The sequence below is a fragment of the Arachis hypogaea genome, chromosome 3 (genome assembly GCF_003086295.3).
Source record: "Arachis hypogaea cultivar Tifrunner chromosome 3, arahy.Tifrunner.gnm2.J5K5, whole genome shotgun sequence".
Classification (NCBI taxonomy): Eukaryota; Viridiplantae; Streptophyta; class Magnoliopsida; order Fabales; family Fabaceae; genus Arachis; species Arachis hypogaea.
In genome coordinates, this window is record NC_092038.1 from 29,060,233 (window position 1) to 29,132,321 (window position 72,089).

General features: G+C 35.7%; 3 protein-coding genes and 1 long non-coding RNA gene across 8 annotated transcripts; all 4 read right to left on the reverse strand.

The window, feature by feature from the left end:
• Nucleotides 1–18,601: 18,601 nt before the first annotated feature.
• On the reverse strand, nucleotides 18,602–19,921 carry LOC140182572 (uncharacterized). Its single transcript, XR_011878453.1, has 2 exons — nucleotides 19,484–19,921; nucleotides 18,602–19,174 (listed from the first exon to the last, which is right to left on the reverse strand). It is a non-coding gene; the product is annotated as an uncharacterized lncRNA (long non-coding RNA).
• A 778-nt stretch (nucleotides 19,922–20,699) lies between these two features.
• LOC112790064 (phosphoenolpyruvate carboxylase, housekeeping isozyme) lies at nucleotides 20,700–28,077 on the reverse strand. Its single transcript, XM_025832289.3, has 11 exons — nucleotides 27,857–28,077; nucleotides 27,343–27,536; nucleotides 26,397–26,788; nucleotides 26,177–26,261; nucleotides 25,341–25,563; nucleotides 24,925–25,028; nucleotides 24,738–24,831; nucleotides 24,403–24,557; nucleotides 21,834–22,832; nucleotides 21,358–21,744; nucleotides 20,700–21,253 (listed from the first exon to the last, which is right to left on the reverse strand). The coding sequence occupies exons 2-11, from the start codon at nucleotides 27,505–27,507 to the stop codon at nucleotides 20,957–20,959; spliced, it is 2,901 nt and encodes a 966-aa protein (XP_025688074.1). The 5' UTR covers nucleotides 27,508–27,536; nucleotides 27,857–28,077; the 3' UTR covers nucleotides 20,700–20,956.
• Nucleotides 28,078–29,034: 957 nt separating this feature from the next.
• Nucleotides 29,035–30,258, reverse strand: LOC114926166 (uncharacterized). Of its 2 annotated transcripts, none has more exons than XM_029296726.2 (3): nucleotides 30,064–30,258; nucleotides 29,857–29,964; nucleotides 29,035–29,757 (listed from the first exon to the last, which is right to left on the reverse strand). In XM_029296726.2, exons 1-3 carry the CDS (start codon nucleotides 30,082–30,084, stop codon nucleotides 29,482–29,484), a joined length of 405 nt encoding a protein of 134 aa, XP_029152559.1. In that variant the 5' UTR covers nucleotides 30,085–30,258; the 3' UTR covers nucleotides 29,035–29,481. The 2 variants fall into 2 exon arrangements, with proteins under 2 accessions (XP_029152559.1, XP_029152560.1); XM_029296727.2 differs by having other exon boundaries at nucleotides 30,073–30,216.
• Nucleotides 30,259–57,993: 27,735 nt separating this feature from the next.
• LOC112790065 (uncharacterized) lies at nucleotides 57,994–63,326 on the reverse strand. Of its 4 annotated transcripts, XR_011879697.1 has the most exons (6): nucleotides 62,224–63,326; nucleotides 61,876–62,007; nucleotides 61,640–61,741; nucleotides 59,952–60,169; nucleotides 59,082–59,687; nucleotides 57,994–58,658 (listed from the first exon to the last, which is right to left on the reverse strand). XR_011879697.1 is itself a non-coding variant. In XM_025832291.3 (5 exons), the coding sequence occupies exons 1-4, from the start codon at nucleotides 63,112–63,114 to the stop codon at nucleotides 59,082–59,084; spliced, it is 1,731 nt and encodes a 576-aa protein (XP_025688076.1). In that variant the 5' UTR covers nucleotides 63,115–63,326; the 3' UTR covers nucleotides 57,994–58,658. The 4 variants fall into 4 exon arrangements, 2 of the variants coding, with proteins under 2 accessions (XP_025688076.1, XP_025688075.1); XM_025832291.3 differs by lacking the exon at nucleotides 59,952–60,169; XR_003196490.3 differs by lacking the exon at nucleotides 57,994–58,658 and having other exon boundaries at nucleotides 58,822–59,687.
• Nucleotides 63,327–72,089: the final 8,763 nt, after the last annotated feature.

Genomic DNA, 72,089 nt, shown 5'->3' on the forward strand with positions numbered 1-72,089 from the left:
AATCATGAAGTGACACGTGTCACTTACAGTCCACGTCATCATGCCATGTCATTACGTCGTTAATGAAAAATGGGTCAGGGACTAATATGGTGCACTTTTTTCAATCTCAGGGACATAATTGGTGCAATTGGAATCTCAAGGACGATTTTAGTGCATGACGCCAATCTCAGGGACCATTTTGGGTTTAACTCGTTAAAAACACCTTTTAAAATTGTTGCAAAAATTACTCTCATTTCAAATTTGCATTTGTTTAGTTGCATAAATGTGTTTGAACCTAGTTGCAAGAATTTGCTAGTTGTTACAAGAGTTACATTAGAAAGTTATAAAAATGATCAATACATGTACACAAATTTAATCATACAAGAAATTAAACTATCTACAAACCTGAATTAATATTTTTCAAAAATTTGCACAACCTTAATTAAATTACATAGTTGTAAAATCTAGATCTGATAAACTAATTCGACTGAAAAATCGATAAACTGGATCCCAACTAGTTCAGTTCAAAGCCAAGATCATTTAGGCATAAGAACCGGATGAGAACCGATAAATCTGCAAAAATGGATCAAAAGTCGCATGTTAAATTTGGAAAATTCTTTGGTACTAATGAAAAGAATCTTCCTTACATGCTAATGTCGCGTGTCATGTTCAGGAAGGTAATGCGTGTCTTTACATCCTATATTGATTAAGTACTCTACCTCCAGTGCTAAAGGCAGATTCAGAAGCAACCGTTCACACCGGCATAGCTAGAATATCCTTCGCAACAAAAATCATCATATTCATGTTCCTCAAGTTACCCCAATATTTATCATGCTTAGCCTTCATTTTTGTAGCCATACCCTTAAGTAATATGTCATTACTATTAGCCCAAGTCTTCAAAGAACTAAGAAATGAACAAAAGTGATGAAAATATGAAGAAGAAGTCACAAATGTAGAACCCGAGACTTTTTTGGTTACATCGGAAAAAATCTTCAAAAACCTCATAAAACATCTTGCATTATCCTAATCTTCATTCTTTGAAATGCCCCCTTGCATCATTACAAACTCAGCATCCCTCTCACTTAATCTCTTGAAGGCTTTGAAATTTTAAAGCACTATCAAGCATTATTAAGTGGAATTCCACCTAGTGGGGACATCTAATTGCACACAAGAGCAGTCTTGGATCCTAGCCTCTTTAATAGAACTTTTAAACCTATCCATACGACTAGGAGAAGCACAGACATATCTAACATCATTTCTAATTTTACTAATTGAAGAATGCATATCCTTCAAACCATCATTCACCATCAAGTTCAAGATATGAGCACAACACCTAACATGCAAATGTTCGCCTTTTAAAGGATGTGAATTCCAATCTTCCATTCTACCTTTCAAGTAACAAATGGCAATATCATTTTGATGAGCAGATAATTTATACGCTTTTTGGCATTGTTTTTAGGTTGTTTTTAGTAAGTTTAAGCTACTTTTAGGGATGTTTTCATTAGTTTTTATGTTAAATTCACATTTCTGGACTTTACTATGAGTTTGTGTGTTTTTCTGTGATTTCAGGTAATTTCTGGCTGAAATTGAGGGACTTGAGCAAAACTCTGAAAAAGGCTGACAAAAGGACTGCTGATGCCGTTGGAATCTGACCTCCCTGCACTCGAAATGGATTTTCTGGAGCTACAGAACTCCAATTGGCGCGCTCTCAACGGCGTTGGAAAGTAGACATCCAGATCTTTCCAGCAATATATAATAGTCCATACTTTATTTGGAAATTGACGACGTAACTTGGCGTTGAACGCCAAGTACATGCTGCTATCTGGAGTTAAACGCCAGAAACACGTCATGATCCGGAGTTGAACGCCCAAAACACGTTATAACTTGGCGTTCAACTTCAAGAAAAGTCTCAGCTCGTGGATAGATCAAGCTCAGCCCAAACATACACCAAGTGGGCCCCGAAAGTTGATTTATACATCAATTACTTACTCATGTAAACCCTAGTAGCTAGTTTAGTATAAATAAGACTTTTTACTAGTGTATTAGTCATCTTTTGACCATTCGGTCTTTTGATCATTCAGGGGGCTGGCCTCTCGGTCATGCCTGAACCTTTCACTTATGTATTTTCAACGGTGGAGTTTCTACACACCATAGATTAAGGGTGTGGAGCTCTGCTGTACCTCAAGTTTCAATACAATTACTATTATCTTCTATTCAATTCTCTTTTATTCTTATTCCAAGATATACGTTGCACAACACTTTGATGAATGTGATGATCTGTGACACTCATCATCATTCTCACCTATGAACGTGCGTGACTGACAACTACCTCCGTTCTACCTTAGGCCGGGCGCATATCTCTTAGATTCCCCAAACAGAATCTTCGTGGTATAAGCTAGAATTGATGGCGGCATTCATGAGAATCCGGAAAGTCTAAACCTTGTCTATGGTATTCCGAGTAGGATTCTGGGATTGAATGACTGTGACGAGCTTCAAACTCCTGAAGGCTGGGCGTTAGTGACAGACGCAAAAGAATCAAAGGATTCTATTCCAACCTGATTGAGAACCGACAGATAATTAGCCGTGCTGTGACAGAGCATAGGACCATTTTCACTGAGAGGATGGGATGTAGCCATTGACAATGGTGATGCCCTACATACAGCTTGCCATGGAAAGGAGTAAGAAGGATTGGATGAATGTAATAAGAAAGTAGAAATTCGAGAGGAGCACATCATCTCCATACGTCTATCTGAAATTCCCACCATTAATTTACATAAGTATTTCTATCTTAGTTTATTTATCTTTATTTTCTATTTATCCCATTAATCAAATTTAAACCAATAATCCAATTATACTTGAATCCGCCTGACTGAGATTTACAAGGTGACCATAGCTTGCTTCATACCAACAATCTCTGTGGGATCGACCCTTACTCACGTAAGGTATTACTTGGACGACCCAGTACACTTGCTGGCTAGTTGAACGGAGTTGTGTCCACACATAGCAAAGAGCCATAATAATGATTCCATACAACAACAAAGAATACTATATTGATGTGATCACAATTTCGTCCACCAAGTTTTTGGCGCCGTTGCCGGGGATTGTTCGAGTATGGACAACTGACGGTTCATCTTGTTGCTCAGATTAGGTAATTTTCTTTTCAAAAATCTTTTTCAAAATTTTCTTTTCTTTTTCGTTTTTTTCAAAAATATTTTCGAAAAAAAATTAATAAAAATCCAAAAAAATCATAAAATCATAAAAATAAAAAATATTTTGTGTTTCTTGTTTGAGTCTTGAGTCAATTTTTAAGTTTGGTGTCAATTGCATGCTTTAAAAAATTTTTCTTGCACTTTTCGAAAATCTCATGCATTCATATTGTTCATCATGATCTTCAAGTTGTTCTTGACAAGTCTTCTTGTTTGATCTTGATGTTTTCTTATTTTGTGTTGTTTGTTGTTTTTCATATGCATTTTTTGTTTGTTAGAGTCCATGCATTAAAGATTTCTAAGTTTGGTGTCTTGCATGTTTTCTTTGCATCAAAAATTTTTCAAAAATATGTTCTTGATGTTCATCATGATCTTCAAAGTGATCTTGGTGTTCATCTTGACATTCATAGTGTTCTTGCATGCATCTTGTGTTTTGATCCAAAATTTTCATGTTTTGGGTCATTTTTGTGTTTTTCTTTAAAAATTCAAAAATAAAAAATATCTTTTCCTTATTTCCCTCCAAATTTTCGAAATTTTGGGTTGACTTGGTCAAAGATTTTTAAAAATTAGTTGTTTCTTACAAGTCAAGTCAAAATTTCAATTTTAAAAATCTTATCTTTTCAAAATCTTTTTTTTCAAAAATTATACCTTTTTCATTTTTTTCTATTTTTCGAAAATTTCAAAAATTCTTTTTCAAATTATTTTCAAAATCTTTTTCTTATCTTTATATCACATTTTCGAAAACTCACTAACAATTAATGTGATTGGTTCAAAAAAATTTGAAATTTGTTACTTTCTTGTTAAGAAAGGTTCAATCTTTAAGTTCTAGAATCTTATCTTGTAGTTTCTTGTTAGTGAAGTAAGTAATTTCAAATTTTTGAATTAAATCTTTTTATCTTTTATCTTATCTTTTTCAAAAATTTTATCTTTTTCAAAATTTGATTTCAAAATTCTTATCTAACTTCTTATCTTCTTATCTTTTTAAAATTTGATTTTAATTTCTTTTTCAACTAACTCTTTGACTTTTTGTTTGTTTCTTATCTTTTTCAAAACCACCTAACTACTTTTCCCTCTCTAATTTTCGAAAATATCTCATCTCTTTTTCAAAAATTCTTCATGTTTTAATTTTAATTACATCTTATCTTTAATTTTCAAAAATTACTAACCCCTTTTTCAAAATTATTTTCGAAATTCCCCTCTCTTTTCTTATTCTATTTAATTATTTATTTACTAACACTTCTCTTCACCTCCCCTATCCTTACTCTTTATACAGACTATTCATTCTTCTTCATTCTTCTCCCTCTCTTTTTCTACTAACACAAAGGAATCTCTATACTGTGACATAGAGGATTCCTCTTCTTTTCTTGTTTTTTTCTTTTTCATATGAGCAGGAACAGGGAAAAAGACACTCTTGTTGAAATTGATCCTGAACCTGAAAGGACTCTGAAAAGGAAACTAAGAGAAACTAAATTACAATAATCCAGAAACAACCTTTCAGAAATTTTCGAACAAGAGAAGGAGATGGCAGCCGAAAACAATAATAATGCAAGGAGAATGCTTGGTGACTTCACAAAGCCAACATCCAAATTTGATGGAAGAAGCATCTCCATTCCTGCCATTGGAGCCAACAACTTTGAGCTGAAACCTTAGTTAGTTGCCTTAATGCAACAAAACTGCAAGTTTTATGGACTTCCATCTGAAGATCCTTATCAGTTTTTAATTGAGTTCTTGCAGATCTGTGAGACTGTAAAGACGAATGGAGTTGATCCTGAACTCTACAGACTCATGCTTTTCCCTTTTGCTGTAAAAGACAGAGCTAGAATATGGTTGGATTCACAACCTAAGGATAGCCTGGACTCCTGGGATAAGCTGGTCACAGCCTTCTTGGATAAATTCTTTCCTCCTCAAAAGCTGAGCAAGCTGAGAGTGGATGTTCAAACCTTCAAACAAAAAGATGGTGAATCCCTCTATGAAGCTTGGGAAAGATACAAGCAGCTGACCAAAAGATGTCCATCTGACATGTTTTCAGAATGGACCATATTAGATATATTCTATTATGGTCTATCTGAATTTTCGAAAATGTCATTGGACCATTCTGCAGGTGGATCTATTCACCTAAAGAAAACACCTGAAGAGGCTCAAGAACTCATTGATATGGTTGCAAACAACGAATTCATGTACACTTCTGAGAGGAATTCCGTGAATAATGGGATACCTCAGAAGAAAGGAGTTCTTGAAATTGATGCTCTGAATGCCATATTGGCTCAGAACAAAGTGTTGACTCAACAGGTCAACATGATCTCTCAAAGTCTGAATGGATGGCAACATGCATCCAACAGTACTAAGAGGCAGCTTCTGAAGAAGCTTATGATCCTGAGAACCCTGCCATGGCAGAGGTTAATTACATGGGTGAACCTTATGGAAACACCTATAACTCATCATGGAGAAATCATCCAAATTTCTCATGGAAGGATCAACAAAAGCCTCAACAAGGCTTTAACAATGGTGGACGCAATAGGCTGAGCAATAGCAAGCCTTTTCCATCATCTTCTCAGCAACAGCCAGAGAATTCTGAACAAAACACTTCTAATTTAGCCAATCTAGTCTCTGATCTGTCAAAGGCCACTTTCAGTTTCATGAGTGAAACAAGATCCTCCATCAGAAATCTGGAGGCACAAGTGGGCCAGCTGAGTAAGAAAGTCATTGAAACTCCTCCCAGTATTCTCCCAAGCAATACAGAAGAGAATCCAAAAGGAGAGTGCAAGGCCATTGATATAATCAATATGGCCGAATGCACAAGGGAGGAGGAGGACGAAAATCCTAGTGAGGAAGACCTCCTGGGATGTCCTTCAAGCAAGAGGGAGTTTTCTATTAAGGATCCAAAGGAATCTGAGGCTCATATAGAGACCATAGAGATTCCATTAAATCTCCTTCTGCCATTCATGAGCTCTGAAGACTATTCTTCCTCTGAAGAGGATGAAGATGTGACTGGAGAGCAAGTTGCTCAATACTTAGGAGCTATCATGAAGCTGAATGCCAAGTTGTTTGGTAATGAGACTTGGGAAAGTGAACCTCCCTTGCTCATTAATGAACTAGATACCTGGATTCAGCAAATTTTACCTCAAAAGAGACAAGATCCTGGCAAGTTCTTAATACCTTGTACCATAGGCACCATGACCTTTGAAAAGGCTCTATGTGATCTAGGGTTAGGGATAAATCTTATACCACTCTCTGTAATGGAGAAGCTGGGGATCATTGAGGTACAACCTGCCTTGTTCTCATTACAATTGGCAGACAAGTCATTGAGACAAGCTTATGGAATAGTGGATGATGTGTTAGTAAAGGTTGAAGGCCTTTACATCCCTACTGATTTCATAATCTTAGACACTAGGAAGGAAGAGGATGAATGCATCATCCTTGGAAGACCTTTCCTAGCTACAGCAGGAGCTGTGATAGATGTCAACAGAGGTGAATTAGTCCTTCAATTGAATGGGGACTACCTTGTGTTTAAGGCACATGGCCATCCCTCTGTGACAAAAGAGAGTAAGCATGAAGAGCTTCTCTCAGTTCAGAGTCAAGAAGAGCTCCCACAGTCAAACTCTAAGTTTGGTGTTGGGAGGCCACAATCAAACTCTAAGTTTGATGTTAAGACCCCATATCCAAACTCTAAGTTTGGTGTTGGGACTATACAACATTGACCTGATCACCTTTGTGGCTCCATGAGAGCCACTGTCAAGCTATTGACATTAAAGAAGCGCTTGTTGGGAGGCAACCCAATTTTATTTATCTAATTTTTATTTTATTTTATTTTATTGTTATTCTGTGTTTTATTATGTACATGATCATGTGGAGTCACGAAAAAAATATAAAAATTAAAAACAGAATCAAAAACAGCAGAAGAAAAAAATCACACCCTAGAGGAAGCACAGGCTGGCGTTCAACGCCAGTAAGATGCATCTGGCTGGCGTTCAACGCCAGAACAGAGTATGAATCTGGCGCTGAACGCCAGAAACAAGCAACATTCTGGCGCTGAATGCCAGGAATGTGCCTAGAGAAAAAGCTGGCGCTGAACGCCAGCAACAAGCATGAAACTGGCGTTCAACGCCAGAAACATGTTACATGTGGGCGTTGAACGCCCAGAATGTGCACCACTCGGCGTTTAAACGCCAGAATGGTGTGCAAAGGCATTTTACATGCCTATTTGATGCAGGGATGGAATTCCTTGACACCTCAGGATCTGTGGACCCCACAGGATCCCCACCTAACATATTCCCACCTTACCTCCTAATCATATTTTACTCTTCCCCATGTCACACTTCCCAATCACCTATTCACCACTCACATCCATACACTCTTCCCCATAAACCCCACCTACCTTCAAAATTCAAAAACACTTTCCCACCCATTCCCAACCTAAATGGCCGAACCTACACCCTCCCCCCTCCCTATATATACCTTTCCTTTCTACTTCATTTTCACACAACACAACCCCTTCTTCTTCACCTTGGCCGAACCTACACTTCCCCTTCTCCTCCATATTCTTTTCTTCTTCTTCTTCTCCTCTTTCTACTCTTGCTCGAGGACGAGCAATATTTTAAGTTTGGTGTGGTCAAAGCACAATCTTTTTTGTTTTCCACTACCATCAATGGCACCTAAGGCCGGAGAATCCTCTAGAAAAGGAAAAGGGAAGACAAAAGCTTCCACCTCCGAGTCATGGGAGATAGAAAGATTCATCTCCAAAAGCCATCAAGACCACTTCTATGATGTTGTGGCAAAGAAGAAGGTGATCCCTGAGGTCCCTTTCAAGCTCAAGAAAAATGAGTATCCGGAAATCCAACATGAGATCCGAAGAAGAGGTTGGGAAATCCTAACCAACCCCATGCAACAAGTCGGAATCTTAATGGTTCAAGAGTTCTATGCCAATGCATGGATCACTAGGAACCATGATCAAAGTATGAACCCGAGTCCAAAGAATTATCTCACAATGGTTCGGGGGAAATACTTAGATTTTAGTCCGGAAAATGTGAGGTTGGCATTCCACTTGCCCATGATGCAAGAAGATGAACGCCCCTACACTAGAAGGGTCAACTTTAATCAAAGGTTGGACCAAGTCCTAATGGACATATGTGTGGAAGGAGCTCAATGGAAAAGAGACTCCAAAGGTAAGCCAGTTCAACTAAGAAGACTGGACCTCAAGCCTGTGGCTAGAGGATGGTTGGAGTTCATTCAACGCTCCATCATTCCCACTAGCAACCGATCTGAAGTTACTGTGGATCGGGCCATCATGATTCATAGCATCATGAGTGGAGAGGAAGTAGAAGTTCATGAAGTCATCTCCAATGAATTCTACAAAATAGCAGACAAGCCCTCCACCATGGCAAGGCTAGCTTTTCCTCACCTTATTTGCCATCTATGTTACTCAGCTGGAGTTATCATAGAAGGAGACATCTCCATTGAGGAGGATAAGCCCATCACCAAGAAGAGGATGGAGCAAGCAAGAGAGACCCTTCACGGTTATCAAGAGATGCATGAGGAAGCTCATCATCAAGAAATCCCTGAGATGCCTCAAGGGATGCACTTTCCTCCCAACAACTATTGGGAACAACTCAACACTTCCTTAGAAGATTTGAGCCACAATGTTGAACAATTAAGGGTGGAACATCATGAGCACTCCATCATTCTCCATGAAATAAGAGAAGATCAAAGAGCAATGAGGGAGGAGCAACAAAGGCAAGGAATGGACATAGAAGAACTTAAGGACATTGTTGGACCTTCAAGAAGAAGACGCCACTAAGGTGGATTCATTCCTTGTTCTTATTCTTTCTGTTTTTCGGTTTCTATGTTATGTTTATCTATATTTTGTGTCTCTACTTCATGATCATTAGTATGTAGTAACCATGTCTTAAAGTTATGAATAATTCCATTAATCCTTCACCTCTCTTAAATGAAAAATGTTTTAATTCAAAAGAACAAGAAGTACATGAATTTCGAATTTATCCTTGAATTTAGTTTAATTATATTGATGTGGTGGCAATACTTTTTATTTTCTGAAAGAATGCTTAAACAGTGCATATTTTTTATCTTGTTGTTTATGAATGTTAAAACTGTTGGCTCTTGAAAGAATGATGAACAAAGAGAAATGTTATTGATAATCTGAAAAATCATAAAATTGATTCTTGAAGTAAGAAAAAGCAGTGAAAAAGCAAAAGCTTGTGAAAAAAAGAAAGAAAGAAAATGGCGAAAAAAAATAGAAAGAAAAAGAAAAAGCAAGCAGAAAAAGCCAATAGCCCTTAAAACCAAAAGGCAAGGGTAAAAAGGATCCAAGGCTTTGAGCATCAATGGACAGGAGGGCCCAAGGAAATAAAATCCAGGCCTAAGCGGCTAAATCAAGCTGTCGCTAACCATGTGCTTGTGTCATGAAGGTCCAAGTGAAAAGCTTGAGACTGAGTGGTTAAAGTCATGATCCAAAGCAAAAAGAGTGTGCTTAAGAGCTCTGGACACCTCTAACTGGGGACTCTAACAAAGCTGAGTCACAATCTGAAAAGGTTCACCCAGTCATGTGTCTGTGGCATTTATGTATCCGGTGGTAATACTGGAAAACAAAGTGCTTAGGGCCACAGCCAAGACTCATAAGTAGCTGTGTTCAAGAATCAACATACTTAACTAGGAGAATCAATGACACCATCCGAAATTCTAAGTTCCTAGAGAAGCCAATCATTCTAAACTTCAAGGGAAAAAGTGAGATGCCAAAACTGTTCAGAAGCAAAAAGCTACAAGTCCCGCTCATCTAATTATAATTAATATTCATTGATATTCTGGAATTTATAGTATATTCTCTTCTTTTTATCCTAATTAATTTTCAGTTGCTTGGGGACAAGCAACAATTTAAGTTTGGTGTTGTGATGAGCGGATAATTTATACGCTTTTTGGCATTGTTTTTAGGTAGTTTTTAGTAAGTTTAAGCTACTTTTATGGGATGTTTTCATTAGTTTTTATGTTAAATTCATATTTCTGGACTTTACTATGAGTTTGTGTGTTTTTCTGTGATTTCAGGTAATTTCTGGCTGAAATTGAGGGACTTGAGCAAAACTCTGAAAAAGGCTGACAAAAGGACTGCTGATGCTGTTGGAATCTGACCTCCCTGCACTCGAAATGGATTTTCTGGAGCTATAGAACTCCAATTGGCGCGCTCTCAACGGCGTTGGAAAGTAGACATCCAGATCTTTCCAGCAATATATAATAGTCCATACTTTATTCGGAAATTGACGATGTAACTTGGCGTTGAACGCCAAGTACATGCTGCTGTCTGGAGTTAAACGCCAGAAACACGTCATGATCCGGAGTTGAACGCCCAAAACACGTTATAACTTGGCGTTCAACTCCAAGAAAAGCCTCAGCTCGTGGAAAGATCAAGCTCAGCCCAAACATACACCAAGTGGGTCCCGGAAGTGGATTTATGCATCAATTACTTACTCATGTAAACCCTAGTAGCTAGTTTAGTATAAATAAGACTTTTTACTAGTGTATTAGTCATCTTTTGACCATTCGGTCTTTTGATCATTCAGGGGGCTGACCTCTCGGCCATGCCTGAACCTTTCACTTATGTATTTTCAACGGTGGAGTTTCTACACACCATAGATTAAGGGTGTGGAGCTCTGCTGTACCTCAAGTTTCAATACAATTACTATTATCTTCTATTCAATTCTCTTTTATTCTTATTCCAAGATATACGTTGCACAACACTTTGATGAATGTGATGATCCGTGACACTCATCATCATTCTCACCTATGAACGTGCGTGACTGACAACCACCTCCGTTCTACCTTAGGCCGGGCGCATATCTCTTAGATTCCCCAAACAGAATCTTCGTGGTATAAGCTAGAATTGATGGCGGCATTCATGAGAATCCGGAAAGTCTAAACCTTGTCTATGGTATTCCGAGTAGGATTCTGGGATTGAATGACTGTGACGAGCTTCAAACTCCTGAAGGCTGGGCGTTAGTGACAGACGCAAAAGAATCAAGGGATTCTATTCCAACCTGATTGAGAACCGACAGATGATTAGCCGTGCTGTGACAGAGCATAGGACCATTTTCACTGAGAGGATGGGATGTAGCCATTGACAACGGTGATGCCCTATATACAACTTGCCATGGAAAGGAGTAAGAAGAATTGGATGAATGTAATAAGAAAGTAGAAATTCGAGAGGAGCACAGCATCTCCATACGCCTATCTGAAATTCCCACCATTAATTTACATAAGTATTTCTATCTTAGTTTATTTATCTTTATTTTCTATTTATCCCATTAATCAAATTTAAACCAATAATCCAATTATACTTGAATCCGCCTAACTGAGATTTACAAGGTGACCATAGCTTGCTTCATACCAACAATCTCTGTGGGATCGACCCTTACTCACGTAAGGTATTACTTGGACGACCCAGTACACTTGCTGGCTAGTTGAACGGAGTTGTGTGCACACATAGCAAAGAGCCATAATAATGATTCCATACAACAACAAAGAATACTATATTGATGTGATCACAATTTCGTCCACCACATTTGAACTAGCATTATCAACTGTAATGCTAAAGACTCTACTTATTCCCTAATTTAAAAGATATTTTTCTATCTTCCTACCAATTGTTTCACCTTTATGATTCTTGATGAGACAAAAGTTAAGAATTATCTTTTGTAACTTCCAATCTTGATCAATAAAATGTGCAACGAGGCAAAGATAGTTTGGATTTTGTACAGAAGTCCAACAATCAGTGGTCAAACACACTTTTTGATTTGAGTTTATAAAGACACTCTTCAACTTATGTTTTTCATTCATGAACAAGTTCCAACAATCCCTAGCAACTGAAATTCTACCCGGAATATGGAATTTTGGTTGTAAAACATTCATAAATAACGAAATCCCTCCCCTTCGACAAATCTAAAAGGCAACTCATCTATGATTTATCATTTTAGCAAGAGCTTGTCTACATAAATCAGGATCAAATGATACAGCAGTCAAACAATTACCCAGCCCATTTCCTTCTTCTTTTTTAAGTTGCTGCATAACAAGTATTTTTTGTGTGGGATCAAGTGAATCTTTTGGAAATTTTCTACATTGACTCAACAAGTGACTATTAAGATTGCTAGTACCATTTTATGTGAATCGGCTGTATAAGATGCTCTACACCACTTACATATAGCCCTAGGTTTGGGACCACTTTCATCTTTTTTAAAATTCTCCCAAGTCCAAGATCTAGGTCTAACAGGTTTTTTAGTGTTACATGTACCATGTTCCTCAGACTGGCCAGGATTAGGTGACTCATCAGCAACATTTGCTTTGCCTCTCCTCCTCTTAAATCTAGTTCCTTTATTGTTCTGATCACTGTGCGGCGGCAATGGCGGCAACGATGGTGGCTGCGTCTGCGTCTGAGTTTGTGGCTGCGACTGCGGTTGTGGAGGCGTCATTGATTCTGACTGTCTTAAAGATCTGAATGATTCAAAAGTGGATGGAGTAGCACTGGTAAATCCTGACTTACTACTTTGAACATCCTGTGATAACAAAGAATAATTAATCAGTTTATGTTATTTTAATATTTTTCTCAATTAATCAACATATTGAGTTGTTACCAACATACGCATTACAAAATAAAAATATTACCTGAGGATATGAAGTTGACATTGTTGACTTTCAAATTGAAAGCTAAAATCAACCGAACAAATATAAAATCTGCAGAAGATAAAAAAAATAGAATTCAATTTCAATCAACAAGAACAAAATACTTAATTTAATACAAAGTTTAACAAATTTTAATAACAAGATTATATTGTCAAAAATAATAAGAATATCAGGACAACAAGAACAAAATAAAATTAAAATACAGTTTAACAAGTAAAAATTAAAGCAAGTAAAAATATACCTTGAACAGTTTAACACAGTTTAACACATATTAACAAGTAAAAATTAAAATTAAACAAAATTTTAAAACAATAGAACAAAATAAAATAAACAAAAGCAAATAAAAATATACCTTGAAGAAGAGGCGGCAGCGGCGCCACTTAAGGGAGAAGGCGACAACGGCGTCACCGAGGAGAGGAGACAGCAGCAGCGTCATCGAGAAGAAGAGACGACGAAGGGCATCATTCAGAAGAGGAGCGGCAGACGGCGTCGGTGTGTGACAGTGAGAGTGAGTGATGTTGTGATAGTAAGAGTGAGTGATAATGTGATGGTGAGAGTGAAAAATGAAGACTAAGAGAGAGCAGAGGGATTTCTTTCTTTATATTAGGATTTCAAACCTTTGGGGAAGCGGTGCTAGTGCGCTACGTAAGGGTCTTCTTATTATTATTATTATTATTTGTAATATATGCAGTTCGGTTCGGTTCGGTTGTGCAAAGTAAAACCACAAACTGAATCGAACCGTAATAAAATTGATTCAAAATTAAAAAAATATCTAAAATTAAACGGTTTGTTTCGATTTTTGATTTAGATTGATACGATTTTGCAGTTTTTTAGACCGATTTGAATCTGAATATCGCTATTTAGAAGTTAATTTTTTTTGTAGTCTTTGTAGATAAGGTTAGAAATTTGTAGAATTGACTTCCATACTTTAGATAATTTGTCTTGTGAATGAACCTAACAAGATATTATTAGAGGATTATTAAAAGTTGGTGAAAAACTGAATATAAATATTAATTAAGATAGGAATATATTATTTTAATTTAAAGCTACTGGACCATCAATAATTCTAAGATGGGCCTAGGAGCACGGTAGTAAGGTGGGTTATGTGATATTATGGTAATAGACTCAGGCTGTTGGTAGTTTTGTAGGATGAAATAACAAAATTTTTATAATATATAAAAAGGGGTGGGGTTTGGGTCATAGTTTTTTGTTTTCGGCTTGTTAGGCCCCGTTGTATTAGTCTAAAAACTTGGATTCAGAAAATATCAAGATTTGTATCTATATTAGCCAATATCCAATAATACATATTTCACAGTACTTACGTTGACAATATGTAAAAACAAAAAAAAATTATGAAATAATTAGCTCATGACAAATATAACAATTCAAGCAATTCACCACATCATCTACTTTTTAATTCTTGCCTTCTGCAACCACTTAAAGCTACTCTAATCACCACAACTACATAACCTAATCCTCTCTAGAATATACAATCATTTCTCAAAAATTAAACTTCCATAAAATCTTCATTAAAATTTACTCTTGGTTAACCACAAAAGCAACATAACTAAGAGAACCCACAATAAAATGATTATAACCACATCAAAAATATTTTATTTTTTTTCATTATTTGGCCCATCGAATTGGCTTCAATTCTTATTTGCATAAATTTCATAAACCAACCACCATTCCCACAAGTGTATTACACATTCACATAATGGTCCACATAAAATCTACCTTCCAAAGCCCATTGTACAAGTAACATAGATCTAGCAACAATATAATAAAATAATACTTTTTAAAATAATTTAATATTTCAGATTTTTTTTTTGGTTTACCTAAACGGTATCTCCAACCCAACAGGTTAAAGACTAATCCGTCGCGGATCTGAGCTCTATTTAAGAGTCTTCCGCTGGCCAATGAGTTGCTGCATACACAAGACAGAATTCGAACGCCCGACACTTACTTAAACGGACAAGTGAACTGACCACTCGACTAAGTCAAGTTAGTTATTCTATATTCATTTAATAACATTCCATTAGTATTTTATCATGATCCACTTAACACGTATTACAATGTTTGTTCAAAGACAAATTCTAAAAAAGAATTGGTCCCACAACAGCAAATACTGTCACCAACAGCAGCAACTATATATAGAAAATAAAATTGAAGGGATACAAGTTTTAGATTTAACCATGACACGCACCAACTAACAGATAAATCTTGCTTCAGCATCATAGAATTGTCTTTTAAATTTATGTATAGCAAAATAAAAAATAACAATCACAGACATATAGCAATGACTTAATCCACTTTTTCATTATGTTAACCTTGTTATATATTATATGTATGCATTGCTAAAATTATAATTTATATATAATTTGATTATCATTCAATAATAACATTGTACTATATAAAATTATAAAATTATTTGTCTATTTTTATTATAATTTTATATATTTATTTAATTATTATCGAATCAAATGATTCAACTAATAACTCTCTAGTTGATCTATTAATCTAATAATTTAGTAGCTAAACTAGGTCTAATATCGGTCCGATTTTGATAATAATAGAAAAAACGTATAATCTCTTTTCCAAATCAATCATAAATACGACCATGAAATTTGCCAAAGTGGATTATGTTTTCAATTCTACATGTGATAGATGGGTCATGTATCTAATAAGACCATTAAAATGGATTAAATCTGTTAAGTTAGTCTGATTATTCACCTTAAATAGAAAAATTTTTATCTCTAAAATTAGGTCCGCAAAAACAAGACGCTAAACAATCACGATTGTATTAACTAAAAAAAAAATAGCAAGTTAAATGCGTGGTACGTTTTTTTTTTTAACTTTTTCCAAAAAAAAATCACTTTTTTTTCCCTTCAATTTTTCCTCCTAATCCGACTTGAATACCTAATCCACCTAGTAAAAAAAAAATTCTATGTTGTTTACGTTTTTGACCCACAAGTGCTTTTCTTTAATTCAATATTTATTTTTGGATTCTAAACAAGATTTTTCTATCTATTTTTTTTAAGTAAAAAACAGATGGGTCAATCTATATAATTTGTCAGGATGGCCATAAATGGCCTAAGTTTAAAAATTAAAAGCGAATTTGAATAAATAATTTAATTTAGTTCTTTTAAAAATGAAATTTAAATCCTAAGAACTTATATTAAAAATAATTTTTAAGTAAGTTATTTTATATTTAGTATTTTAATCACAAAAATATTTATTTTGAAAAGAAAATAATTAAAAAATTATTTTTTAAATTTTTTCATAAATACTTTAAATAATTTTTTAAATAATTATAAATTAATTTTAAAAATTATACTAAACATTAATGTTGTAGGTTTTTATAAATTAAAAAAATTATTTATGGACCAATCCAGATTAAGTCCCATGAATAAACAAAAAATAAATGAATTGACTCATATTAGCCAAGCCCTTAAGTAAAGTAGGCCTAAACGGGTTGGTTTAGCTCATTTAATAGTCATAGAACCAATACTGCAATACATGGGGGCTATATACTTTCCAAAACTAAAAGCCAAAATTTCTAAAATCCAAATCCAACTTTTGTTAGCACAACGAAACTCTAATAGTCGTTGTTGCCTTCAATCTTCAATGCAAGGTTCTGAAAATCGGACAGGACCGACCGGTTTAATTGAGTTAATCGAGAATTGATTATTAGACCAGTCCAATTGATCTCAAAAACTAATCTACAAAAACTGATGAAAAAATTGGTCGAATTGGTAATTAATCGATGAACCGGTCAAATCGGTTGGATTTTTAAAAGTATCAGTTTTTTTTTATAATAGATAAAAAATGGCGCTGTTTTGGCACAAAAAAAAAAAAACTAAACGAGTCCAACCCACTTACACACATAGCTGACCCGGTAACCCAATTGCCCAACCCCTTATGCAAACAGCGAGACCCAGTTCCCTCATTCACCAACCACCACACCTCAACCCTAATTTCTCTTCCAAGTTTCACCACACCAGCCTCATCTTTTTCTGCGATCTCCTCCCAAATAGGTTTCATAATCCCATTGTTGTGATTCCAAGGGAGTACCGCCGCCAAGAGTGGAGATGGTTTAGCCACTATCAGAGAAACGCGCCAGAGAAGTCCGCTTGCTTCCTCTTTGCAACGATGTAGCTGCCGTTTGCTCATCTCGGTTTTCGGAGCACTGCACCACTGGTGTCGTAGATTGGATCTAGTGGATTAGATCTGCGATTAGATTAAATTCTTCTTCCTTTGTTTCTTCATCATCTAACACAATTAAGCTCTGATCTCTTATTTCTTCTTGTTGCTGAGGTTTTATTGATATGTGGAAGTACTGAATTCGAGTTTCTGATACTGTATTTATTTATTTTTTAATTCTTGCTGCCTCTCTTGATTAAAAGAAATGATAATTGTGATAATATTTGACACGGTTCTACTGGAGACATGGCCATCCTCTGTTTAATGGTTTCCCCTCCTTATGATTGCTGCATATGAAAGCTGTAACAATCAATTGCTATGGCAATGTATTGTTCAATGAATCTAAGATTAAGATGAACTTATGAATAATACGAAATAACAAATGTTTGGTAAGCAAATCTTCTGCTATTAAGAAAATTCAGTTTATTGTTATTATATATTGAATTTTTTTTATAATTTTATTGTATATTTAACTAAATCGGTTCAATTTCGGTTCAATTTTGATTGGATCATTAAACCATTGAATCAGTCACTTAACTAGTTTAATAACTGATCCGGTTCTCACAACATTGCTTTAATGTGGCCTATGAATGCCTACTATACAGGCCCATGGATGCTTCACACACCTTCCTCACATGACCCATATAATAACACTCTCCCTCATTGGGATGTTCTCCACTCATTATATTCATTGAAGAGTAAAGTGATAATTAGGTTTTTGAAGATTTTGTGTTCGGACAAGTTAGACCTTTAAAAAAAGTAACAATTAGGTCCCTCAAAAAATGAAACGTGGACACGTTACATCCTTCTATTAGTAATACTAACAGTGCTTCTGACGTAGACGGTTAATGTAAGTGAGGTGTCACTACATTGGAATTACTCTAAATGATAAGAACAAATTGGTCCTTGAATGTTGTTTAATTTTAACATATCCCAAAATTCTAATTGTCCAGAATTTCCAATTATTCACCCTGAAATAAAACAAAACCCTAGCACAACGCAGAATGAATAGCACCGGAAGCTTCCAAGTGTAATTGCCAATTGTATGTAACAATATACAAGTCTAGAACAATAGAGAATCCTGATCGGTTGTTTCTAGGATGGCCAAATTTTAGGGTAATTGCTATCTCCTTCTTACAGTTGCTTTGATTTGTTCTGCACAAAAAGAAAATATTTTCATTTCTTGAATATTTTTTTACAGGAGAATTTTAGCAGAGATTGATTGACTTGGAGAAAAGAATTTTAGTGTTGGAGAAGCATGAGTCTCCTAGAATTGTTGTTAGTCTATTTAGGAATGTTTGTTTTTTCTTTTATTGGGTTTATGTTTGGAGTAGTTGTGTCTGTCTTGTGTAATGGTACTAGGTGAACTAGAATTATTACTGTAAATATAATGTCGTTTGTTTACCATGAATGAAGTTAGTTGTGAAGTGTGAACCATTATTGTAAGTATGTAGTTTGTTTACAATGAATGATATTATCTGGTTGTTTTAAATATTTGCAAAATCTGATAAACAACCACATCAATGATAAAAGCATTATCCGAAGTGAAATATAATTAACATAGATAATAAATATTACTCAAAGTGAGTTAAGTACATCAGTAGACTTATGGAATTGCATCACCTGAATCTAAAATATAACCAAATTCACCCTAAAAACACAATGCACAACACTACTGTGCTAAATCCAAAAGAAATCATCACCCCCAAAATAACATCATATCTACCAAAAAAAATATCATCCCAAAATAATATTATATCCACCAAAATAGCATGTCCAAATCAAAGTTTTTAAACCTAAAAAAATTAAGTCATAATCTATTTAAGCTAAGAAGATCAATATTCTAATGCCAAGGCCTAAGCCTAAAAATTTTAACATTTTTTAGGCTAGTCCAGTATTTATTATTGCCCTTATTTCTGCATAGAGAAGATCAGTTGGCCCTTGAGCTATTTGTAATTGTGAGGCAAATTGTGGGTGAGAAGTTTGTGCAAGCCTAACAATAGTTTCTTTTTTTTTAAAGAGAGCTGAATTTAATGGCTTGTTTGATGAAGGCTTTGATTGGACTTTTTCTTTTCTTGACTGCCTTGGATGACTGCTCCTATACAATGCTAGACCAACATCAAAAGCAAACAGTGGATATAATAATTGAAATTGTTAGCAATAGCAGTAGCACTAACTATAGTTGTGTTTGTGGATTGTGGAATATTCATTGTTGGGACTTGATTAGACTAAAACATAGAATAACAGTTGCATAAAATATGCACAATTTCACCTTTTAGTGTACAATTAAACTCTTATAAAAATTATAAAAGGGACAATTAAATTCTTATAAAAGTTATGAAAAATACAATTAAACTCTCATAAAATATATTACATGGACAACTAAATTTTCATGTTTAAAAGAGTTAAAGACTAACCTCAGGATCGACAGTAATCTCTTGTTAATGTTGGGTGCACTTTGAGATAGTGCACACTTCTCTTGAGAGACAAACTCACGTTGAGTTTTGGTCTTTTTTTTTGGTACCTTTCTTTATTGTTGGAACTCTCTTGCAAGTTTTGTAGTTCTGCCTAGGATTGCCACACTTGCTGCAAATGACCATAAGACTCCTCCTAACCTTATTTTCATTCATCAATGACTCTATAGAATTTTTCTTCTTTACAGACAATATTAATTCACTACCAAGCTAAGCAACTAAAAATTCAGTTTTTTAATGGTTTATGCACGATTTTCAGCAAAGAACAAAAAGCTCTAAACCCAAAAGAGTAGACATTCATATTATTTTAATGGTTCATGCAAGATTTTTGCTAATAAAAAATCATAACCACTTGCTTTACACACTTTTAAACATAAACCACAAATTCTTTACATCATTGGAACCACAAAAAAAAAACCACAACTTTCGAAACACAAAAATGACTAAAAAATCTTTTACCTGGAGGTTGAATGTCATGACTAAAAAGGTGGGGACGTATCTGTCCCATCAAAACGACGTCATTTTAGCCACGTGTTCAGGGACTAATGTATCTTGAACGCAATGCATGTTGCTTTACTTGACACATCACGCATACAACCTCCCGTAGGAGAGAGTGCGTATTAACCGATTCAACCTGATTTGGGGACTTATATGGCATATATCTAATAATCTTGGAGACTCAGGACCTAGTTAATTTTTTTTAGGGACAAATCTGTTGGACCGCCAAATCTTTGGAGACCTATTTGAGGTATTACTCTTAATTAATTAAAAAAAAGAGAGTACTTTGAAATAGATTTTTATATTTGTTTCAAATTAAATAGAATCAAAAAAATAAATAAATTTAATAATATTTATAAATGACTATTTTGTGAATAATATTTGTAAATTTTCATATTAATTTTATATTTTTGTTATACATAATAATATAATAACTTTTTTATCATGCCTTATTTAATTTAATTTAATTTAATTTATATATTCTAAATGTTAAATAATTTCTAAAATTTTTATTTTATTTTAAATTATTAATATCAAATTTAAAATCTTAAAATAAATATATAAAATTTAATTTCTTAAAAATAATAGGTTGAACGTTGAACCACTAGAATAGATAAAGATTGTAATTTCACCGTCAAAATACACACATCAGACACAAGTGTTGAGTAAGTCAATTCGTTGCGTTCATGGAGTCAGTCAATTTTATTGACGGCTATCGTTGGAATTCTACCGCAGCCAAATTATATTGTACGTCAAAGGAAGGAACATACATATTTCATAACTTATCGAGGGAATGATGGATACAAGGCAGGGAAAAAGGAAATAACACACACCAAACTTTGGTTCGGGCAACTAAATTATGATTTCTGGAAAAACAATATAAGAAATATGCAAATACAAAGGCAGACAGAAACTCCATTAACCAGTGTTCTGCATGCCAGCAGCAATACCCTTCATGGTGAGGATGAGGGTGTCTTCCAAACCAGGAGCATATTCACTTGTTGGGTTCAGTGTTATAAGTTCATCAGCAGGTTTACTTATCTCTATATACTCTTTTGAGATGTGCGGTCGCAAACTCACGTTATAGTTCGGATCACGGATACGTTTCAATGTATAAGCTTGGCAAACGTTAAGGGTGGTAATGTAAGAATCACGCAAGCGGAGCCTTTGTTTTAAGTATGGATCCCCTTCAAGAAGATCTCTGTGTCCACACACCTGATAGTAAAGCAAAAGTGAAAATGAGCTTTGAGTATCAGTCCATTGATAGATTCAACTGGAATGATGCTTGTAGCACATTTTAGAAAGGGATTAGCGTTTACCTGAAGCAGGAGTTTCTTGGTTTCGTCAAACTTGGTCCTCAACTGCTCCCCAAACGACCATAGATCTTGTGAAACAAGGAGCTTATCATACAGGGCAGCTATGCCAGGGTCTCCCTTGGCAAACACCATTTCCACTAAATCAAGAGTGACCCTGAAGAAAGGCCATTGATTGTACATTTCTTGCAGCATATGAAGATTCTTAATATCCTTCCCAATAACATGTCTAAATGCTTCCCCGAAGCCTAGCCACACCGGAAGATGAAACCTTGTTTGTGTCCAGGCAAATATCCAAGGTATTGCACGGAGAGTCTCAATGCCTCCACTTGGTTTTCGCTTTGCTGGTCGACTTCCTATGTTCATGCGGCCATACTCCAACTCTGGAGTAGCCTGCATTTTAGAGGGTTGAGTTAAATACAAAACTGGTTAATAGAGAGAAAATGAAAAATACAAATTGATGTTTGCAGTTTATATCTTACCAGACGGAAGTACTCAACAAATCGAGGTTCTTTGAATACAATAGAGCGGTATTCCTCTGTAGCAATGACAGCCATCTGATCCATCAAAGCCCGCCACTCTGGTTTGGGTGAGATTGGAGGATGCATTCCATGTTCTAGAGTTGCAGCAGTGTAACGTTGAAGTGTTCGGAAACATAAGTGCTGCTCTCCAAATGATTGTTCAATAACTTCACCTTGGACAGTTACACGAAGTGACCCATGGATTGTATCCGGAGGTTGGGATAAGATAGCAAGGTGGGTCGGACCACCTCCTCTCCCAACAGTTCCACCGCGACCATGGAACATTGTTAGCTTAACACCATACTCTTTAGCTACCTTGATAAGTTCCTCTTGGGCCTTATATAGCTGCCATGCTGCAGAGAACCTTCCAGCATCTTTACCTGAATCAGAATAACCAATCATAACTTCTTGCTTTCCGTTGATTCGGTTTCTGTACCATTCTACGGAGAACAACCGAGCCAAAGCAGCAGGAGCTGCCTCCAGATCTGCAAGTTTCTCAAACAATGGGACAACTCTTAGTGGATGCTTGACATGGCATTCACGTTGCAGAAGTTCAACTGCAAGCACATCAGATGGTGCAGTTGCCATTGATATGATATATGCTCCAAAGTTATCTGCTGGCAGTTCAGCAATAACATGAAATGTGTCCAAAACATCTTTAATTTCTTCAGTTTTGGGAAGGTCGCGCCCAAACAGTGGCCGTTTGCCACTTAATTCAGACAAAAGCCATTGCTGCCGTTTCTCTTCTGACCATTCCTGGTAGGAACCAATTTCCAGATGCTTGGTAATGGCATCCAACACATCAGTATGACGGTCTGACTCTTGCCTGATATCAAGCCTCACTAGTGACAATCCAAAAGTAGATACTTGCCGAAGGAAATCTAGAAGGCTTCCATCAGCAATTGCCCGATCACCACAAGCACAGAGTGATCTATAGCAAAGTTCCAGGGGTTCCAAGAACTGTACAAGATTTGAACTTTCGTTAATATCTTAAATATAAGTTATCTGCTGCAGAATGATATTTATGGGTATTAGGTTTCAGGTACTACGCAAATTTTCACCAAGTATTTTTCAGACATCAAAGGACAAGGCAGCTATTAATTGACATGCAATGCAATGGATCTAAATGTTTGATACATCAAAATGAACTTTTATGTTTTTTCTTTTGATGAGTAAGCAACAGCAACAAAAACAAAGCCTTATCCCAATAAGTAAGGTCTACTACATAGATCAAACGATACCATTGTATCCTATCATGTGTGATCTATAGTGAGAATGTTTAGATAGAGATCTCGTTTGACCACTTCATGTTTAGGTTTTCCACTACCTCTAAAGACAGAGGATACACATGCATGATAATTGTAGTACACAATCAAACACCTTTACCGACCCGAGCACCCCAAATCTATTAACAACCAACACCTAAAAAACCTCGATTCCCTACCCAAATCTATCCCTGCAAACATGGTTGCTTTTGACCTAAAATAATCCTAAAAACACAAAAGTACAAACAGTTTGAACAACAATATACCACCCGAGATTAAGGTTCCTATCCTAATGAATAGCTCCTTTGAAGCACCAAAAGATCCACTCAATAGCATCACCAAAATAGCTCAAGTGCACAATAACCTCCACCCTGATCTTCAAAAATAATAGCAGCAAGCCAAAAGCATAACAAACCAAATAAGAAAAGCATATCAGCACCACACCTCTTACAGAGAAAATCCAATTCCAATCTCACCACACGCGCCGTAATTTATCCTTCTAGGCAATGAGCTAGTTTGGTTGTACGGTTGGGGAAGTATTTCTTTAAAAGCAAAAGTTGAAGTAGAAGCAAAATATTATTTTGCATTTAGATGTAATTAAAGTATCTGAATTTGACAAATATAGTTCTTATTTTCAATAACATGACAACATTATGTTTGGATTAAAAAAAGAATACTACATAATTATGTTTAGTTAAGTAATTATTTAATATTATTATATTTTAATATTACACAATGCTCATACACCAGAGCTCTACATATTATAAAACCACACATGCCCAAATCCCACATGGAAAATCCAAGATACACGAACTTTTTTGTCTCAATTACATCCTTCTTCAGGGCCAAAATTTTAAGGACCAAAAATTAACTCATAACAAGGTAAGTATTGATGAAAATTCAAAAACAAAAGGTGGATAAATGCACAAGGCTCCCACATGGAGATCCATGAAAGTATATAAAAAGCTTCCCACAAGTGCAAAAGCTGTTTCCATGTTAAAAAAAAGTTTACATTTGTTTTTTACTTTTTATTTTTTAATGCACTGAATTTAATAAAGGAGGCCAGGGAGGTGCTTACAAACTTAATAAACAACCAGTGGAGATGTCAAATGGTTGAGTAAACATAGGAAATTGCAAGAGTTGGGAATATCACATTATCAAAAAAAGATAGAGAATGGATACACCTGATGGTAGAAGTTAAAGGGAAAGTTGGTAAGAGCCAATTTATTACTTGCTGTAAAGAAAGTTAAAATGGACATATATACCTCCTCAACATTGGTAAAAGTTTCTTCCTCTGGAATTTCAGAGTGCCCGTGTGCTAGCAAATGACGAGATCGCTCACGAGTCTGATAAAGCCTATCCCTTACTTCACCCAGTAACACACGGTATGGTTCATTTGGGGGAATGATTTTCCAAAACTCTGTCATTAAGAAGAGTATTAGTAAGTGAACTAAACAAACCTATTAAAAAATTACAGCATTTTCTGCAATATTTCAATAAATAACATTACATAATAACAGCTGACATTGTACTATGGAGGTTCTTATTAAATAAACTAATAAACTATATCTTGAACTATAGGAAGGAATTTAGTGAACACCTATATAGTGCTTTGCAACTGCATCTTTTCTGGAAGACCTGTTAAGTTCATCTGCACGTACACGCAGCTCATCATTGCAACGCCACATTGACAGCTACAGATACAAGGTTGCAATTAAGCAAAATGCCAAAATGGTGCAAGAGTAATAAACCGCCCACAATGATTATTTTAAAGAGCTGATAATTACTTCAAACATAAGATCCTCTATCTGGGAATAATATAAATTAGCAGCCATCATTCTAGCCAATAAACAAACATCCCTTGTCACTTCAGGAGTTACTCTTGGATTGCCTGCATCGTATTGAACATAGTCAGAGGCATTTTAAATTCATTCTTAGAGAAGATTAAGAGAAATGTGAAACATGTCACAAAGACATAAAATTAACTGAAAGTACCTAGCTACGATCCACATTTGGTATGATAAATTTGAAGAATTTATAATTTCTAAACATGGTGGCAGCTCCCCTCCCCTCATTTTTTCATTAAAGATTCTTTTTTTTTGAATCGAATAGGATTTTGTTGTATTTTAAAGATAATTATGCAGATCTTTCCATTTCTCCCTATAGTAAGAAATATACTTTTGGTCAAACATTAGAACCATACCATCACGATCACCACCCATCCAAGAAGAAAATTGAATAAGAGGAGCATTATAAGGGACACGTTCATTTATCCCTATATTCTTCAAAGCTGTATCGAGCCGACGTAGAAATTTGGGTACACCAGTCCAAATTGTCTCATGGAAGTAGCTCATCCCTGCTCTCATCTCATCTTGCGGGGTTGGAGGAGTCCTCCTAATCTCATCAGTACGGAAGGCAGCTTGGATCTACATGAACAGAATTAACAAATGAAATTGATTAATAAAATACAATTTACTTGAGCATCCTCTCTTCTATCATTTGAACTTCTGCATGTTAACTTCAAACAAAGGCATTGATGTGATTTTAAAGGAAATCACATGGAGAACAGGTCCCAGCATAAGATTGATTGCAAGTAAAACATGTCAATCCATGTCCCATCCAGGAGTTAGGAGTTATTCGTACCAATGAAGATTCCCATTGCAATGCAATAAATGTTTACTTGCATAGAGGAAGCCAACTGAAAAAACTACACAAAAGTCACTTTTGGGTTTCATTGCTGGCTGTAATGCCCAAAAACTAAGCTACTGATGGCTTGTTTTAAAAGCAAGGAAAGAGAAAAATCAGACACAGATAGCGCAGATATAAACAATTCCTGAACTTCAACTCCAACAATCATATTATGGACCAAATAATTTCCTCATTGTTCAGGGTTATCTAAATAAAATAACATAAATTTTCGTTGGAACGAAATTTCCATTTCTGTATTTTTTAGTTTAACAGAGAAGTGTAGACCATGGATACCAAGAAAAAGAATGATCTGCTTTGGAAAAATCAAATTGGAAGGATTATGATATTCACCTCCCTCTGTAGAGCCTCATCAAGTTCCTGCTTGTCATCAGGAGTTACATCTTTGGCATATAATTGAGTTAAACAGTTTCGTATCCTGTATAGATGAAGAATAGATTAATAGCTAAATTTCTTTATTTTGCAAAATAAATTAGAAAAGAAAACCAAAACAAGATGAGAGAGAGAGAGAGAGAGAGAGAGAGAAACCAAAGCATAAAATTTAAAAGCAAACCTTCCATGCTTCTGAAGCAAAGATCTACGAACAGATTGAGTAGGGTGAGCTGTAAGAACCAAATCAACGGTCTGGTTTTTCAGTGCTTCAAAAACTTCCTGAGGAGACTTTTTTAATTCCACTACAAGCTTCTTGAGTGTTTCTTCAATGTCTGATTCAGTAGTTGCATTGTTCTCATCAGCAAAATCTCCCTTTTTCAACTTGATCCTTCGCCGATGAGCAATCTGGACCTCTTCTGCTAAGTTGGCCAAGTTAAGCATATGAGAAAAGGATTTGGCGACGACAATTGAATCACCAGCATCCAAACTAGTTATCAGATTTCCAAGTTCGTCCAGTTTCTTAGAGTCGTGTTTCCCTTCATATTCAGCAGAAAGCTCGTATACTTCTTGAACCTGCAGAATAACAAATAACTCATCAATCTAAAATATCTGAATTCAATAAATAATTAGAGGGAAGCATATAATCTAGTATACATAAGAATATGAAAGGAGTAAACACCAAATTTGATCCTCAGCAGAACCTCCAAACACCAAAAGCAAAGTGCCACTCGTAAGGCCAAAATGTTAACCAAGGGCCTCACACCAAAAGTTTGCAGTCTCATCTTTATCCATTAAAAGTTTAAAACAGCTAAATTTTCAATATCAGAAAATGACTCAGGTTAGGGGTGTCAAGCACAAATACAAATTTTATCACTGACAAAAGCATCGTAAAGTTCTTTCTCATTAGCACTTTTCAAGATCAGTATCCAGATTCCAGAATTCTTTGGTATATGTAAGCTTTGATTCCACACTTTTCTAAAGCCAAGCCAAACGGATCAACTTGTACTTTTGTTCCAAAAGTTGAGACATTTGGGATCACAAGCTCCAGTAAACACATACAAGTTTATAAAATGAAAAATGATCCAAAACAAATTCCAAGGAGTTGAAATCAGAAAAAAGAAACTCACCGTTTCTTTCAGATCCTCTCCGTGTAAGTCCTGAAGAATATCAAGGAAGCGATCCAATAGCAGAGCATCATACTCAATCAGTTTGTCATCTTCGCTCACTTTTGCCGGAACCAGCTGCCTAAGCTGGGCATCAATGGATGCCATCTTTTCCAACTTCTTTGCCATTGCAGCAACCTTTCACTTCCTCCCCTTACCTGCCAGCATAGTCAAAACTCAAAAACCAAAATTCACGAGAAGAAAAGGAACTACGGAACATGGAATCATGAAACAAATCAAGAACCATCTTAGTTAAACTATGAAGAGAGCCAAAACAGTTGATGGAGAAGAAAACAAACGGAGATATTGAGACCAAAATTCAGATGGATCGTGTTAGTTGATAGTACTTCGGCATACAGAAAAAGTGCACATGGAACAGTAACAAGAGTGAAAATGAAAAACTGAAAACTGAAAGTTGTAACTTTCGGATTCATTAGACGTGTGATGAAGCAGCGATTGGAGTGTAATAGTGTAGTACCTGTGTAAAGGGCCAATAAAGTTGTCAGAAGAGGGAGAAATAAGAAGAAAACGATGATGAGAATTTAGAATGGGTGAGAAGGAGAGAGAAATGGAGCAAGTAGAAGTGAAAGAATGCCAGATCCAGACTCCAGAGTGGTGGTGACTGGTGAGTCGTTATATGGAAATCAGCTACTGAACAGTGAAAAGTCTGCTAACTTGCTCACTCTCAGCGAGTGTAGTAGTGGGCCAGTACAGAAATGCGACTAAAAAAATGGCTTTTTTTTTTCTTCGGAAATTATTTTAGATATGTAGAAAAAAACGGCGTCTAAATGTTGAATTTTTTTTAGAAAGTAAAGTGTAATTTTTTATTTTTAAATGAGTTTTTTTATATTTTTTTGTCCCACTTATAAAATAAATGATAAGAGATCAAATTTTATCTTCTAAAATGAAATTTAAACTTTAGAGAATCTAAATCTTTGTTTAAATATGGATATTTGGAGTGTTTTCTAGAATTGTGGACGTATTAAAAAAGCAATCCAATACGTTACCTGTGTGTTGCAACATGTTACATGTTGAATGGATGTGCATCACGTGACACACGTTACCTGCATGTCCAACAGGTTGATTGTATGTTTACTTAGTATGTTACCTGCCTGCAATGTTTATCTACATATATATACACCAAAAATCCAAAAATTTCCATTTTTAAGTAAAACATACTGCTAAAATTCATATTAAAATTTTTTGGCCTTTTTTCTTAATAAATAAAAAAATTATATTTATTCTTTTAATTATTTTTCAATTTTCTACCGATTTAATTATTTGAACATTCTATAACTATATCAAAAATAATATAAGAAATTATAATACAGTTGCAGCCAGAAAATATTGGGGATCAAAATAGTACTTTACCACTACAAGAAAAATACTGAATATCATCAGATTTACAGTAAAAAACAATTGGACGGTATAAATCTCACTGGTAAATGTTTACCATCGAATTTATTTCGTCTGACAGTAATTACCGTCGAATTCTCTGACGGATTACCTGCTCACAAAACCAATTGGTTAGTAGCAGATTTTTTCCGATGGTAGTGTTGGCGCCAAAAAATGTTGTTCCGTGCCATATTATTGTCGAATTATTCTAACGGTAATTTCGACAGTAATGTCAATTTTTTTTTAATTTGAAATAAATTATCAATTTTGATTTTAAATTTAATTTTTTTCACACAATTACGAAATTCCACTATTAGTGGTCAATTCATAATTAATGAAGCATTTCTATTTAAAATAAATAATACAATGTTCAAATAAATTAAAAGTCAAGTACAACAAATAAATACAATAAAACAAAAAATTAATATCTACAGATCCAGGTAGTCGTTGTTAGTCCCATGGCCCTGAGTCGGCAGCGTAGAAGGCAGCGACGATGTCCGTGTGCCACCAGCAGGACCGCTGCCACCACCAAGGTCGATGCTAGCGGTGCACATCTGGTCCTGGTACACCTCTATCTGAGCCTCCATACGCTGCATCCGCTCCAGCGACTCCCTAAGGTCTAAACCCCAGTCTGAGCTCATCCATAGACGTCATGCGAGTGAGGATCTCCTGATACCTCTCCCGACAATTGTTAAACTCCTGAGCCTGCTAATGAAGGCTGCGCTGAAGCTCTTGCACTTGCAGCCTTAAATCCACGCCTTCCTCGGGTTGGATGGCTCGACTGGTGGCGGAGCCTGATGACGACCTCAATGTCGAGGTGGGAGGCTGCTGGCGAAGAATGACTCCATCCCATATACACGGTTCTTGTACGGGACTGAGGCGGTCTTGCGCCAAATCGCATCGAGGTCGACGACTAAAGCTGCAGAGCCATCGGCCTTGCTGAGACTGTTGAATCGTGGCCTCTAGTCTCTGTGTGTAGGACTTCTGTGCAATTAATACAAGTTACTGTGACTAGTAAGACAGATATACAGTTAATCTCTAACAATTTCATAGCAGAAAATAATCAGATGTATGTTTACTCACATAATGGTCCTGAGACCGTTGATAAACAAATCTCGCTTTGTTCTCTTTTAGCGTGTGGGTGTACTTGAATGTCTCCGCCAATGTGGCTTCGCAGTCCAACGACTTCGACTATACAAGTTGCATTGAAATACAAAATTATTATAATGCCTAGTAATGATATGCAAAACAAATAACGAAGTTATTAACAAAATTAAAAGAACTACATACCAGCCTGACCTTTGTCTTCATGAAGGTCACCGAGCCGCCAGTGTACTTGGACGACTTGGCTGATACCCTATTAGCTCATGCTGATCCATGAACCCCGCATTGGTCTCCCAATGAGCTAACATTCCCTTCTTTATCTCTGGTCAGAGCCATCCTGTTCGCTGGTCCCGCCCATGACGAACATCATCCAGCATCTGCTGGAGCTGCGACCCATTCTATGGTCAAATATCTTTCGGATGGCCAAGTCGTGCTCAGTATCCCAAATGAAGTGCAGTTGCAACAAAGAAGCTTTAAATTTAGTTAAGCAGATAGAGGATATAAACCAACTAAAAAGGTTTGAAATAGAAACAATGAAAGTAATTACCGTCTATTTCTCAAACTAACCCTTCCCGGTCTCAGCAGAGATCTTCGTGTAGCTGGGCCAAGGCTAGTCGTGTATTAGCTTGATGACATTCGTCATTTCCTGATTACATGTGTTTGGGTTCGTCAAAAACCTAACAACAACCCACAAATAAGAAATAACCTTAATCATTAAATCTAGAAAACAGGAATCATAATCATTAAAACTAGAAACAAAAACTAGCAATCCAAATCAACCTAAATCTACTAAACAGAAATCAATTTTTAGAAACTTTCAGAAATAATTGGAATCATAATCAATAAAACTATAAAACAATGACCAACAATCCAAATCAACCTAAATCCACTAAATAGGAATCAATTTTCAGGAACTTTTAGCAATAACAGAAATTATAATAATTAAAACTAGAAAACAGTAACCAGCAATTAACACTTAAATCAGCTAAACTAGAAATAATTCAGACACTTTTAGCGATAACCATAAACTGGAAATACATGAGCATTGAATGTGTTACTTACCTCGTGCCGTTGATAAACCCCGTTTTGACGGTTTATCTTGTATTGATTTTAAGAGATTTTATCACCTTTTACCTACATTTATCCATTGAATTAGCATAGTTTTGTGATTGTCTCCTTATTTGTGCTTAGATGTGAAAACATGCTTTTTAGGACTTAAAATAGCTAAATCTAATTCTCCTTGATTCCATTAGATGCCTTGATATGTTTGTTAGTGATTTTAGATTGAAAAGGCTAGGAATGGATCAAAGGAGTGAAGAGGGAAAGCATGCAAAGTGGAGAAATCATGAAAAGTCAAAGAAGTTGAACTCGCCCATGGACGCGCGCGCGCACCTGGCGCTTGCGCGCACCTTGCGAATCACCCCATGGATGTGTACGCGTGCTGTGCGCGTACGCGTCGGTGCTGGTTTATGATTCTTTAATGAAAACGTGACCAACGAATTCTCAAAGGTTGTGGGGCCCAATCTTAACCAACTTTGGCGCCAGAAATGCTATTTAAAGCCAATGAATGAAGAGCAAAAGGGGGATTGATTCATTTTTACACATTAGGATTAGTTAGAGTTAGTTTCTAGAGAGAAAAGCTCTCTCTTCTCTCTAGGATTAGGATTAGGATTAGGTTTAGTTCTTAGATCTAGGTTTTAATCTTTGCATTCTTCTACTTCTACTTCTCAATTCTTTGTTGCTACATTCATTCTTCTTTCATTCTTTTGTTGTAATTTCCTTTATGTTGTTCTTATGTTTTGATGTAGATCTACTTTTGTTTCTTCTACTCTCTTTCAATTCAATAAGAGGTAATTCATAATAATTGTTCTTCTTTGCTTTTCTATTGTTGATCTCTTGCCTTTGTAGTTAGATCTCTCTTTAATTCTTGCAATTTATGTTGTTTACTTTTATTGCCTTTTATGTGTTTGTTGAAATGCCTCTTCTAGATATAGTATAGATTTTGTTCCTCTTGGTCTAGGTAGAGTAATTAGTGACACTTGAGTTATCTAATTCCTTTGTTGATTGGTAATTGGAGAGATTGCTAATTGATTTGGAGTGCACTAAAGCTAGTCTTTCCTTGGGAGTTGGCTAGGACTTGTGGCTCAAGTCAATTCATCCACTTGACTTTCCTTTATTTAGTAAGGGTTAACTAAATGGTAGCAATGAACAATTCTCATCACAATTGAGAAGGATAACTAGGATAGGACTTCTAATTTTCATACCTTGCCAAGAGCCTTTTATAGTTGTTAGTTTATTTTCATTGCTATTTACTTTCATGCTTCTTATCCAAAACCCCAAAACACATTTCTAACCAATAACAAGACACTTTATTGTAATTCCTAGGGAGAACGACCCGAGGTTTGAATACTTCGGTTTATAAATTTTAGGGGTTTGTTACTTGTGACAAACAATCTTTTGTATGAAAGGATTATTGTTGGTTTAGAAACTATACTTGCAACGAGAATTCATTTGTGAAATTCTAAACCATCAAAAATCCAATCATCAAAATGGCGCCGTTGCCGGGGAATTGCAATGAAGTTATGTTATTGGTTATTGTATATATGTGAATATTGTGAATAGCTTGATCTTTTGGATTGCTTGTTAGTTTTTGCTAGTCTTAGTATTTTGTTTCATTATTTCTTATTAGTTTTTGTTTCTTATTTGTTCTTGCTACCATGAATTCTCACTTTGGCTATGAGTGTGATTACAACTATGTTGTAGGTGATGAGAACTATAATGAGAATGTGTATCAAGGATGGGATAACCAAAGGTGGGAGGAGCTATATGCTTATGATCAATCCTCATGGCAACAACATCCACCAATGCACTATGAAGAAGAGCCATTCTATGATGCATATCAATCCAATGGCTATGGTGAATCTCCTTGTGACTTTCAAGAACCACCACCATATGCCTATGAACCATATCCTCAACATAACTCTCAACCATACTCACAAGCCCATTTTCACCAACCACCTTCATATGATCCTAATCCATATCCACCATTCCAACAACCATATGAGCCATATGAACCACATATAGAGCCACCACAATTCCAACATCAACATTTTCAAGAGCCACCTCCTCCATATTATTACCAAGATGAACCACCTCCAATAAATGAAATTTTTCAACCACAAGATGAATACTACTTTCCACCACAACCTCCCATGGAAGAATACTCATATCCATTGATCCAAGAGCCACATGATCCTAATCATATTATCCAAGAGGAACAAGAGTCAAGGGATCATCTCAAGGAAGCATTGGATCAATTTCAAGCAACCATGGAGTGTGTTGTGCAACAAGTGGAAAGAATGGAAAATATTGAACCAACACAACTCTACCAAGAAGAACCACCTTCCTATTATGAACCCTTTTCCCAAAATGATGAATCCTTCCACCCACCCCAATCTCTAATGGATGAAACCCTTGGTGTTCTTGTTCAAGGGCAAGAAGAGATGAAAAGGGATGTGCAAAATTTCATGGCCGCCTTGGATGCGGTAACAAATCAATTAGCCTCCCAATGCTTGAACACTCAAGGAACTACCATGGCTACATGTGGAGAATCAAATGAAGAACATAGCATGAAGGAGAGATTGGAAACTCCGGTGGGAAATGAAGAAAGTTGCCTTGTATTGGAACAATTGGGGGAAACTTTAATTGTTGAAGACAAGGAAGAAGTGGTAGAAGACTTGGGAGATGCGGAGTCTCCATGGGAACATAGAGTTGAAGAAAACCCCTCCAAGATGATTGAAATTGATGCTAGGGAGGAAAGTGAACACCTTCCAAGGCATATTCCATATGAAGGCTTGGATGGGATAGAGAAAGAATTGAGTTCCCTTGGTGATGAAGATCAAGCATCAAGTCTTAGTGGTGAAGAATCCTTTGAGCATGAAGAACCTTCTCAGGTTGGATTTGAAAGCGTTGAGGAGGTAAATTTTTCTCACCCTCCCTATTATGATTTGAGTAAAGGAAAAGGTTTAGATAAATTGTTAAACAAAGGATTGAGATTAAGAGATCTTGTGAAGAGGTGGAAGTCCCTAGAAATAGAAGAACGAGGGTTGGTTATGCTTTGTCAAGATCTTTGGAAGCATCTTTGCCTAGGTTGCCATCTACACCTTCATTTGAGTGGGTGAAATTCATTTCTATTAGCTTTATTACCCCACTTGAATATGACTTACTTGAAACGGATGGCCAACTTAGGGAAGTTTGTGGGATGAAGCGTAAGCGGAAAAGGTTTGGTGGTGGGCGTTGCAAATCAAGGCTCATTATGGTTGATGCATCAAACATGAGATATAAAGGTTGGAGTAGTTCTCAAATAGATGGGTCTAGGAGGATTGTTGGGCACTTCATAGAGAATTCATCTTGTTCACCATCCGGATGGACTAATAATGATGATCAACCCCAAGACGGGTGTGAAAACAAAGTGTGGGATCCCGGATTAGAAAAAGAGGATCAACATTGGGAGCCCCAAGCTTGTGAAGAACTCCATCAACACTTGGCTCAATCCATAAGAAATCTTGGGGCACAATGGAGAACCAAGCATTGGTGGGAGTTCCAAGATGGATACAAGCACAAGCCACCTTGAGGAGGAGCTCCCCATAAGTCCAACTTAAGGACAACAAATAAAAGTGCTAGGTGGGAGACAACCCATCATGGTAACTTCTTTTCATTTTCTCTTTTTGTAAATATTGGTAAAATTAGTTTAATTTCGTGTTTTGTTTAGTTAGTTGAGTATATTTGGTAGTTTAGTATGTTAAATAAGGTTTTATATTGTCTTGGTAGCTGTTTGGAGGTTTGGAATGCTTGGATTGGTGCAAAAACATAGCAAAAAAAAAAACAATTTTTGAAAAACAAAGCACCATCCATGCGTACGCGCGTACATGTGCATCAAGTGTTTTGGACCATCCACGCGAGCGCGCCATGCACGCGTACGCATGGATTGAGAAGTTCCACCCTCCATGCACTTTCCAGAGAGTTGTGCCTGCGCCGCGCCAACATTGTGCCTTTGGCACAAACCTATTTGCGCGCTCGCGCACATGACGCGTACGCGCCATGATAAACCCCATTTTGAGGGTTTATCTTCTGTTGATTTCAGGGGTTTTATCAATGATTCCACACACTTTCTATATGAAAGTACAAGATTTTGTGTTCCTTTCCTAGTTTTGACCCATGGATGAAAACATGCTTATTTTGCACTAAAATAGATACATTTCTAATCTTCTCTTGATGCCATTCGATGCCGTGACTTGTGTGTTAAGTGGTTTCAGAATATAAGGCAGGGATGGACCGGAAGAGAGAAGGAGGACGGGTGCAAAGGAAGGGAGCACGAGAATTAAGCCTTGGAAACCTCAGCATGGGCGCGTGCGCGCACTTGACGCGTCCGCGTGGATAGAGCAACTAGAGGTCGAAGCCGAGAGCCAAGCCACGAGCCGGCTTGCGTAGCGGCTAAGCGATGATTTTCATCGGCGCGCACGCGTACATCACGCCTCCGCGCACATTACAAGATGCCTCGGTGGCGCGCGCGCGTACTTTGCGCGCACGCGCCGATGTGCGAATATGATTTTTTAAGGAGCCACGTGACTTAGGCGCGGAGTTAGTTGGGAATCCCATTTTTAGGGAATGCCTTGGCGGGAAAAGCTTAAGAAGACCAAAGGAGCAAGGGTTAAGGACACTTAGTTCATTTTTCTAGATTTTAGATATTTTGAGGGATAGTTAGTTACACTCTTGGAGGAGGAGAGAGAGATCTCAAGCTCTCACTAGGGTTCTTCTTCATCCAATTTCTGAATTTTCAGTCACTCTTTGGTGAGATCCATTGCAATTCTCACTTTACTTTGTTCATGTCATAGATTTTCTTCTCCAATTTCAAGTAGTGGTTGTAATTGCTAAATTCTCTTAGATCTAGAATTCAACTTTGTAGTTTTGGATTTCATCAATACTTTGAGAATTTGATCCTCAATGTTGCTCTTTGATACTTGTTGGTAGTTCCTTGTGTTGCAATACTTTTAATTCTACTTTTCTTCTCATTTTACTATGACTTTCTTTCTTGCTCATCAAATGTTTGATAAAATGTCAACACTAGTTATGGAGTAGAAATTTCTCACTTGGCATAGGGTTGGGCCATTAGAAGAAGTTGAATAGTTGTGTCAATTGTTGAGTTGGACTTAGGGATTGCTAATTGACTTGGAGTGCACTAAAGCTAGATTCCCATGAGGTGAAGCTAGGACTTGTGACTCAAGTTGATTATTTTCATTTGACTTTTCTCTATACCTAGAGGATAACTAAATGAGGCAAGGCCTAGTTGTTATCATCATTGAAAGAACTATAAGGATATAAATTCTAATGCCAACCCTAAGCCAATCTTTTAATGATTGATTGTTTGTTTCCTATTACTTTGCTAAAACTTTCAAAGAATCCTAACAAGGCTTTCTAATCAATAAGATGCACACTTTGGCAATTCCAAGGGAGGACGACTCGGGAGACTAATACTCTCGGTTATAGATTGTAGGATTGTTTGATGCGAAGTTTAAGTGTCGATTAGACTATACTCACGATCATATCCATCATTGAATTCTAAATCGACATGCTAAATTTCGTTTATCACGCCACTCTCGGAATAAGCCATCGACGCGGACGCACCCTGTACGCGTACGCGTCGCGTCCATTACATCACCATCCGCGCTCGCGCGCCATGCATGCGTACGCGTGGATACCCTTTCTTCCAACCACATTTCTTTTCTTCTCCTCTTTCCATTTCTTTCCTTTTCCTTTCTTCCTTCCCTCTCCTACCCTTCATCCAACACTTCCAAACACCATGGATAACCATTTATTTTAGTTAGTTAATTAATTAGTTGGTTTTTTTAGTTTTCATTTTATTTTCTCTCTTTTCATCATAAGTGTTGGATTATTGACTTTGTTTGCTATACATTGCTGCCCCTTATTGCCTAAATGCTTTTTTTTAGCATGAATATTTTTAGACAATCTTTGTTGGACTATTTAATTGAGGTTATATTTTGCTACTTGGTTTTGAGTTTTTCATGCTTACCTTTTAAGAATACCAAGTGATGAGAATTGCATTTGAGCTTGTAACTCTTTTGAATTGCATGTTGTAGCTAGCCACCAGGTGATTTGAGCCTTATTCTGTGATTAGGCAATTTCTTGATGGATGATGATGTGCATTTACCTTAATGCATTGTATTTCATGATCATATGCATCCATATGTTTTAGCTTGAATGCTTCCATACTTCTCTAATGCTTGTTTTACCTTACAAGCTTACTTAAAGCATCTCAAGCACACTAGGATAAGTGAAGTGCATGCTTCTTTTGTGACATAACTTTTAGGCTAATGTGTGTTCTAAACCACGCAATTTAGAATTCACACACTTATTTGTCATTCATGTCACACTAATCCACTCACTCATTTCTAGTGATTGGTTTCTCATTCCAACAATGTATGCTTCCTTGCTTTTTATATCTTCTCATCTTATGGTGTTATATTTTTGTTTTTCATGAACAATGCACCACAAGCAAACATGGAAGCAAGACTAAGAACACACAGCAACTCGGAGAGTCGCCGTACCCCCTTACTCATCTTTGAGTGCACCGAGGACGGTGCAAACTTTTAAGTGTGGGGAGGTCGTCCGACCGGTCGGCGATTTTGGGTGACAAAATTCTAATCCCAACACTTTTGCATTTCATTTTAAGATTTTAGGATTTTTACTTGCATTTTCTTAATTTTTGCATATATATACACAATAAGCTTAGTCAAAATAATGAAATTTTTCAAGGATTTCTATCTATAGGGCACCAATTGATTTGAGTGAAAACTTTTCATTAAACTTGCTTGAATTATATATCTTGTGGATCATGTTTTTTTGAGCTAAGAACACAAGCAAGTGAGTTTTGAGCCTAATGGTGTGGTTACATCTTATAACCACTTATTTTTCCTTCTTGTGTGCATTATTCTCTTTCTATAATTGTAATCTTTGATTTGTTTGATTCTTTATGTCCATTATTTTGTGTATTCATGCATTTATATGATTGAGGCCATCATTTCATTAGCTCACTTACCCAAATGGCCTTACCTTTTATCTTCCTTTGTTAGCCAATTTTGAGCCTACGATTAACCCACTTCGTTCTTATTTTAGCACATTACAAGCCATTAAGCAAAAAACAATAAATGTCCTTAATTTGAATCTTTGATTAGCTTAGGCTAGTGTGTGTGAGTATCATTCAAGTATGGAAACCTTGGGACATTGGGTGAATAAAAGGGTAATTTTGTATTATTATTGGAAATATTGGGAATTGGGTACATACTCATGTATTGATCAAATGTAAAACCTTATGCATTGAGGTTCTTGTATATAGAAAGAAAAAAATGAGAAAAACAAAAGAAAAAGAAAAGAAAAATAATATGGAAAAGGAAAAGAAAAAAATAGAAAAAGAAAGAAAAAGAAGAAAAAGAAAGAAATAAAAAGGGGACAAAATGCCCCAAAGCAAAGTGTAGCTCAATAAAATCAATGCATGAGTGTTGTGAAATGAAAAGGGATACATGAGTATGTGAAAAAGTGAAAAATGGGTAGTTAGGTTAGAACTTAATTGTATAGGATGTCATAGGTTAGGTGGGAAGTTTAAGCTTATCAAAGATTCAAATTTCAAGCTCACTTAACCATATATGCATCATACCTTGACCCTAGCCCCATTACAACCAAAGAAAAGACCTCATGATACTTGTATGCATGCATGAAATATATGTTGATTGTTAGAAGAAGAACAAATCTTGGAAAGCATAATTAGGGGAGAATTGAGTGAATCAACCCTAAACACTTGAGCGAATAGAGTGCAAACACATCCGGTGAGGGTTTGATGCTCAATTACATGTTTCCACCTATGATCATCTCTTCTCATGCAAGTTTGTAAAAATATTTAATAACTCAGTTCAATTGTGGATTAGACTTGCTAGTCTTTAGCCCTTGTGCACATATGATTCTTGGGAATTGATTTATTTTGACCAAGCAATTGCATTCATGTAGATAGTTGCATATAGGTAGATTGCATTTAGTTAGTTCCATTGAATAAATGCCATACCCTTTGCTTCATTCTTAGTTTAAGCATGAGGACATGCTTGGTTTAAGTTTGGGGAGGTTGATAAACCCCGTTTTGACGGTTTATCTTGTATTGATTTTAAGAGATTTTATCACCTTTTACCCACATTTATCCATTGAATTAGCATAGTTTTGTGATTGTCTCCTTATTTGTGCTTAGATGTGAAAACATGCTTTTTAGGACTTAAAATAGCTAAATCTAATTCTCCTTGATTCCATTAGATGCCTTGATATGTTTGTTAGTGATTTCAGATTGAAAAGGCTAGGAATGGATCAAAGGAGTGAAGAGGGAAAGCATGCAAAGTGGAGAAATCATGAAAAGTCAAAGAAGTTGAACTCGCCCATGGACGCGCGCGCGCACCTGGCGCTTGCGCGCACCTTGCGAATCACCCCATGGACGTGTACGCGTGCTGTGCGCGTACGCGTCGGTGCTGGTTTATGATTCTTTAATGAAAACGTGACCAACGAATTCTCAAGGGTTGTGGGGCCCAATCTTAACCAACTTTGGCACCAGAAATGCTATTTAAAGCCAATGAATGAAGAGCAAAAGGGGGATTGATTCATCTTTACACATTAGGATTAGTTAGAGTTAGTTTCTAGAGAGAGAAGCTCTCTCTTCTCTCTAGGATTAGGATTAGGATTAGGTTTGGTTCTTAGATCTAGGTTTTAATCTTTGCATTCTTCTACTTCTACTTCTCAATTCTTTGTTGCTACATTCATTCTTTTTTCATTCTTTTGTTGTAATTTCCTTTATGTTGTTCTTGTGTTTTGATGTAGATCTACTTTTGTTTCTTCTACTCTCTTTCAATTCAATAAGAGGTAATTCATAATAATTGTTCTTCTTTACTTTTCTATTGTTGATCTCTTGCCTTTGTAGTTAGATCTCTCTTTAATTCTTGCAATTTATGTTGTTTACTTTTATTGCCTTTTATGTGTTTGTTGAAATGCCTCTTCTAGATATAGTATAGATTTTGTTCCTCTTGGTCTAGGTAGAGTAATTAGTGACACTTGAGTTATCTAATTCCTTTGTTGATTGGTAATTGGAGAGATTGCTAATTGATTTGGAGTGTACTAAAGCTAGTCTTTCCTTGGGAGTTGGTTAGGACTTGTGGCTCAAGTCAATTCATCCACTTGACTTTCCTTTATTTAGTAAGGGTTAACTAAGTGGTAGCAATGAACAATTCTCATCACAATTGAGAAGGATAACTAGGATCGGACTTCTAATTTTCATACCTTGCCAAGAGCCGTTTATAGTTGTTAGTTTATTTTCATTGCCATTTACTTTCATGCTTCTTATCCAAAACCCCAAAACACATTTCTAACCAATAACAAGACATTTTATTGCAATTTCTAGGGAGAACGACCCGAGGTTTGAATATTTCAGTTTATAAATTTTAGGGATTTGTTACTTGTGACAAACAATCTTTTGTATGAAAGGATTATTGTTGGTTTAGAAACTATACTTGCAACGAGAATTCATTTGTGAAATTCTAAACCGTCAAAAATCTAATCATCAGCCGCCATCAGGCCAAATGCGCAACCGTATGGTGGGAGGTGGTAGAGGGGCATCATCTATTGCCTCACTTCCATGGCTGGATTCCGAGCCGTGGCATCCGTCGCTAGAGTCGGCGTCGCCATGGATGTGAGCTGTTGAGCGATTGGAGGCAGTGTCGTCGCCGTGGACAGAGGCACATAGTTGGAGTTGGGTACCATGATGAACGGATGGTCTACTAAACCTGTAACGTGTGGCATGACTGGGGTGGTCGGAGTAGATAGAGAGGATCCGGAAGTCTCGGGAGTCCGAAAGAAACCCTCTCTCTACCCTGACCACGGCTACGACCACAACCAGTAGCCTGATCAGCAGTACCTCTTTCTGTCGTCAGGTCTACATATATCTATCAAACAATCTCAGCAATAATTTCTCAATAAATCATTCATCAACGCAGCAATTAACAATAATTAACATAATTGGACAGTTCTAAACACTTCAAGCATTCAAAATCTATTATATTGAAGCAAACAAAACTTAATCAACCTAAATCCACTAAGATTAGAAAATTAAACTGAACTAACTTCGAAACAGATTCAAAATTAAAATTCTAATTCCATTCAAACCTAAACTAAATTGAACTAAAATTAAAAAATTATTAAACAATCGTAGTAAAACAGTCATCAATACAACAATTAATATAATTAGACAATTAGACAATTTCAAACACTTCAAGCATTCAAAATCTAATGTATTGAATCAAACATAACTTAATCAACCTAAATACACTAAGATTAGAAAACTAAACTGAACTAACTTTGAAACTAATCAAAATTAAAATTCTAATTATACTCAAACTTAAACTAAATTAAACTAAAATTAAACAATTATCAAATAATCTCAGCAATAATTTCTCAACAAAACAGTCATCAATGCAACAATTAACATAATTAGACAAATTCAAACACTTCTAATTTAATTAATCTAAATACACTAAGATTAGAAAAATAAACTGAACTAACTTTAAACCTATTCAAAATTAAAATTAAAATTCTACTTAAACCAAAACTACATTAAACTAAAATTAAATAAATTGAAAAAGAGTTGTTCATTAAACCTGTAATGAAGAACAACAAAAATAAGAGAAGACATGAAAGTTGCAGTAATGGTCATCAAAGTTTTTATAGCGGCAGATGGTGGTAACAGCAAATGGCGATGATGGCAGACGGTGGTTACGATGTGCGAGAGAGAGAGAGAGAGAGAGAGAGAGAGAGAGAGAGAGAGAGAGAGAGAGAGAGAGAGAGAGAGAGAGAGAGAGAGAGAGAGAGGGTGGCGACGACGGAGAGGAGGTGGCGAGGACGGTGCTCTCGACGGCGATGGAGAGGGCAGGGAATGGAGGTGATGATGGTGATTAGAGAGGAGGGGTGGAGAGAGAGAGAGAGAAAGAGAGAGAGAGAGAGAGAGAGTGTGTGTGTGTGTGTGTGTGTGTGTATGAAATTCGAAACGGGAGAGACGACGTTCACGCTTTCCTTTAGGACATTGTTACCGTCGGATTAATCTGACTGTAATATTTTACGTGTGCCCAAAACGCATTGTTTCACTAACTTTGTTACTGTTAGATCTTCTTGCCGGTAAATCCGACGATAGTGGGTGCGTCAAAAATTTTCTTCTTTTTTTTCTCTAAATACTACCGTTGACATTACCGTTAGAAATATTATTCTAATGGTAATATTATAGGGTTGTGAATCTGTTACCTAATTTGACAGTAAATTCGACGAAAATTTTGCCATTAACGTTTGATGTTAAATTTGACAGTAAATTTTATGATATTCGATATTTTTCTTGTAGAGTACACAATTATATTTTATGAAAAGAGTGTTAGAGAAAATGATGAACATGATGATAAATTTAGTGTAGGAGAGATAAAAATATTTAGATAAATGAGCAACCAAATATTATGGATAGAATAAGAAATCTGTATATAAGAGAAAAAATATAAAATAAAAACTATTGTTAAAAATATAATAAAATATCATCTTAAAAAGTTTAAATATATATAAAGAGAAGATAGATAAAATATTTGCCCAGGAGAATAGATTAGATAAAAAATAAACAAGTAGTAAAATATTAAAAGATAGAGAAAGAACCAAAAAATTATATAGTAAAATAACACAATGATATTATTTAATTTATGTATCTGATTTCGTTTAATAGGATAAAATTTAGTTTTATTGTTATAATAAGAGATCATTATTAAAATAAAAAATATATGTTTAAAGTAATGATTAAATATTTCTCAACTGTACCAATTAAAAAGATATTAATGAATTATAAATGGTCATACAACTATACAGCTAAAAGAGTACTTTTAAAAAAATATTATAATGGTGATTGTAGAAATTCTTTAAAGTTTTATAGCTATTAACTGAATTTTGTAATCATTGAATTAGATATTTAGCTATTAACGAGATAAGAGATGAATATTTATTTCGGTAAATATTTTTTAAATTATTTATTTCGATAATTATTATAAGAGTAATGCTAAGGAACTAAAAGGGTATTAGCCAAAAATCAGTCAAATACGTCTGGGTAAATTCAAAATCTCTACGAGTTAATATATATGGATGTTTCTTCTGCTAAGTATCAGAATGTTTCTTTTTCATACTAAATGGATGTTCTTTTATATATTTTTCGATTTTTTTTGTATTACAAATGTGAATGTTTCTATTTCTTTAAAACTTTCATAATTTTTTTTAAATTTTATAAATATTTAATTATTTTTGCTAAAATATAACTGGATATTTCTTTTGTTAAGTATTAGGATATTTTTTCATATTAAATGAATGATTTTTTTATATTTTTGTGTATTAGAAAATTACATTATTGACTCTGATATTTGGTTGCTGTATGTCTCACCTTCTATATATAAATCATAGTATTCTTCAATGGTTGGTTCGCCCTTTATACATTTGAATTGGGAGTGGGAAAAAACCAAGTATCAGAAATCACAGAAAAAATGAAATAAGCAATATTCTAAGGGAAAAATCTCACAGCTGATAACTGATTATCAATGTGAATATTTAAAAATCAATCAAGACACCTAATAACAAATCTCATCAAAGAAACCCCACCCACATGAGGTGAGAAAGGAATAGGATCATATGCACGCAAATAGATGAATGAAAACTCCCTTGAACTTATGTACAATTACACACACAGTATCCTCACCTACCATGAGATTCAGTTAAGTATACGATTATAAATTATGATGGCCAAAAGGGATCATATGCACACAACAGTTCCTCCGTCGCCTCCTCCCTTTATGCTCGCCACCGCCTCTATGGTTTCTCAGGCTGTCCCCTTGCCCTCAAAATCGCCGCCGCCTTAAGGATCGAACTCAAGTTCAATTCCAACTGCAACGGCGGCTCCGGTAACACATTTGGTTCACGAAAGGGAAGCGGTTCTTGTCGACGGTGGCAAATCTGACGAGGCAGATGTCGGTGATAGAAAAGGAGTGGGTCGCGGTGAGGAGGCGGAGAGGGCCTGATAGTGAGAGAGAGGGGTGTGTGTGTGATTGTTGGAGGTGGGTAGGTTAATGTGAGAGAGAAGAGGAAGGTTTTTATAGGTTTTAATTAGGTTAACCTAATCAATTTTAAATTTTTTAAATTTTGAATTTAAAAACTTTAAAATTAATTAATTATTAATATAAATTAATGTGGTTTTGTTTAGTTTTTGACTAGTGACTTCTTAGTTCCATATATTTTTTCTTATGATAATTAATTTATTTATTAAAATAAAAAATTTGATATTTTTAATATTATAAATAGCAAATCAGTAGGGCCATCAAACAGGCTAGCCCGGCCCATTTAGGTCCGACCCGTTAAACCCGTGAGTTAAATGGGCTGGTCTGTTTAAACCCGTTTTATTTGTAGGTCAAAATTTCTTAGCCCGAATTATTTATGGTCAGCCCAATGGGTTAAACGGGTCAGCCCATTTATCATTTTTTTGAAAAATATTTTGACAAAAATATCACTTTTAGGTCAAAAACCTTTAAAAATAATACTTTTTTAATTGATGGGTCGAATTTTCAAGTCAGATTGGGAGAAATATCAACTAAAAGTACAGCTTTTTTGAAAAAAATGTAAAAAAAAAATAAACAGACTACCCATTTAGTTCGTGAGCTAACCCGTTTAACCTGTTATTTTTTTTTCGAGTTAATTGGACTCGACCCGTTTAACCCGAAATTTAAACGAATTTAATTTTAAAAACAAAACTTACCTATTTAAATGAATAAACAGACTAACCCAATAAATTTAGCCAATTTTAACTGGCCTAACAATCAGAATCAATTACCTTTTGTTGTTTACATGGTAATAATGGGCAACACATAAATCCTATTCTTACATGGAATATGCTTTCTGTTTTCAAAGATTCTCTCCTTTAGGGTAGTTGACTTGGTAGTTTGTTCACTGTGTCTGAGCTGCATTGCCATGCAATTACGCCATGCCCATGTGGCCATGTGGGGCACAAAGGTTCAGGTGAAGGGTAGCTCCTAATCTCTCAAACCTCAAATAAATGAATAATTATCTATCCATTTCTGAAAGGATTTCTCTCAGGATCGTTAATGAGATAGGATTTTTTTATTTAAAAAATACAATAAATACAAAATTACATAATTCATGGGAAGCAAATTACGAATTTGATACAGAAAATTTGAATAAAATTGTGGTTTTGCTCAACAATTTATGAACACTTGCGCATAGATAAATTGTGTATAATAACCATGATTTTATTGGATTTTTAATTTTAGTATTATGATTTCAGCGGTACTTATTTGGACAAAATGTATATATAAATTAACTGAAAATAAATATTACACAAATTTACTAAAAAAATGTTATAAGAATCTATCAAAAATATTTTTATATAAATTAACAGAATCTCGTTCGAATTACACAATTCAAGAGTAACTCGAATCGGTCAAATTTGAATTATAAGTGATCCACATAAATCGAATTTGACCAATTCAAATTATGCATGTAGTCTTAGAGTAAATTGAATCACGTTAATTCGAATTACACATTCACATGACTAACACTAATTCGACCCAGTCAAATTCGAATTAGCCCATAGTCTGCTGCACATGGTAATTCGAAACAGGCTGTTTTGATTTACACACGGTTTACGCAGCCCAAGGTAATTCGAATTGCACTCATTCGAATTACCAAAGCTTACCTATAAATAGAGTTCGAATTGAGCTCATTCGAACTACAATTCCAAACTCCTGCCCCACCAAATTTCAGAGAAAACTCTTTCTCTACGACTCCAACAAAGTGTTCAACATCATATTCCGTTGATGGGGGATAACCCGAATCGACTTTATCATTTGGATGGAGTTACCCATATAGCTGGTGTCATTAATGAAGAGGTTAGTGCGCACTTTTCCTTTTAAAAATAGGATTTAATGTGTTACTTTTGTATTTTTGCTTTTTGTTTCTTATAATGGTAGTCATTATTTACCCTTGTTAAGTTAGGTAGAGTAGTTATATTAGTGGTTTATTAGTTTGTAGACATTCGACGGATGAATTTTTAATTTGGATAGTGATTACAAATAAGTAGAAGAGTATGAGTAATAAAGATAACGAGGTGAAACTTATTTAGAGTAAGATTTCTTTTGTTAACATAAATAGTAATCATTGAAGTAAATTCTTATGTTAATGTTATACTATTTTTAAGAAAATATTTTTTTATTAGGCCCAGTTTGATATATATGATGTTATTTTCTATTTTAACGCGTAACATTATTTGGTAGCATACAAGTTGTATTATTTGGATTAAGATATGCATTAGTTGATGATGCTGTATAAATATGTTTCGAGCTGAGAGACAATCTGATACGTTCTTTATGCAGCCCCACCGATGTATCACGAGCATGCGATGGCAGCAGGGTATGCGCTTGGACGAGAGGATCGTTCTGTACTAGCAGATGACCGGTTTATACTATCTAGCGAGGCTGAACGAGAGTTGGTTTAGGTTGGATGAGCCGCTGGTTTGTGCATTCGTGGAACGATGACGTCCGGAGACGCACACGTTTCATATGCTGTTCGGGGAGTGCACGATTACACTGCAGGACATGGCTTACCAATTAGGGCTGCCGATCGATGGACATTATGTTAGTGGTTGCCTGACAGATTTTCAGACGTACATTGAGCGTGGTTGCCCAGATTGGCCAACCAAACCCTCCTATAAGTCGGTCTAAACCTAAAATGCGCCTCTGTCGTATTCAGCAGTACCTTGATACACACGGATGCATCAACTCTAACCATCGGCAGTATGAAGGCTGAGATCACATAATAATCAAGACTCCTGTGATTGCTCAAGATCGACGTGGGCAGACAAGTGTGAGGTCCATTGTACCGTTTTACCTCCCAAATACCTCTACGATGGCTGAGACTGATTCTAATCAACCATGTGCACCCGTTGCCAAATTCCTTATACTTCCCAAAGTACTTATGATAATCGGACTCCACCACTTTGTACTGTACCCCGCGTCGGATGCTATAGGTCTTCACGCTTAACACGAGTTCTTCTTTATCCTGAAACTGCTAACCAACCTGAAACTCTGACAAACCTCCGATGTCCTGTGTATCTCTGGCACCAAATCCAATAGGATCGCCAGGAACCCCCTCCTGTCTCATGGCATCCAAGTCCAACGATGAAAAGTGCGGGGGATACTGCTGAGTCCCGGAGCTGGACGCTCCGCCAGCCCTAGCTGGAATACTCGCTGCTATGTCATCATTGCTATCATCGACAATGATGTCTGGCTCCACATCATCAATGTCATCATCATCTAGCAATACATCGTTGATACCATCTGGTGTCCCACCATGTAATGAAACCGATGCTGTATCAATAATACCAACTTCTCCGTCACTACTACGGTTGTGATCAGCTGCGAAGGACGGGGAGGCAACCACCATTACATGAGGTGCAATCACAGGCACGGGTGAAAAGCCACCAACAGGCCTCGAACTAGAATAGGCTGTAGTTGCTGGAGTTTGGGGATTCTGGTTCAAACCACCTGAGCTAGAGATCACATCTACAAGCTTGGCCAACAGCTCAGGTGTCATGACCTCGGAAAATTACCGACAACAATGGAACAGAACCTCCAAATCCTCGTCACTCCCTGTGACAAATGAATCGTATTGCACATCATCTCGCAGAACTGAAATCGGAATGCGATAGAATAACTTCTCAACCTGTTTCACGCCTTGCAACCCCAGTTTCTGTATTATAGAATTCAAGAACTCAGCGAAACTTGTTGTAGGTTTCAGAAAAACACTGAGGAGATCCTTATCAGTAAACTTAAATACCAGAGTGTGTTTTTTTCTTAATCGACCCTCTATAGTGCACCAACACTAAAAGCTCTCCTCACTAGCTATTGTGTTTCACTCTAATGGGAGCAATTCACGTTCATATCATATTTATATACGTCGGGGGCTTGATAATTCAAATTAGTCAAATTTGAATTATATATATGTAAATCGAAACAGACTCATTTAAATTATTAAGGACGTTCTTGCATGCATAATTCGAATCACCATGATTCGATTTAGTATGACATCTCATACATGCATAATTCGAATTGGCCAAATTCGATTTATATGCATCACTACTAATTCGATTGGGGCTCATTTAAATTACATAAGAATGTGCTTTTGAGAGATCTAAATAACATTTTTTCTTTTAGTTAATTTGTGTAATTTTGGCCTCCATTTGGTTTAATTGTGTATTTTATCCTATTTTTTAGTAATATAAAAATTTAATATATTTTTTTTATGGACACAAATTTAAGAGTTAGATTTGTAGTTTTTAATTTTTTTAAACATAAAAAATATGAGGGGTTAGATTTGATTTTTTTTAATTTAAAAGTTTTTAAATATATAAATCTGATTCTCAAATTTGTGTTTTAGCATTGAAAAATTTTTTAAACATGCAAATCAAATTCTTCAATTTACTTTACAACGAGAAAAAAAATTATTTCCGTCCATAAATCTGAGACTCCATTTTCTTCTTGACTCCAAATTAGATTCTAGGTTTTATATCTCAAACAAATCTGAACCCTGATTTGTGAATTTTAATTTAAAAAAAATTATTTTCATATTTATAAAAATACACATCATTTTTTCATAATTGGATATAACACATCCTGAGTGTCCATAATTAAAAAAATTAGCTAGATTTTACTATCTTCCAAATTTGATACGAAATAGAGAAAATAAACAAAGAGACAAGGATTGAAATTGAACGAAAAAATAAATTGAAATTGAAATAGGAAATAAAAAAATAAGTTAAAATTGAATACAAAGAGAATTATTCTATTTTTTGTTTAATTTTTTTATACAACAAAAAAAAGATTATTCAACCTAACTTGTCTATACCATAATTTAAAAATTGAATCGAAGGGACTCATTCAATCTTCTACCCAATTTTGTGATATAACAAAAACAAAATTTACTTAACTTCATTTGTCTACATTATAATTTCATCACAAAATTAAGAAAGAGAGTTTTACACATTTAATTACTCTTGATGACTACAACAATTTATAAGATATTTATAATTTATTATTATAAAAATTTCTAAATTTATAAATATAAAGTTCAATCTAATAATTAAATAAATAAAATTAAAATATATAAAATTAAATTAAACATTTTAATATTTAAAAATATAAACTAACAACTGCTACGAAAAAGAAAAGAGAAAAGGTAAGAAAGGGGAGAAGAATGAAAATCTAATGAACGAAAATTTGGTTCGAATGTCTATTGGAAAAAGTTAGTATTGTTTGATTGATATTACTCACAAAGCCAGCACTATCGAAAAATATTTTAGATTAAAGTCTTATTTTATATCTTTTATTAGCACACTATCAGTTCTAAAGTACAAATAAAAAAATAAGAAAATTTGGCTAAGATGTCTATTGAAAAAAGTTTGTGTTGTTTGATTGATATTGCTCACATAACCAGCAATATCAAGAAAAATTTTAGAATAAATTTTTTGATTTTATATTTTATATTAGCACATTATCAGTTCTAAAAGTACAAACGAAAAAATTTGATCTGTATTACTGCAATTTATTTATTTATATATTTATTTTAATTAATGTCTTTATATTGATATTAGATATAATAAAATATTAGTTTAATTATTTTCTAGATTTTTATAATTTTATTAATTTTTAATTAAATTTTTATATTTTTTTTAATTAGGTCACTATATCATTTAATTTTTATCAATTAAGTTCCTATCATTTGAAAAATGTCTAAAATAACAGAATATTCTATTTAAAAATTGAATATTCTAAAATTAAGGGTACTAGATTTAATTAGGACACCTGAATATTTTTAAATTCCAAAATCACCCCTTTTTCCCATCTTTAATGCTTCTCCAGTGCTTCATTTCTCGATCGTGAGTGGTGCTTCTTCTTCTCCTCCATCTATTTCCCACCACGTACAATTGCCGAGGTTCAAAGCTCGTTTTTCACATTCAGATAGGTTGTTCTTGAATCAGAAGCTCCAATTGCAGATTTAAAATTGTTGTTGTGATTTGAATTTGTCGTGGTTTTGTTGCTGAACTTGAAATTTGGAATTTGTATAATTGAATTGTTGATTTTGGATCAGGAATTGTTGACTGTAATTTTATTGATGACTTTTTTAATATGAATTTGTTGTTGCCGACAAGTTGCTCCCTTCCCGTCCATTGTTAGTGTCCGTTGCTCGCCGTCTCAGATTCGGGCTCCGTTCTACTTCGTTTTGCTTTTGCTTCTGCTTTAATCTATTTTTGCTTCATTTTGCTTCTACTTTATTTTGCTTTTACTTTTTCTTTTGAATTGGTTTTACTTATATTCACTGGTTATATAAAAAAAAATATTTGTGCTAAAAAATTCTGATTATGAGTTTTGATTGTGTTTTGCTTGTAATTAACTGATTATGTTATGACAAAAATTCTGCTTTGATCATGCTAGTTCTGAATTTGTGTTGATTATGACAAAAATTCGGCTATGGTAGAAATGGAGCTTGTTGCATAGAAAGATTGGTGACAAAGGAGGAGGGTAAAGAGATGGTAGGTGGGAAGAGTGGTGGAGGGTGGTGAAGATAAAAATTAGAGAAAAGGACAATTTAGTCCCTGACCTTTTAAGCCTCAGACATTTTCGTCCCTGAGCATTGGAAAATACATTTAAATCCCTGACGTTCCTGAAAATAAGACCGATCAGTCCCTCCGTCCATGAGCCACCCTCAGAGCGGACGAAAAATACTGAGCTGGCTCCCCCTATACTTACCTGGCTCAACGGCGTTCCCACGTGACACGTTAGTGGGATGGAGGTTTTGAAAACGGGACACATAAGTCCCTCTCACTCAAGTAAAATGACTACATTGCCCTTAACCATAATTCTATCCTCACCGCCTCTCTCCTCTTCACCTGCGCAGCTCCCAACCCTCCTCTCCTCACTCTTTCTGCCTTCTCAACTATACACACACAAAACAAATGCATTCACACACATGGAAGAGAGATCCGAGAAGGGAGATGCGTCGCCGATAGGGTGTGGGCCGCCGTCACGCCATCGTCAAGCTGGAGGGAGGAGCCATCGCCGCCACGCCTCACCGTCGATCTCCTCTTCACCTGCGCAGGAAGAGTTGAACCGTTGAAGTGCATAAATCTCAAATTACGCCCTAATTCAGATTTTAGAAGGAAAAAAGTTGAAAACTCTTTGCATCTCTCTGAGACTCAGAAGAGGAATGAGGCCTCCGAAAAAGTCGATCCACACCGTCACCACATGGGTGCGGCGGCAGCCTCCGAAGGTAAAGGCTTTTCTCGCCATCGTTTCGGGCATGGCGGCGCTCGTGTTTCTCCACTTCATCGTTCACGATCATGACAACCTTTTTGTCGCCGCTGAAGCTGTCCACTCCCTTGGAATCTCCGTTCTCATCTACAAGCTCATGAAAGAGAAGACTTGTGCCGATTACCCCTTCCCTTCATCTTCTCACAATTTAATTCAATTGCTCCATCGAATTTCTTGCTTTTCTCGACATATTTATGTATTAAAAATTCTTCTTGTTTCTTCGGTTCTTTTTGAAGACTAAATTGTTTGATGCATGGTTGGAAGGCTAAGAAAACACGGCAATGAAAAAGCTTAATTTTTATTTAACCGGGAATAAGATCATTGTGGCCAGAAAATTTTTTCCCCCTTGAGATTATTGGCTTCTTTTGTTTGGTTTCATTTATAAAGCCAAAATCCCTTCTTCTTTTATTATGGTTGAGAAGGCAGAAAGAGTGAGGAGAGGAGGGTTGGGGGCTGCGCAGGTGAAGAGGAGATCGACGGTGAGGCGTGGCGGCGACGGCTCCTCCCTCCAGCTTGACGATGGTGTGACGGCGGCCCACACCCTATCGGCGACGCATCTCCCTTCTCGGATCTCTCTTCCATATGTGTGAATGCATTTGTTTTGCGTGTGTATAGTTGAGAAGGCAGAAAGAGCGAGGAGAGGAGGGTTAGGGGCTGCGCAGGTGAAGAGGAGAGAGGCGGTGAGGATAGAATTATGGTTAAGGGCAATGTAGTCATTTTACTTGAGTGAGAGGGACTTATGTGTCCCGTTTTCAAAACCTCCATCCCACTAACGTGCCACGTGGGAACGCCGTTGAGCCAGGTAAGCATAAGGGGAGCCAGCTCAGCATTTTCCGTCCGCTCTGAGGGTGGCTCATGGACGGAGGGACTGATCGGTCTTATTTTCAGGAACGTCAGGGATTTAAATGTATTTTTCAATGCTCAGGGACAAAAATGTCTGATGCTTAAAAGATCAGGGACTAAATTGTCCTTTTCTCTAAAAATTATAAGTGTAGGGTATAGATAAATAAGTAAATTCACTAATGGCTTTTAGATTTTCAATGTCTATAGGGACTTAATTGAAAAAAATTAAATGGTATATGAATCTAATTGAAAAAAAAAAGTATAAAAACCTAATTAAAAATTTAAAAAAACTATGGAAACATAGAATAATTAAACCTAAAATATTATTAGGTAGATTCAAAGTATGTAAGAATTAGGCAAATTTGTTATAATATTAAGACCCGTTTGATAAGTGTCCATATCTATCAAAGACATAGACATGGTACACACATCCAATGTTTGTTTTGTGAGATATAAAAAAGAAGAGATATGATTACAAAAAAAAATCTATAAAATATGTGTATTTTGTGTTTCTCTAAAATGATAAGATGCGAATTTTTAATCTAAAACACAATTTAAATTTTATTTTTGAACAAATTTATCCTTAGTATTTTTTAAAATTCTAAATTTATCCTCATTCATTTAGTCTTTTCCTCTCTTCTTCTCACACACTATCTCAACCTTTTTCTTTTTCTCCTCTTTCATCCTTCACTTGCAACCACTTCTCCTCCATATATTCTCTTCTTTTTCTTTGAATCTGACCGCAAAACTTCTCCTCCCTTGAATATGGATGTGAAACTACTACTACTACTACCACTTCTTCCTCGAATCTGCTCGCGAAACTTTTTCTTCTTCATTGAATTTGACTATAAAACTCTTCTTGTCTTACCTTTGCATCTCGTTATACCTTCTTCTCTTGTAGTTACAGGTGTCACCGCATTACCTATCTTCGCCGTTATAGATTGCCGCTGCCATGAGTCTCACTACATCACTGCCACAGATCTCACTGCATCGCTGCCGTCATTTTTCAGATTTATTTCAACTCCTTCTTAGTCTGTTTCCCTTTTTTTTGCTAGATATGCACTTTCTCATTACCTTCTTCTTTGCTTCTATCATTTTTCTCAACCTTAATTACATCTCTTTCATCTTCATCTTCATTTTTTTTTTAATTTCAGATCAGTTTTTTATTTTTTAAAATTATTGTTAAAATTCTTCATTATGTTTCAATTTTTAATTTGAATTATTGAACTAGTAATTAAATTTTATTGACGATATTGATTTGGATTGAGATTGAAAAATTAGTGTTGGCAGTGGAAATAAGTGATAAGCATGGTGATAGTAGTGGTTATACTTGCAATAAAATAGACATTTAAATTAAATACTTATTTCCTGTATATCATTATCAAACATAACTCCGCCTATGTTACACTTGCGGTACATAGCCGGTCCCAAGCCCGGATAAAGGAGGAGGGTTGTGTTAGGTCTTCGGCAACCAACGTAAAAATATAGCCGAACCCCCCATGACATGAATCATTATCAAACATGATAAAAATATTTGTGTGTACCTATATCTATGTTTATTTGTGTATTTGTGTTTGTTTTTGTGTTTAGAGTACATCAATCAAACACAGCCTTAGTTAGCATTTGTTTTGAGATACTGAGACAGAGACTGAGAGACTGAGATTCAATATCGTGTTTGTTAGTTCAGAGACTGGTACTAAAATTTGTCTCTGTTTCTAAAATTTCAGTACCTCCAAAAAGTAGAAACACAGGAGACTGAAATTTTTAGAGATGAAGACTGAAACTTTAATAACATTTTATACCTAAAATACTTTCATTTCAATTAATTAATTCCAATTTTACCCTTTGTGCAAATTAAATTAGAGTTTCATTCTTGTTTTAATTCCTGTCTCCCATTTTGCACTAAACAAAATACTGAAATTTATTTCAATCTCTGTTTTTTAGTTTCTGTTTTTCAGTCTCAGTCTTTTCGTCTCTGTCTCTCTACCAAACGCTTTAAAAATTTTCACGAATACAACTTTAACTACTGACTAAAACTAACCCGATTTAATTTAATTGATCCTATACCCGATAAGTAATCAGGTTTATCCATCCTTAATTAGTCCGGGTATCAATTTTACGGTTGTCAAATTATATGCTTATTCCTTGACAGCACCTACACTAAAAGGCTAGGTATTTCGATGGTGATACCAAGAATCTAAATTGAGGTTAAATTAGTGCAACTTATTGCATCACAGCATCAAGAACAAAAATAAACTTTTGCTAAAATTACAAGGATGATTAAAACGAAGAACAGAAACCATCATGTTGCTTCACTACTAACTTAGCATGCCCTACATTTACCGAACATCAAAATGTGACGATACTTTACAAGCTATCAATATGCCTATCTGTGTTTTAGCTATTCCTTTTTTGCATTAACCCATTCCTTTTCATTTATATTGATACACGTATCCTCCAAGGAACTTCAGCAATTTTAACATGCTATTATTCAGGATTTCTAGTTTACTCAAATTGTTGCTCTACAGCATTATATAGGTGTGAATTCCGATAGAAACAATTTTGGTATTAACGTGAGTAGGGGTGTGCAAAAAAATTGGTTTAGCTGAACTGAATTGAAACTCAACTGAAACTGTTTTAAATAAACCAGTTTTTTTAAATAAAAAACTGAACTGAAACCATAGTTTTTATGAAAACCAATTTTTTAAAAACCAGTTTTTATGGTTCAGTTAAGTTTTAAACCAAATTAAAACTGGTCTTATTTAAATTCTAAAATTAATTTTTACATACTCTTTTTCTCTCTCTCTCCCCTTCCTCTCTCTCTCCTCTCTCTCTCTCCCTTCTTTCCCCCTCCTCTCTCCCTTCTCTCTCTCTCTCTTTCTCTCTCTCTACCTCCCCCTACCCATCTCTCTTCCTCTCTCTCCTCTCTCTCTCCCTCTCCCTACTTTCCCTCTCTCTTCCCCTTTCTTTCTCTCTCTCCTCCCCCTCCTCTCTCTCCCCCTCCCATCTCTCTTCGTCTCTCTCTCTCCTTCATTCTCTCTTCGTCTCTCTCTCTCCCTCCTTTTCCTCGCTCTCCCCTTTTCTTTCTCTCTTTCTCTCTCCCTTCTTTCTTCCTCTCTCTCTCTCCTTCTCCTCGTTCTTCCCCTCCTCTCTCTCTCTTTCTCTCCCTCTTATTTTTTTCTCCCCTCTCCCTCGCTCCCCTCCTTTCCCCCTTCTCTCTCTCTCTCTCTCTCTCTCTCTCTTTTCCACCTTCTCTCTCTCTCCTCTTCCTCCTCTCTCTCTCCCTCCCTTCTCTCTTCCTCTTTCTCTCTCTATTCTTTTTTCCTTTTCTCTTTCTCTCTCCTATTTCTCTCTCCCCCTTCCCTTCTTTTTCTTTCCTCTTCTCTCTCTTTCTTCTTCCTCCTCTCTCTCTTTCTCCTCTTTCTTCCCTTCCTTTCTCTCTTTTCTCTTTCTCTCTCAATCTTCTCTCACTTTATATCCCTATTCTCTCTCTCCCCCTCTTTTCTCCAAAATAAGAGAGAGAAGGAAGGAGAGAGAAAAGAAAAAAAGAAGAAAGAAGGAGAGATAGAAAAGAGAGAGAGAGAGAGAGAAAGAGAGAAAGGAGGAGGAGAGAAGGGATGGGGAGAAAGAGCATAAGAGAGATAGAGAGAGGAAGAGAGGGAGGGAGAGAAAGTGAGAGAGATAGAGAGAGGAGGGAAAGAAGGAAGGAGGTAAAGATAGAGAGAAAGAGGGATAGGGGAGAGAAAATGAGAGAAAGGGATAGAGGAAGAGAAGGGAGAGGGAAAGAAAGGGGAGGGGGAGAAAGAGGGACAGGGGAGAGAGATAGGGGAGGGAAAGAGAGAGCGGGAGAGAGAGAAAAGGAAAACGAGGAGAGAGAGGAAGACAAAGAGAGGGGAAGGGGAGAAAGAGGGGGAGAGAGAGAGAGAAAAGAGAAAGAATGAGAGGGGAAGGAGAGAGAGAAAGGGAGAGAAGAAGAGAGAGAAAGGAGGGAGAGAGAGGGAGAGAAGAAGAGAAAGAGAGAAAGAGGGGAAGAAAAGAGAAAAAGGGAGAGAGAGAGAGAGAGAGAGAGAGAGGATGGAGAGAGAGGGAGAGAAGGAGAGAGAGAGGGAGAGAGAGGGGAAGAAAGAGAATGTAAAATCTAATTTTATATATGTTAAGAGAGAGGGGCGAGAGAGAGAGAGAGAGAGAGAGAGAGAGAGAGAGAGAAGAGAAAGAGGAGGCAGAGGAAAGGAGAAGAGGGAGAGAGAAAGAGAGGAAAAGGGATAGGGGAGAGAGAGAATGAGAGAAAGGGATAGAGAGAGGGAGAGAAAGAGAGAGAGGGAGAGAGAGAAAAACAAAGAAAGGAGAGGGGAGAAAGAAGGGAAGGGGGAGAGAGAGAGAAAAGGAAAGAGAGAGAAGGGAGAGAGAGAAATGAGGGGGAGAGAGGGAGAGAAGAAGAGAGATAGGAAGAGGAAAATGAGAGAGAAGGAGATAAGGGAGATAGAGAGAGGAGGGGGAGAGAGAGAGAGGGAGAGAAAGAAAGAGAGAGAGAGAGAGGGGGGAAAAGGGAAGGAGAGATAGAGAAAGAGAAAGGGGGAGAGAGAGAAAGAGAGAGAGAGGGGCAGAGGGAGGGAGAGAGAGGGAGAGAAGGAGAGAGAGAGTGGGAGAGAGAAAATGTAAAAACTAATTTTATATATGTTAAAAGTTAAAACTAGTTTTAGCCTATAAACTAGTTTAAACTGGTTTTTTCAATTAAATTTGGTTTTATTTTTATGAACTGGTTTATACTGGTGCATTGTATTGTAAACTGGTTTAAAATCAATTTTTTATTTGACATAGTTTAGTTCAGTTTCTAAACCATTTAAAATGGTTTAGTGCAGTTTCAGTTCAGTTTATGAAAAAACTGAACCATGAACACCCCTAAACGTGAGCAAATCAAGATATGTACTTCATTCACTAGCAAAAGAATAAATAACTACTAGGAAACTATAAACATGATGCCACCATGGTTTTGAAAACCAGGCTGAACTGGTCGGTCAAATCGGTCCAACCAGAAACCAAAAGTCTCTCCAATTCGATTCACAAGAGAAACTGCTATTTTAAAAACCGTTGAACCGACCAAAAACCAATCAGTCGGATCAAACCAAGACCCAGTCAGTTTATATGAAATGACATCGTTTTGGGTTTGTTATGAAATCAAGTTACACATCGAAGTGCCCAACATCCTTCTCCATTTCTCCTCTGCACAAAATTTCCTCAAAACTCAAGAAACCCTAGCCTAGATCTAGCCTCCAACCACCACCGCAACCGTTATTCTCACTGCCACCGTTCGTCGCACTTAGGATCTTTCGTCGTCATCTGGTCGTCGTGCTCCAACCCTTCTCCTCATTTACCAATTGCAGCTCCTTCCTCGAACTCGACGTGCTCCAACCCCTCATCCTACTCAGTTGCTCTTCACCCGCCGTCCGTCGTCGTGCTCGTTGCCATCTTCTGTCGCGGTCAACCACTTTCCCTCATATTTTGCTCAGATCTCCTGATTGCCTGGTTCTTCCTTTTTTTTTGGTTCAGAAACCACTTTGATTATTGATTATTGATTAACTCATTATTGTTGTGGCCGTTGTTTGTTCTTTTTAATTTTTTGTTCAAAAACCAATTTGAATTATTATTGATTAGCTCTGCCGCTGCTACGCTCATTCTTCATTTTTTTTTGGTTCAGAAACCACTTTGAATGATTATTGATTAACTCTTCTCATTGTTGCTGTGCTTGTTCTTTGTTTTTTTAATTTTTTGTTTAAAAACCACTTTGAATGATTATTGATTATCTCTACTCACTGCGGCTGTGTTCATCTTTCTCTGGTCACTGCTAATACTCTGTTTTCTTCACTACTGTGATTTTTGTGCTGTGCTGTTGGAAAACCTTGTTAAAATTATGTTGTGATGTGCTTTTTTTGTGTTATCCATTTTTTATTCACTAACAAAAGGAAACTACAAATCCTGTTATCTTTGATTCAATCTGATGCACCTTAGTCTGGCATTATGTTTGTTGGCGAACAGGTATATCGAGAATCCTCCTCCTCACTCTTTCTCAGTTGGATTATGTAATCTGTAAGTTGTGCACTATGCATGCAGTCTCAGAAGTTCAAAAAGGCTTGAAATCATTTCACTATGCATCAACATACCTTGTCATTGACTTTTTGAAAACATCATATGAACGGCCTTTAGATATTGTCCTTCTCGAGGATGACATGAATTTCCACTCGCGCGCAGTTTCATTGTTGGTAAGTTCCTTCCATTCAGTGGCATAAGAATAAGTATTTTCAACAAAGGATGGTGACAAGTGTTTGATTCAGGAGGTTGGAAAAGGAGGTGGATATCTGCTTGTAGCAACAGATATAGCTGCTAGAGGAGTTGACCCTCCTGAAAGTTATAAATTATTAATATATTTTATGAATTGTAATTTTAATTATGGATGACATTTTGAGGTTTAAATTAAACTATAATTATGTTTAGTGGATTTATTTATATTTTATTTTATAAAACGGTTATTCCGGTTGAACCACGGTTAAACCAGTTGAAACAGTTTCAGTAACTAAAATGATTTTATGACCGATCTAGTTTTCAGAACCTTAGATGCCACTGTTCAAGTTGGCAAAATTTGCCGCATTGCTGAATTTACAGACATAAACTATGTCAAAAGGACACTATTTCCCCCCTTGTAGTGGCTCACAAAACACACCTCACTAGAAACTATTTCACAATAATGTAATTATTCTATTAGTCTCTATGAAGTTACCTTAACTCTGGTCCTCATTATAAACTCAAAATAGAGCATATACTCACCTAAAGCTTTGTTGAACCTTCCAAGGAAGAACTGAGGGGTTGGTCCTTTAACACGATAGTTGGCAATCGCTCGATGTCCCAACCAAGAACTTTACAGATGACCTGTGAATAAGCTCTGTGAGCTTGCTTCCTTTTTGTCCTTTTTACCGCAGTAGAATGCTGAAGTAAAGCGATGCAATCCTTAAACTTCTTCCACACCTTCTTTCCTATGGCTCCACAAACCAAGCAATAAAAGTCTCCTTTGCTATTGTTGTTTTCATAATATATCCTCAAGTCACTGTCTTCTGTAAACAAACTCAGAAAGAACTTGAAGTCCTCATGTTTTTCGGGAGAATGATCCGACACATCATCTTCATCCTCTTCATTGCTGTCCTCATCATCAGAGTCAGAATCAGCATTAGCAACTAGGTATTTTTTATAAGCTTTTAATGCCTTGTGCTGCAATTGCTGCACTGCCACATTGGCTTGCTCTTCTGCTGAAAGAGAGCTAGTGCAATGAGATGAGTTGGTTTGGAATAGAGGCCAAACTGATGCAGTTGAGGATGAATCGCTATTGGAATTTTTAAAAACCCATCCAGCATTAGAATCACAATACTCAAGAGATGCCTGCAGGTTATATTTTGAGATCAAAAAGGCTTTATTATTTATTTAATACTTAGGTGAATTACAAGGAAGTGTAAACTCCCTAAATGATGCGATAATGCTTAAAAAAAAAAAAGAGCCCTGTCAAACCACAATAAAACATATTTGTATGAGGTCTGCAGAAAATGGCACTATCACATTCCTAACCAATAACTAACTAGGTTCCTGATTTATGCCTCTACAAAACATTAAAATAAAAGGAGAAAAGAGAATTAAGACAACACTCACTGTTTCCTTCAAAGCTTCAAAATAACTTGTTTGAGCAATCCTTTAGAACATCTATGATATAATCTTGTTCTACTTGCTAATCTTTGAAGTTTCATTTTTATTTGTCTTATTCTTCGTAGTACTTTAGGTAGGTGGAAAAAGAGGCATTTTTAGATCCTTACCCAGTGGATTCACCAACTTTATCCCCGTGGAATCATAGAAAAGGAGAAGGGGACAGCCTGAATGAGAATGGTGGAGTAATAGAGATGATGAACAGAGACAATGACTAAAAAAGTGGTCAGTGGGGAGAAGCAAACAAACACAAAAAGATGAGGAGGCTAAGGCACAGAAATGGGAAACTGTATTATCATTTCTAAGATGATTAACGGTGTTGCTACACCTTAATTTTGATATCTAAGGGAAATAGGTATGCACTAAAATAATTAGTGAGAAAAATGTGACATTGCCAAATAACACTTGGTGAAAGGAGCATCTGAGAAATGCTCAGCAACCAAGGATAAACTTGATCATAATACATAGCAAGAATTAATTGTTTTAACTTTTAGTAGACAAAAATATAGAATCAAGTAAACATAATTAAAAGGAAATAACATGCAACATGGACCTTGAGTAGACTAGTCCCCCGCAAGCCTATAACCTTGGCCACATGTATGAGGAACCTGATATTCAGGGATAAGAGTTGAAGTGGAAAAGAGTTAAACCAAATGAAGGAACTCGTGACCCCCCCCCCCCCCTTCTTCTCTCTCTTCTTTTTTCTCTCCCCCTAAAAAAGTTTGACAAAGTTCACCAATTGACCAACCAAAGTTTGAAAAACTTGCCATATTTTGGTGAAGTTTGTCAATCTTTTTCTGATTTGGCAGTGGCGAGTGGGGTTGTTGTTGGTGGTGGTGGAGTGGGGAGCAGTAGTGCTTTCTTTTAGTCGGAACTAGAATTTTTCAACTGCCAAAATGGTGGTTCAGTATATATAAATTGATCTAAGAGCTCGCAAGAATGAGTTACAAGAAGAAAATAACAATGAACAGGAAAAATAAGTATCGCAGTTCAAGAGATCATTTCTCTCCCTCTGTAGCACTAAGACGCCGCAACTACCCAAATTCTAAATGGTTTCATATTTTGGGATACGTCCCTTGGTTTTCTTCCATTTCCTTATATAACTCCCTCCTCCTACCAATAACAGAATAGAAATCTATATCCATCCTGTATCTAACTTGCTACTTAAGCAAACGTTTGTAACACAACCCTTCACCCATGTGTTGCATTTCACTCTTCACATAAACCGTACTTACAACTAGGCCTCTAAACATAAATAACTAGGCACTAATAACCACAAAAGTTTACATCTTCGGATATCTATGTTATACTCCAAGAAAACAGCTTTATCATTGTGTTTGTGGGTGCTCTGTTTTCCATGATAATCAACTTTCTCCTTTGGGTCACCAGCACCTTAAAAATTTGGAGTTTTTAGTATCAAAATACTAGTTTGTTTCTCATACACTCCGCCAAAATTAGATATTGGGATCCACATATTGCCATATAAAGAAAACTTAGTTTTAAAACACCTTAGTTAGCTGAAAATCAACAAAGCAACAAACCTTTCCATGCATAAAGAATGAGCCAGGTCAATTTATGCTATTAAAGAAACGCACTGGACAAGTTAAAAATGATAACAAGTATGGTGGAGGTCTCACCTTAGTCATTGCTCCACCCTCTCCACTTTCAAATCTAATATCCAAAATCTTTTCGTCAAGATTCTCGTCCTTATTATCAAGATCTTTTTCAATCACAGAACACTGCACACAAGACAATTAAAGGACAGTTTATAACCACATGAAAATACGCAAAACCACTTTTCTAAGTTCTAATATAATTTGCCACCAGTTTCTTCCCCAAGCTAAATAAATAATGAAAGGTCTAAACAACTAACCCCAACAATACTCTGTTCAACTCCGTTCACACACTCTTCATCCGGTTGATCATTATTCTCCATAGACACAACCTTACCATTTTGCTTGCAGGTACCACCTTCTCCATCATCAGCATTCTCCTTAACCTCATCCTGCATTGTTTCAAACTCCACCAAATCAAAACAAGAATAGGAGAAAACAAAAATCAAATCAGCGGAGCATACTATAACCATCGAATGCAAAATCATAGTTACATGGATCGCAATATGTAATATGTGAAATATATGCATGACGTCCCGATATGCTTACGCTATCTAATTGGTGAATTCATGTAACTGTGCAAAACCGCAAATTCGCCGTTACATTACCTCTGAGTTGGATGGCATGATCTTCAAATTGGACCCAAGAGGCTCTCCCTTCATTGCAATCACCGGAAGCTGATCAATGTCCCAACCCAATACCTTGCAAACCGCCTGCCCAAAAGCCCTATGAGCCAGTTTCTTGACCGTCCTCAAGACAGACTTGGCATGCTGAAGAAGGCCAACACAGTCCTTATACTTCTTCCCAGAATTCTTCTTCCCAACCGCGTCGCAAACCAAGCAGCAAAACTCGCCGTTCTCGAAACGCCTTTGGTAATAGCTCCTCAATTCATCATCCTCCTTGAAGATCCTCAAAAAGAACCCCTCATATTCTTCCAACTCAGCATCGTCGTAGTCGTCGTCGTCATCATCACAATCATCGTCATCACCATTCAAGATGAAGCCCCTTAAAGCTTGGGACGCCTTGTTCTGAGCTCGCAAAGCCCCAAGCCTCTCCTTCTCCTCGGGGGACACCGCAGGGGCCTCTAACCGGGGCTTCTTAGGTGCGGGCCAGCCCGTGGAGGGCGGGTCAGACGGAGCCGGGCATGGCCACTCCAAACCCGGACTCCGTGGTCGGTCCCTCGCCTTATTCTTCTTGTTCTTGTTCTTCTTTTTTTTGTTGTTTGAGGTGGGTGGGAGTGATCCGGTGTGCGCAGGTGCAAGAGGGATGGGTGGGGGATGTTGACGATGAGGGTTAAGGTGCCAGGGGGACGCATTGAAATAGGGATTAAGGGGTTTAGAGATGTGATGGTCTGACGCAAAGGGAATGGTGTTGTTGTAGAGTTGTGTTGGAGTTAGAATAGGGTTTGGCGGTGGTGGAGCTTGGGGAGGACCTTGGTGCCACAGAGAATGGAGGTAGATGACTTCATCTATCAGTCTTCGTTCGTCATAGGGATTCATGTTTGCGCCTCCTGCTGTCTGCACTCTACACAGACAGTGCACACACAAGTGCTAAATTGCGAATATAACAAAAATCAACGTTTTATTTTTGAAATTGGGCAAACAACGGTGTTCTTTCAAACGGTGGAATGTTGGGTGTTTACTGTTTAGTATGAAACGATTTAATTTAGGGGAGAGTGATCAGACTCTAATTTTTGAAAGGGGTACAAAGCAGATTTCGAAAAAAGAACCTTTCAATTTCTAACACTATGTTTTTTTTGGTGACTTTCTAACACTATGTTTGGATATAGCAAAAAAAATAGGAGGAAAGAAAAAAATGAAAAAAGAAAAAATAGAAAAAATAGAAAAAAAATAAAATTATTTGTGTATTATTTGGATAAAAAAATTAAAAAATAAATTATTTAAATAAAAAGAAAAATGAAAAATAAAATATTATAATGATATAAAATTATATTAATATTTTTATAATAAAATAAAATATAAATATTTTTATTTATTTATATTTTATTATATTTTATAAATATTATAAAATATTATAATTTTATATATTTAATTTAAATTACTTATCTAAAATATATAATATTTAAATATAAATTTTTATTATAATAATATATTAAAATATTAAAACTAAATTTATATTAATAATTAATAATAATAATAGAATTATGGATAATATTGTAAATATGTAAAAGATGTTTTTTTTTTTTGTTTTCCACCAATTTTTTTTTCTATTTTCTTTAGCATTCAAATAAAAGAAAATAAAATTTTTTATTCATTTTTATTTTTTCTATTATTTTTTCTTAAAACAAACATAATGTAAATATTTTGAGTACTTTTGTATTTAAATTTTTCATTTCTAAAGGATTGGGGGTTGTTGAAATTTAGGAAAGAAAAGAGGCGAAAATTTTGAGATGGAATTAACGTTAAAAAAGAAGAATGAGGTTAATTTAAAAATTTTGTTAAAACAATAAAAAAATTAAGATTTTGATATTTTTGTTATATAAAATTCATTTTTTATAAATATAATATTAATTTTTTTATTTGATAGATATTTTTTTGTCAGTAAAATCTATTGGTACAAATAATTATTTTTTTATCTATTTAAAAAAAATTAAAAAACTTGTGTCATGAGAACTAAACCTTCCATTGATCTCCAAATTTGACCGTGCATTAAATTAATTTTTCAAAGCGTGCAACACCGTGATGGTGTCTATTATCACAAAGAACAAAGCGAATTCTATCTATAAAAAATTAAAATTTAATTTTAATATCCTACTAATATAAAGCAATTTTATGTTTATATCTAATGATATAATATTATATTAATAAAAATAATTATTTTTTAAATATTGATTATATAAATAATCATTTAAAAATATAAATATAATTATACATTGTATAAAATATTTTAGATTATTAATGTATTAAAATTAAACTCTTATCCATTCTTATTTTCAAATGTCATGATACAATGTATATTTTTGACTTGTAATTTGTTAACATCTAATCAAATCTAACTATATAGAATATTAAGGAGTTAAGTATTGATTTCGTCCCTAAGGTCGGGGTGAAAATTAAAATCGTTTTCAACCTTTTTTTGTTATTAAAATCATCATTTTCTACTTTAATTTTATTTTTTTTACCAAATTACTCTTAATAAATAATAAAAATAATTAAAAATAATATTAAAAAATTAAAACAAAACCCACCCCCACCCTCGACTCCCTCACCCCACTCCCATAACCCCTACCCCTCACCCCACTCCCGGAACCCCCTCACCCCCTCACCCCACTCCCGTAACCCCCCATCTCCTTTCTCATGTCATTCTCTTCAAAATTCCAACCCCAATTCCAACCTTAATTTTTTTTCTCTCTATTTCTGCTGCCCTACTTATTCGTTTTTAGGGTTCGTTGCCGCCGTCGCATTGTCATCGGGAGGGGGACCCCGTCGGCGCTGCTTCTTCTGTGACTGTCTCTGCTTCTTCTTCTGCCTCTTCTTCTTCTTCTTTTGAACTTCTGTTTCTGCTTGAACTTTTGCTTCTTCTTGAGTTTATGCTTCTTCTTCTGTGATTTTTAATTTTTTTTAATTTATGTTATTTTGCTGTTTTTGGATCTGAAAATCGAAATTGTAGTTGATGATTATTGAATTATTGTTTATTGAAATTGCTGTGATTATTGAAATTGTTATTCTTCTTCTGCCTCTGAATTTTTTGTTGATTTATTTTGTGAATGTTACTGTTAATTTATTTTGGGACTATTGTTGTTGGTGAAAAAAAAAGTGTTGTGAGTAATGAATGACTATGGTGGTAGTGGTGATAGTGGTGAGGAAAGGGAGAGGGAGGAGGTGGAAGGGGATTGGGGAAGAGTGAGAAGAGGAAGGGAATTGGGGAAGAGTGAGAAGAGGAAGGGAATTGGGGAAGAGTGAAAAGCTGGAAGGGGATTGAGGAAGAGTGAGAAGAGGAAGGAGAAGAGGGGTGGGTGTCCTCCGGCAGTAGTAATTGCTGCGACGAAGGTGAGAAAAAGAGGGTGATGGTGAAGAGTAGAAGGAAGGGGATTAGGGGAGGGGTGAGGGAGAGACCGAAGAGATGCTTGGGAGTGGGTGGGGTGGGATTTTGCTTTTTTTTTTAATATTATTTTTATTAATAATGAAGGGTAATTTGGTAAAAAAAATAAAATTGAAGTAGAAAAGGACGATGTTATAACGTTTTGTAATGTTGAGGATGATTTTAATAACAAAAAAAGGTCGGGGACGATTTTGATTTTCACCCCAGACCTTAAGGACGAAAACAGTACTTAACCCAATATTAAGTTAGTGTGTTAGCCACTAAGGTCCAATTTGAATAAATAGTTTAATTAAGCTCCTTTTGAAAAAATAGCTTAAACAATAAATGGTTATTGACGAACGGATTTTTGCTAGTAAAGAATTTCACAAATATATTCCCGTTGTAAGTATAGTTTCTAAACCAACAAAAATTCTTTCGTACAAAAACTTGGTTGTCACAAGTAATAACAAACCCCTAATAGAATTGATAACCGAAGTATTTAAACCTCGAGTCGTCTCTCAAGAAATTGCAGGGAAGTATGCTTATAGTTGATTATGGAAAAGTATGTTTTTGGGGTTTTGGATAAGAGAACAAGAAAAAGTAAATTGCAAACGGAATAAACTAATAACTAGAAAAGCTCTTGGCAAGGTATGAGAACTGGAAATCCTATCCTAGTTATCCTTATCAATTGTGATAAGAATTGTTCATTGCTCCCACTTAGTTAACCCTCAACGAATGAAGAAAAGTCAAGTGGACTAATCAATTTGATTCCTCAAGTCCTAGTCAACTCCTAAGGAAAAATTAGCTTTAGTGAAATCCAAATCAATCAGCAACTTTCAATTATCAATCAACAAAGGAGTTTGATAACTCAAGTGTTACCAATTACTCAACCAAGCCAAGAACATAGAATCCTATTCTAATCTAAGCATTTTGTCAAGTACTTAGAGGGCATAACAATAAAAACATAGAAAAACAATAAGAGATAATAAAATTCAAATAATCAATTGCATTAATATAGAAATTGAATCTAAGATCAAAATTTCACAAACTAAAGTAATAACAATGAGTGATCAATAAAAGTAGAAGAGAAATCCTAAAACCTAGAGAGAGGAGAGAGCCTCTCTCTCTAAAAACTACATCTAAACCTAAAATTGTGTGAATGAAAAAATTAATGAATGAATCCATGGGTTCCCCCACTCTGTAGCCTTTAATCTGTGTTTTCTGCGCCAAAAACTGGGTTAAAAATAGCCCAAAAATCTCGGGGGACGATTTCTGATACGTACAGGTCGCGGCTCTGTCACGCGTACGCGTGGGCCTTGTCTGCGGCACAATCCACGTGTACGCGTGCTTCACACGTGCGCATCACCCAACAGCCAGATAACTATGGCAAATTATATATCGTTGCGAAGCCTCGGATGTTAGCTTTCCAATGCAATTGAAACCGCCTCATTTGGACCTTTGTAGCTCAAGTTATTACCGTTTGAGTGCAAAGAGGTCAGGGCTGACAGCTTTGCAGTTCCTTCAGTTTCTTGTATTCCTTCCACTTTTGCATGCTTCCTTTCCATCCTCTAAGCCATTCCTACCCTATAATCTCTGAAGACACTTAACACACATATCAAGGCATCGAATGGTAATAAGAGAAGATTAAAAATAGTGAATTAAAGGCCAAAAAAGCATGTTTTCAATCATAGCACAAAATCAGGAAGAAAAGTGTAAAACATGCGGATTCTGTGAATAAGTGTGAGATTAGTGGATAAAATCCACTCAATTAAGCATAAGATGTACCACGAAATAGTGGTGCATCAGTTATATTAAAAGTAACTTATAAATAAGTTATTTGTGTTTAGATTTTTAGTTCTAAAAGTACTTATTTTATAGAAATATGATAAAAAAAGTAGTAGTATTATGAGAGAAGTCATTTTTTTTAACTTCTCTATAAGTTCCTAAATAGCTTCTTAGAAAGCTGTAATTTGGTTTTGAAAATTGCAACAGACATTAATACTACTACTTTTCATAAGTCAAAAGTTCAAAAAAATTATTTTTAAAACTTTCCAAACAGGCCCTAAGTGTTTTATTGTAACCATTGGATTGGTAATAAATTGACGAGTAATTATTCAAATTAGTCTCTAAAAATTTTAAAAGTAGATATTTTAGTCTCAAAAAATTTTTTAATAAACACATTAATCTCCAATATTTATCTCCATCAATCCCTAGTCTATTTTTTGACGTGACTCACTAACGAAAATTGTCGAATTGACACGTTAACTCGCACATGTAGCAGTTAAGTGTCCATATATGCGAGAAGGATAAAACAATCCTTGAGCGTAGTGAAACACATTGTCATTTTGATATCCTCTCCTAAAGACCTAAACGTTGCATTGCAATTATAGTTCAAACTTCAAAGACATGTGTGAGCATACCAGGATTTGACTCAATGGTGCACCAAGACATGACTGAGAATCTATAAACTGCAAAAAAAGCAAGAAAAAAAAGATGACAAGAGACACCCTAAATTTTCAACATAATTGAAATATAGCAAAGCATTCAATCAAATACTTCAAAATACAAAAAAAAAACTTTTTTCCTGTTATATACAAAGAATCTTCCTCAAATTTCTTTTGAGGCAAATGGGTCCACGCAATTGGAATTAAATTAGATGAAACATCCAATAAATACAATCAAAATTGAACCTTTATTTATTTTTCCGCCAAAAACACGAAATAGGAGGAATTGAATAAAGAAAAGTAAAGGTAGAAAGAGAAAAATCATAGCAGGGCATGAAATTAGCGCCTGAGTTGTATCTTGCAACTTTGCTTTGTTAGTTTTCTATGAGAGTTTGGAGGTTGAAGAAGACTCACTCAACTAAAACATAGTGAATTAATGTGAATGTGTGATAGTAGGATTAGTAGTTATTTCCTTCAATTCTCATCAATGGCTAAACAACTGCTATGTCAACACCACTGAAGTGCAGAACCATAGAAAGTAGCGGAGGAAGGGGAAGCGTGGTCGATAGGAAAAGAGTGCGCGTCAAAAAAGGATCCATCGAGGACGTAGAGATGGTGGCCAAGTACGATGAAGTTGGTTGCAAGGTATGGGTGGAAGCGGACACTATGCATGGTTCTATGGGTCGAAGAGAAAGGGGGAAACGATGGATGAGTCATGCGGAAAAATGCATAGGAGGTGGTTCCGACGGCGGTAGAGGAGAGTGGAGAAGAAGGGCTTCGAGGAGAGGATGCAATTCAATGAGGGTCGAAGAAACGCGATTTTTACTCTCCTATGTCAAGGTTGCATTTTGCTCCTACCTCAAAACAGCATCGTATTGCTGATAGAGATGGGTTTCAATTTGTCCCTTAATTTGTCCTCAGGGACACATGTATATGTTACTAGACACGTTAGATATTAAACGTGCTACCTCAGAATTTTTCGATAGCCTCAAATAGAAAAATCATGTGTCTGCCAAAAAAAGATCTTGAGAATATTTGGTAAATAACATCCTCTCAAAATATGTTTGAGTCAGTAACTCCTATCAATATTAAAATTGAGACATCGAATTCCACAATGACGAAGACGGCTATAGAACTCATATCTTCTTCAAAAATATCTCATTATTGATGAAATTAGACGATTTGAACGATCCTATTTATCCAAATCAAAACACATTGTCTTAATTCAATTTTTGCTATCTAGCAACATTGTTACCTACTGATAAAAAAAATTTATCAACATAAACAAAAATATATATTAAGGTGCATCATAATAAAAAATATTTCTTAGCATAGATAAAACTCTTTCAACAATATAAGTATTATAGTATAATCAGAAAACTTTTTTACAAAAACACCAGAATAACAAATTTCTAAAATTTAAGGTCACCAGAAAAATAAGGACAAAAATAAGAAGATGCAAATGAATGAAATTACTATATAGCCCACATTCCACAAATAAGTTTAAAAATTAGACATTTGGTGAGAAGTGAATGTTAAGTAAATAAAAGATAAATAAATTAACCACAAAAATTACAAAGACATTTCCATTCCACATGCAATTTTGAAATCCAAGCCTTAAAAATTAAATAAAATATCGTTATTGTATATAAATAAGTGCATTTGAGTTTCATATGATATTAACAAGTAATGTTATTATAAAACTGTAAAATGGAAAAATTTGATGGAAAGAAAACTAATAGCTCGACAAAGTATTTGCTTTCCTCTAATGACATTCCATATAGAAGAAAAACAAACAAAAGATTTAACTGATAGAGTTAACCGATTAAGGTAATTATTTGTGTCTAATACCACAATTTAAAATATAGGGCTCATCCATGAGACTTTATTTTTACATTTAGGTTTTAAGACCTAACCCTTCGATTTTTTATTTTCATCTTCTTTTCAAGTCCAACAATTAGAATGTATAGCAAATAAATTAAAGCGGCAAATATATTTTTCAAAAAGAAATATTTTTATTTACAAATTGGGACTAATCAATTCCTAACCAATACAACATTGCGTCGTGTTAGTTTCTTACTAATTCGGGAGTGACAAGAAAACACTTAATGACTAACACACCAACTTAACATTATAGACAGATTCTGTTAAGTGTTAATAGGGTACAAGATCATTGGCCAGTAACAGACCTTTAAATGGAGTTCAAATCTATGACGGATTAGTCATTAATCTATCAAATTGGGAGATACCGTAAGCAACAAAAAAAAAGGCGAAAGAACCATATTATCTCATGGTGTTCAGGGGAATGGATTGAAATGACCTTTCTTATTATCAAAGACCGCTTGTCCTTCGTGATATTAGATAGAAACTAAGTTAGATGTTTACTCTTTTTAATTGTAATATAATAGTTTCTGATTTAATGACTGTACCTCTATTACTTAGGTTAGTCTCTGAAACACGACACTTTACTGAGGTAGATATTGTCGTGGTTACAAAACTAATTTGATATATAATTTCTTTTATAACCATAATTCTTCAGTTCTTTCTAGATTTTCACAAATATCTCATAACCTCCGACTTTCTTCTCTTAGTTCTTCATTTTTCGTTGCATTCGTACTGAGAGTTTCAGAAGAAATTTGAGTAATTACCCAAATCAGTCCCTGAAGATTTTAAAAAGTGGACATTTTAGTCCCAAAAAAAATAATACACGGATTAATCCTCTAAGATTTGTTCCGGCGGACAAATTAGTCCTCAGTCCAGTTTCCAGCGTGACTCATCAAGGGAGACTGCTGAGTTGGCACATTCAACATCCAACGTGGCCAATAACATGCACAGGTGTCTGTCACGAACAAATTGGTCCCCATCGTTAAAAGCAAAGTGACATCGTTTTAGGGTTGGAGAAACGTAACGTTGCAATGGGATAGTGAAAGTCATGTTTCTTCTCCTCCCTTTCAACCCTTTTCACTGCAAAAGACCCTAATCCTATTCTTTCTTATCAGTTTTTACTTTTTACAGAAAGCCCTCTCCACGTTGCCTCATACGACCCACCTCATCTCCCACCTCATCTCCCAACATTACGATCATGACGGTTGTTGTTCAATTTCATCCATCGACGTTTGTATTCTGTTACCCTTCGTGAGGCGTCTCTCCTGGATGCATCAGTACCAATTCGCAAGGAAGAGGCACTGAAGTAGATGTGATCACCATTGAAGACTCACACTGAAGAAGGTAAGACTCTATTTGATTATGTTTCTTGTAGTTAGAATTAATATATTATTTTGGAGTGTATCTTGTGGTATAAAGCACAATGCTATGTGAGTGTCTTTGATTTTGCATGCATGTTCCTTGACAGTTACTAAATTTGCTGAATGAACAATTTTTTGGTTTTTTTTTTAAGAAAATTGTGGCAATAGAGCTAATGTTCTATGAACAATTTTTTGGTTTGTTTCTTTTATTCGTACAGGAAGATGGAGGAATTTGCGATTCTTGTTTTTCACCATGGTGGACATTTTATGAGGGATAACAAGGAAATTCTTGTATATATTGAGGGAAAAGTTGAGAAATTTCCTAAGATGGATATTGATCTGATATGCTTCTTTGACCTGCAAACTCTCTTCAAAAGTTTAGGTTATTTGGATTACAAGGCTATGTACTGGTTTGATCCTACGGCACCTGACTTAGAGAATGGGTTGCACCTTATAAACGAAGACCTTGAGATTAATCAGCTGTATGAGAATAAACTAAAGAACAAGGACACAGAGGAGTTTTATTTGTATTTTGATCACCCAATAATGGTTACTCCTGTTGAGGATGTCGAGATGGACTTTGATATTGATGCAGACATTGAAGAGGAGTCCAGTGATGATGGGTATGAAACAACAGAAGATGAACCATACAAACCACCTCCCTAAGGATTTGAAGAGGATAGTAGTGATTCAGACTGTGTGATTGTGAAGAAACAGAGTAGGAAAGTTCACAAAAAAATAGAG

Bases quoted from the DNA above. Each gene is read 5' to 3' on its own strand.
- LOC112790065 (XM_025832291.3), bottom strand. From the start codon at position 63,114: ATGAATCCCTATGACGAACGAAGACTGATAGATGAAGTCATCTACCTC. The intron at 62,008-62,223 runs GTAATGTAACGG...GAAACAATGCAG, and splicing joins TCATGCCATCCAACTCAGAG to GATGAGGTTAAGGAGAATGC. The intron at 59,688-61,639 runs GTGAGACCTCCA...TATAACCTGCAG, and splicing joins AGGGTGGAGCAATGACTAAG to GCATCTCTTGAGTATTGTGA.
- LOC112790064 (XM_025832289.3), bottom strand. From the start codon at position 27,507: ATGGCAAAGAAGTTGGAAAAGATGGCATCCATTGATGCCCAGCTTAGG. The intron at 24,832-24,924 runs GTAATTATCAGC...TTGTATCTGTAG, and splicing joins TAGAGGATCTTATGTTTGAA to CTGTCAATGTGGCGTTGCAA. The intron at 24,558-24,737 runs GTGTTCACTAAA...TCTTAATGACAG, and splicing joins AGTTGCAAAGCACTATATAG to AGTTTTGGAAAATCATTCCC.
- LOC114926166 (XM_029296726.2), bottom strand. From the start codon at position 30,084: ATGAAGACAAAGGTCAGGCTG. The intron at 29,965-30,063 runs GTATGTAGTTCT...CAACTTGTATAG, and splicing joins TGAAGACAAAGGTCAGGCTG to TCGAAGTCGTTGGACTGCGA. The intron at 29,758-29,856 runs GTGAGTAAACAT...TTAATTGCACAG, and splicing joins AACGGTCTCAGGACCATTAT to AAGTCCTACACACAGAGACT.